At 37.0% G+C, this 72,089-nt stretch overlaps 2 protein-coding genes across 3 annotated transcripts; one reads left to right on the forward strand and one right to left on the reverse strand.

The window, feature by feature from the left end:
* Positions 1-17,312: 17,312 nt before the first annotated feature.
* Positions 17,313-26,023, forward strand: LOC132286281 (uncharacterized). 2 transcript variants are annotated; one of them, XM_059788589.1, is made up of 4 exons: positions 17,313-17,489; positions 17,641-17,860; positions 20,681-21,341; positions 25,220-26,023. In XM_059788589.1, the coding sequence occupies exons 3-4, from the start codon at positions 20,689-20,691 to the stop codon at positions 25,233-25,235; spliced, it is 669 nt and encodes a 222-aa protein (XP_059644572.1). In that variant the 5' UTR covers positions 17,313-17,489; positions 17,641-17,860; positions 20,681-20,688; the 3' UTR covers positions 25,236-26,023. The 2 variants fall into 2 exon arrangements, with proteins under 2 accessions (XP_059644572.1, XP_059644573.1); XM_059788590.1 differs by having other exon boundaries at positions 17,339-17,489; positions 20,681-21,290.
* Positions 26,024-27,800: 1,777 nt separating this feature from the next.
* Positions 27,801-31,124, reverse strand: LOC132284034 (squalene monooxygenase SE1-like). The gene is made up of 8 exons (XM_059786093.1): positions 30,761-31,124; positions 30,400-30,511; positions 30,084-30,258; positions 29,786-29,954; positions 29,435-29,653; positions 29,019-29,294; positions 28,299-28,577; positions 27,801-28,082 (listed from the first exon to the last, which is right to left on the reverse strand). Exons 1-8 carry the CDS (start codon positions 30,974-30,976, stop codon positions 27,981-27,983), a joined length of 1,548 nt encoding a protein of 515 aa, XP_059642076.1. The 5' UTR covers positions 30,977-31,124; the 3' UTR covers positions 27,801-27,980.
* Positions 31,125-72,089: the final 40,965 nt, after the last annotated feature.

Here is a 72,089-nt window from a genome sequence, read left to right on the forward strand (position 1 = left end):
AAGAGTTCCAAGAATTGCTCATAAAGGTCCTTAAACAACTTCAAATTTTAATGTTAGCTTTAAGCTCCAATGATTGCTTTAAGATCCAATGATTGCCTTCCTTGTAGTCAAGTACTTAATTGAATAAATAATATCAAAAGTAAGAAAAGAATATACAATGGAAAATAAAATAAAAATAGAAGCAATCAAATGAACACTATTGTCTAGTCTAATTCCAACAAAACCGTTAATCCCCGGCAACGACGCCAAAATTTGACGAGTCTCGCCCCTTCCTTTAAGTGATTAAGAAAACGAACTTTTTAATGTGAGAGGTTGCTTCGCAAGATCAAAATATGAATGTGGTTTCGGAAGCCTTTAAAATTCAAATTTACGTTTATAAAAACTACTACTACAACTAATGAAGTATAGTGAGTAGGGATCGTCTATAGGGATTAATCGTGTTGGAATTTAATTTCGACTCTAATGTACCAATTGATTGCAATGAGAGATTGGTTGGTTGATTACTCTAGAAAATAATTAATTAAAATGCAATTAAAATAAACTAAGTTGAGATAGGGATTTAAGAGATGAGAAGTGAGGTCTTGGGGTGTATTGGAATCACTACCAAGCTCGTTCACCAAACCACACACTTTCAACTAATTTGGGGGAAAACATTCTTGTGAAAAAAATGCGACTACCAATTGTAATATTAAGTATGGATTATCAAATTCAATAATGAATTGCTTACCTAACCAACAATTAAACTAAGTGTGAACAACCAATGATTCTAAGCATGACTCATCAAACTAGTCACAATTGTAGCACACATCAATCTAGAGAATCATGGAATTTGCAATAAAATATCCATGGAATATCAAATCAAGTATAGATTGTCTACCTACTTACAAGCATGAATTAAATTGTAGAACAATCCATTAAGCATAAGTATAATCCACCAAATTAATTGACAAACATATCTAATGAAAACCATGTCTAGCCATCGCTAGATTCTTAATCAATCACACATAGACATGCAAACAATATAGAAAAACTAGTGTACAGATCAATTCCCAAATAATCACACATAAGACAACATGCAATCACATAAAGAATCAATAGAAAGAATTAATTCATAGAAATCAAAGGAGAACCCAAGATTCATTAAATTCATAAGGCTAAAACACTAATCACAAGATATTATTCCCCCAAAAGTATGAAAGAGATAGAGGTTTATATTACAAACTTGGGGCTCATCCAAGCCTCAAGGAGAAGTCTAGCCAATCATAGAGGAGGTGGGTGTGATCTTGGAACTCTCAAGGGTATTCCCCAAACATGGCTCCATCTTCTTCCTCTTCTTCTTTGCTGAATTCTAGAGAGAGTGTGTGTGTAAATCTTGAGATGTGTTCGTGGTGCCTACACTCTTCTCTTTTCTTCTAACCCTAATCTTTAACTTTTCTAGAGAGAGAGAATAAAATTACAATCAAATAAAATTGAAGACTAAAGATATAAAGATATTTTACAAAATGGTTCAATTCCCTTTAAATACAAAACTCTTGGAGTAGGCACTAAGTCAGAAATATAGCCTATGATTGGAGGAAATTCACAACTACACAAGTTAGGTAGAGATCGGCGCGCTCGGGAATTAGACAGCACACTGCCAGCAATATTCTCGATTGGTCGAAGATCGATCCAACACTTAGCTTCAATCGATGGAAGCTAACATGTCATCAAAAATATCTTCTGGGCTTTATCCACTTTGCTGAGCTGGCATCGCCACTTTTCGATTGATTGTAAACATCTTCGATCGATCGAAGTTCCTTTGGTGCATTTTCTTAGCTTTTTTCCAACTTTGCTCCTTAACTCCAAAATTGAGTTAAATGACTCTTATGAACCTGTTTGAACTTTATTAACCTGAAATAGGCAAAAACACAAATAAGTACTTAAATCATGAAAAGAAGATAGGTAAATAGACTAAAATACCCTAACTTAGGTGCTAAAATGCGTCACATTTGAGCACTCGTCATTAAGGTCCTTAAGATCTTCTTGCACACTTTAAAGTCTTTTACCTCTTCACCAAGAGCCTTCATGTTGTTCACAATTTTATTGATCCTGAATAAGTACTCTGAAGCAACTTCGCTTTCTTCCATTTTGCAGCCTTCATATTGAACCTTGAGAAGTTGTATCTTATTCTCATTGATAATATTGTTCCCTTCATGAGCAGCCTTGAGAGAATTTCACATTTCTTTAGCTGTCTTGTAATTTTTTATCCTTGTGAACTCTTATTGCTTGAGAGCATAGAAGAGATTATGCCTTGTTCCTGCATCATTTTCTGGAGCTGCTTTATCATCTATTGAGGGGTTATTTGGATTGAGAACAACAAAACCATAGATGGTTGCATGCCATACATTATAGGACTGAGACATGAGAAAGACTTCCATCCTTGTTTTTCATGAATCATAATTGGACCCATCAAAACTAGGTGCTTTGTTTGTAACCTGACCTTCTTCCATTGCATAACGTTTTCTGCAGGTTTGTTAAAACCTCAAAGAGGCAGACCAAAGCTCTAATACCAAGTGATGAACCAAGAGGGGGGATGAATTGGTTCTTCTATAAACTTTTCTTCTTTCTTTGATCAATACAATGTGACAAGGATGATGACAGATTCAAAAAGCTTACACACACTTATAAGTACTCAGTGCATTTATAAGGAAAGCCCTCTCAATAAGGAAAAATCTTGGTTCTTTGTCTCAGCCAATAAATTCTCCACTAGTTCTATGCAAGTAGTTACACACTCAGCACTCTGCACTCCCCCTGTCCTAAGCAACCCTGCTTGGACCCTGTAAACTCTCATAGCACACCAAATATATATAAAAGGATGTATTATAATAATACTCAAGCTATTACACAAGATAAGAATGAAAAACCAGCTCAAAGTATCAATACAAACACCCTGCCTTCATTTTGCAGCAATTAGGGTTTGAGGGGTAAAATAGGAAATTTGTGTCCCACAAACTCAGAGATGAATTCAACTACTTTATATCTTCAATACATACATACTCAGATGATAATCAAGATGAATATAACATGTATAAACAATTTCAACACTGATATAGGCTTAGTTTTGCCTTCAAGAACTAGGGTTTCACAAGGTCAAAATTTGTGTTGACCTTATTTTTGTGCAAACCTCAATGTTAACAACCTTGATTCAACTATGGAATCTTGCTCAGATTGATAACGATGCAATTTATTGTAAGATATAGTGATAATAAGTTCAAATCAACAAGCTAAACCTATAAAAAGGCTAAAGCACAGGTTTGAAACGTCAAAATCAAATGTAGCTATAAGAGGTCACAAACATGCTTTCTGCAGATGTAAAATAGTAAGTTACAATTGCCCTAACCTTGTCTCAGCACCACAGCAAGCTTATACCAAACTCAGACCTCCAAACCAGTTTCTACACCAGCAAAATCACAACAATATGCCTCCACCGGTATACTACTCTTGTGTTCACTTTGAATGTATTTCTGAGCTCAAATCAAGCTTTGATCATTGTAAACAATCTCATAAATCTGTGTTCATATTCAGCCCTTTGTTCTCATACAACGTAGCTTGCCTTAGGGTTTATCAAGAAGGCTTAAACCCTAAAAAATGCTATAACAACAATATATAATAGCCCTTAAATACAAATCCTATCTGAAAGAGGAAATATATCTGTCACTATTATCCAATCATTGGCCACAAAATAATATGTAATTCCCTCTGTGAATGGACTATAATACCACTGTCACCTTTATAAAAATTGTCTTCTAGCAAGCAAGCTAATTGACAGCTTGTGTATGTATATGTATCTAAATACATATCAAGCTTAATCACTAAGCAATGAATAACAGCCTGCATATTTTCACACTAGGACCACAAAACACGTGTCATATGAATGCTCAGTAATTTGCTTTGACCAAAATGCCCTTGTAGTGACACTTGTCAATATACACTATCTTCTGCAGCTGTGACTATGAAGACTTAATCAAATTAAGAATAAGAGCAGTTCAATACAATGAACTATCATAAACAAGTTTATTATGATATAATACATGTGCGAAAAGACTTAATTGCCCTTGAAATGCTCTATAGCCAAGTCTCAAGTTCTGTGCTAGGGCTTATAACCCTAATTGGCCTGCAGAGTGAGTATTCAACACAATGTACCATTCTTAGACCATTTAAATAGTCTTCATAATAATGTGGAATGACCAAGTTGGCCCTGAAGATCAATAATATGCACTGTGCATGCCAGAATCACTTAAAACTCAATGTAGTGAACCTATGACTGACTTTTTGACATTTAAAGGGCAAACCCTAATTCAAAGGTAGGACCAACAATTGGGTACTTTGAATCAAATTTTGAAAGAAGTACCCTTCAAATGTTTCTTATTTTCTTTTTGAATAAAATAATTTTCCTCACAAATTGACCCATGCTATGTGGTCGAATTAGAAAAATTATTTTAAGGTGCAAACAGAATCAAAGATGGAATCCATCGCTTTTTTTCTTTCACTGACCGGCGTTCTACGCATATTCCTCTGATCCCATCAAAACTAAAATGAGATTGAGACATCAACAAGGAAAAGGAACCCAAAAAAGAGATTTGAAAAACAAAGATCTGTTGGATAGAGTCACTGATGAGCGAGAGGAAGATGTGTTGAATTGAAAGGGATTAGAGGACTGATGTTGTCGCCGAATAGTAAGAGAGGGAGAAGGATGCGCTGAGAGATCTATTGCGGCTGCATGTGGTTAGGAACTTAGGATTTTATCTCAAATGTACTGAACACATATATGTGATGATAGGGTAAACACGTTAAGTGGAGTTGGGCTTAAGTTGAATGAAGTTGGGCTTAAAGAAGAATCAAGTTCATGGACAGATCTAGACCATCAAGTAAGAGGGGTAAGAAGGATATTTTTTTTTACTAATTACAGGGGGTCAATGGTAATATTTTAGGGTATTTAACTTATAATTTTTAGCCCAATTTAGTAACTGTACATAGGTTCACCCCTAATCAAGTTGAGGTTATAAACACATAGCTTGGACTGAATTTATATTATATGGGCTAAAAATATTGTATAGAAAAATTTAAAAATATATTAAACATTTTACTAAACAAATCTATTCACAGCCAAGCTTAGTATTATTCAAGCTTACAAAATGAGCTAAATTTTTTTTCCAAACTTGGCAATGTGTTCGAACTAAACTTTTAAAGAGCACTATAATACCCACAATTCCTATATATATATAAATGTGCAAACATATATATATATATATCAAGTTCAATTTAAATGGTATATTAGAGATCATGTGGTTATCTTTAATTTCAAATTTAAAATAAAACTCCTTATGTATCTCAACTGTTTGATATTTCATTCTCATTATAATTTATCCAATTCAGTATTTCAAGAGAGGATATTATGTAATAAAAATAAAAATAAAAAAAAAAAGAAGAAGAAAAGATGAGAGAAGCGTGATATATGGAGAGTGATATTTTAACATTGACGTCTATAGTAGCTAGAAGGAAAGACGGTGACTGAGAAATTGCCTAGAGAAGAAGGAGATGTTATATTTCAATAGTCGATTGTCTAGAAAGGAAGGTGAAACGATATTTCAGGCAAGATAATCTTGCATTGTACTTTTATATATATTTGTAACTTTCTTATTAAATTATTATAAAATTATTTTTGATGATGGTTATTATTATAATAGTATAGTTGTGCACTTGTTTTCTTGAATTATTAGGTGCCAATAAAGGAATTATTTATTATAAATGATTATATAATGTTTAATAGCATAACTTAAAATCAATCATTTTAGTTAGAATTGTTTAGTTTGGGTATGTTATTATTGGTAAGTTGATTTTAAAGTTTTACATGATGCATTATACTATTTTCATTCAAAGGATTAGAATGATTATTATAGATAGGTTATGTTATGATCTATTTGTATTTATTTGACATAATATATGTGATATGCTTGAAGAAATAGATTAGAATACAAATATATATATATATATATATATATATATATATATATATATAATATTATGTGTGTGTATATATATTTTAGAGATTTTATCAATCTGGCAGCATGTTTATTTATCTATAGAATGCATTATACATATGCTTTATAAAAGGCTCACCTACATGTATGGTTTTACTGGCTGTGTAAGAGCAAGCTTGGAAAGCAGATTTCTACGGTTAAGATTTCCCCGTTTCAGCTTCCATTAGATCTTGCTAAAAATGGGTTTACAACATTTCAATTTTATCCGACTTGTGTTAACTTTGTTGGTGTATCATGAAGGTGCATCAATGCTATACATATATATATATCTTAGACTCATGTTAACTTTGTTGTGTGTCTGTATTGGATATCTTATATAAGTAATTTTTTAAAAATGATTCCAGTGACTTGTTGTGCGCCTGCTACTGGTTAGATGACATGTAACTATAGATTTCAATAATGAGTTTGCTAGTAGCATATTGGGAATCAAACTGGGATGATAGTGATGTAGTGGGTTTGTGTAACCACTCACAGTCACAGGACAAGTGAATAAGAGAAAGACCCAGATACGTTTTTAACCGGTGTAGGTGTCCAAAATATGTTTGCCCACACGGCCCACATAGCTTGGTCAAACAGTCAAAGAACTACACCACATCATCAACAATGACCACATAGCTTGGTCAAATAGTCAACAAACTATGCCACATCAACAACGATGGCCCACAAATCAAACGGTCAACGGTTAAAGATACGTGCCATTTACCACGTTATCACTATACCTCGAACAGAAGAGTGAAGACTTAAAGACATGAGTTGGGAGCAGGACTCAAGATTACCTGGGATCCGAGAGGTACTTGGTTTGGTGGCTGAAGTCCAGGGCTCATCGAGTTAACCCTCAACCTGACTTGCAGAGAGAGAAGTACCATTTTGACTCCTGAAATTATCAACCTCATTTTAATATAGCTTTATAATTGTTTGAGATATTTCTCTCTTTTAATTATTATATTAATTAATTCATTTGTGATGTCATCCAATGACATCATCCAACCTCTCACCTGGCCTATATAAGGAAATGTTCCAAGGTCAAGAGGGGTAGAGCAAACAAAGGAGGAAAACACCTCCTAGACATTAAGAGATCTAAGCCTCTCTCTCATTGGTTGTCTTCACAACCCTTAAACATTTACTAAGGGAGTCAATGGTGTTTAGTACACTGCCATCCTCTTTTTCTCTCTCTCTCTCAAGTTTGCATGGGCTTTTACCTCTCTCAGTCCACATCGGATTCTATTTTGTTGTCTGGATCACTCAGATTTGTGTATGATATCACCATTTATATGTATTTTATTGTGTTACGAAAACGAATCCCCACAATTTGGCGACTTTGCTGGGGATATCAACACAAAGTCAATGGACTCAGGCAACTAGCCAATGCGGTCAGAACGTCCTCTGTATAGGCTCACAACTTCACTCACCACCCCCACACTGGTGATATTGCTCTAAAACTCATGCTCTTATTTCTCTGCTTTTTCTTTATACTGATGCACATATTTGTGACATGATTTTGCATTAGCCTAATAATGTCGAGCTACATGCTGCTCATGCTCATGTCTCACACCAACATTTCTCAAACAGCCAACACACCTTTGGCATAGTACATCATTACTTTCATTCATGAAGCCAAATCTAGCAATTGCATGGGTGACTAAACATAAATTTAAGCATCTCCGGCTGCTTTGGCCCCATTGAGCCAGCCTGTGTGTCTACTTCTTCTTTGTCATTTACACTGCCCCACTGCTCATCTATACATACATGTATTTTTGACCACTCACTTTAATATTTTGTTCTACCATATATTTGTCTTTTGTGCACATATATATAAGCCCTTATGTGTATGGCCCAAATATACGTACCTCATTTCAGGAGCAACAATTTCTATCAATGTAGTAATGGTTTGAGATGACTTTGCATACAATCTTGCAGCGAATCTACTGCTACCATGCTTAAAGTATCTATTATATTTTCATCATTATCTCAATAGTGATTGATTGAAAAGCTCAAACAATGCTTTGGTGAAAATTTTAAGGCTTCCTCTCTACAACTACACGTCAAAAGGACATAATGCTTCCAATTGATCAATCAAGAATTTATTTATAAGTATTTCACTATACCCTTGTGGCTTCAAGTCATTTCTTTATCACTATCATCCTCTTCTTTTTTGTAGAGTTGCTTAGTTACATCTAATATAATCATAGCTCTGTGCCTAAGTCTACCACCAGTGATCACACTTCTCAAGATAGCTAAGACAAGTAGTCTACACAATAGACTCAACTTATCTTACCTAAGTCTACCACCTATGAGCACATGGCTCAAGACAGCTAAGACAAGTAGTTTACACAATAGACTCAACTTATCTTACCTAAGTTTCCCACCTGCGAGCACATTGCTCGTGCTAGCAGCTCACGCCCGCTCTTGCTAGCAGCTCGCGCCCGCTCTTGCTAACACCTCACGCTCGCTCTTGCTAGCACCTCACCCTCATGCTTGCTAGCATCTCACACTCACTCTTGCTAGCATCTCACGTTCGCTCTTGCTAGTCTCACGCTCGCTCTTACTATCATCTCACTCTTGCTAGCATCTCACACTTGCTCTTGCTAGCACCTCGCACTCTGTCGCACTCGCTCTTGCTAGCATCTCGCACTCGCTCGTGCTAGCATCTTGGCACTCGCTCTTGTTAGCACCTCATGCTCGCTCGTGCTAACACCTCACACCTGCGCTTGCTAGCACCTCACACTCGCGCTTGCTAGCACCTCACGCTCGCTCTTACTAGTCTCATGCTCGCTCTCGCTAGTAACTCACACTCGCTCTTGCTAGCACCTCGCACTCGTTCTTGCTAGCACCTCACACTCGCGCTTCCTAGCATCTGACACTTGCTCGTGCTAGCACCTCACACTCGTGCTTGTTAGCATCTCCCACTCGCTCTTGCTAGCATCTCACACTCGCTCTTTCTAGCACCTCGCCCTCTCTAGCACTCGCTCGTGCTAGCACCTTACCCTCGCGTTTGTTAGCATCTCACACTTGCACGTGCTAGCATCTCACACTCGCTCTTGCTAGCATCTCACGTTCGCTCTTGCTAGTTTCACGCTCGCTCTTACTAGAATCTCCCACTCGCTCTTCCTAGCATCTCACGCTCACTCTTGCTAGCATCTCACACTTGCTCTTGTTAGCACCTCGCACTCCTCGCACTCGCTCGTGCTAGCACCTCACACTCGCACTTGCTAGCATCTTACGCTCGCTCTTGCTAACATCTCACGCTTGCTCTTGCTAGCACCTCGCCCTCGCTTTTGCTAGCATCTCGCACTCGCTCGTGCTCGTATCTCGGCACTTGCAGTTGCTAGCACCTCACGCTCGCTCTTGCTAGCACCTCACACTCGCTCGTGCTAGCACCTTACACTCGCGTTTGCTAGCACCTCACACTCGCACTTGCTAGCACCTCACCCTCGCTCTTGCTAGTCTCACGCTCGCTCTTGCTAGCACCTCACACTCGCTATTGCTAGCACCTCACACTCGCGCTTCCTAGCATCTGACACTCGCTCGTGCTAGCACCTCACACTCGCGCTTGCTAGCATCTCCCACTCGCTCTTGCTAGCATCTCACACTCGCTCTTTCTAGCACCTCGCCCTCTCTAGCACTCGCTCGTGCTAGCACCTCATGCTTGCGTTTGCTAGCATCTCACACTTGCTCGTGATAGCATCTCATACTCGCTCTTGCTAGCACCTCGCACTCGCTCTTGCTAGCACCTCACACTCATTCGTGCTAACATCTCACGCTCGCTCTTGCTAGCATCTCCCACACTTGCTCTTACTAGCATCTCATGCTCGCTCTAGCTAGCATCTTACACTCGCTCTTGCTAGCACCTCGCACTCTCTCGCACTTGCTAGCACCTCGCACTCTCTCGCACTTGCTAGCATCTCACGCTCGCTATTGCTAGCACCTCGCACTCGCTCTTACTAGCACCTCACGCTCGCTAGTATCTCACGCTCACTCTTGCTAGCACCTCACACTCTCTCGTGCTAGCACCTCACAATCTCTCTTGCTAGCACCTCACGTTCGCTCTTGCTAGCACCTCACGCTCGCTCTTGTTAGCATCTCACACTCGCTCTTGCTAGCATCTCGCACTTGCTAGCAACTCGCGCTCGTTCTTGCTAGCATCTCTCGCTCGCTCTTGTTAGTATCTCACGCTTACTCTTGCTAGCATCTCACGTTCGCTCGTGCTAGCACCTCACGCTCACTCGTGCTAGCATTGTTAGCATCTCACACTCGCTTTTGCTAGCACCTCGCACTCGCTCTTGCTAGCACTTCACGCTCGCTCTTGCTAGCATCTTGCATTCTCTAGCACACACTCGTGCTAGCACCTCACACTCGCTCTTGCTAGCATCTTACACTCGCTCTTGCTAGCATCTCACGCCCGCTCTCGCTAGCACCTTGCACTCTCTCGCAATTGCTCGTGCTAACACCTCACACTCGCTCTTGCTAGCATCTTATACTCACTCTTGCTAGCATCTTTCTTGCTAGCATCTCTTCAGCGCTAATCATTATGCTTAGCTTAGCTCCTTACTTTTCAATTCTCCCCTTACTTGACTTCCTTTGCTCAATTCACCTAGCCAATCAAGAACAAACACAATAAGTAACTAAAAATAAAGTAAATAAAGACACGATCAAAAGAGTACTAATTCCTAATTGTTTTCAAAACACGGCATTGCCAAATCAATCCCCGGCAATGGTGCCAAAACTTGGTGTGATGCCGTCGTGTCAACCAACAAAGTTGCAATGAAAGTGTGGCCAAGTTTAAATTTATAAAGTGCCACTATTACCTCTAACTACTAATATAGCTAGGGTGAGTAGGGATCGGTCCAAGGGATTGGGGGCTATGTTAATATGGAAACAAGGTCGAATTAGTAGGTCGAATGATCAAAGGGTGCTTTGATTGGTTAATTAAACTACAATGTAAATAAATTAAATACTAAAAAATTGAAGTAAATTAAAGGGTAGAGAACAAGAGAGAGAGAGGTCTTGAAATCTATAGGTCACCACTAAACATCACCATTCTAGACACTCAATATGTAATGAACATGTGTTGCAATACAAAGAGGTGTGATTAATTGAATCAACAAGCATGGATTGACTAATTAAGCATACAATGTCTAGACAACCTAGTGAATAGCACAATATATCAAACTAAGCCATTATTCCTTCCTTTAAGCTCACAATCAACACACTAACAAGTTAGAGAATAATACTACTTGCATTCATAAGTATGGAACATCAAACAACAAGTATTGATTGTCCTCACATCTAAGAAAGTAAAGCAGCTACACTACTTCTAAGCTAAAGACATGAAAATTAAACTAATTAAACTAAGGTAGAGGCACAATCCATTAAGAAATAAGTATGAACCATCAAACAAACCACAAGAATATCCTATTTAAGCATTATGCCTTGACAATCTCTAGATTCATAGCATCAATACACATAGACATGCATCAATATCACAAAACCAAGAGATAAACATATGAACATCTACTCTAACATACATAGACATATGGATAGAATGAAATGGTCAATTGGAAGTATTAATTAACACAAATCATTATAAGAACAAGATTCATATATAAATCAAATGTCAAGACAAGATTACAACATAAATCCCCTCAAAATACAAAGCATCAAGGTCTACATGGCATGCTTAGGGCTAACTCTAGCCCCAAGAAGATGTTTAGCCACTCATTAATGTAGTCATCCAACCCTCAAGGGCCATCTCCATGGTAGAAATGCTCTTCTTCTTGATGGAAACCCTAGAAGAATGGAATAACTCCCAAAATAGTGTATGTCTCTCTAACCTCTTCTCCAAGATATGTGATATATGATGATATGAAGATATATGAGATATGATGTAAAAATGGTTCAAAATCCTTATATAGGTAGTTCAAGTGTAACACCCAATGGTCAGGTCTCGTGCACTAGGGTCCCTTCAATGATTGCACCACGAACTATCTTTTAATGAGCTGAACTCTATTTTATTTCGGATTTGAGGAGGTTCGATCGATCAAATTCAGATGAGATCGATCGAACTGTGGCTAGATCCATCGAATTACGGCCAGATCGATCAATCCATGGCGGCGCCTTTTTAGAATAAGACAAATCTGAGATATTTCTTGGATATTTTGGGAAAAAGACAAAAGTGGTAGATGGGGATAAGATCAAGAAAGTTCGATGGATCTGAAGAAAGTTGGATCAATCGAAAATGGAATTTCTTTGAGGATAAGGACAAGGGGTCTGATTCATCTTGGTGAGGTGAGATTGATTAATGTAAGATCGATCGAAAATATTCCTTATCGATCGAAGATTGCTAATTTCCACCACTTTGCTTCCACTTTGCTCTATTCTTTCATTCAGTTTGAGATTGCTTCTTTTATACTCTAATTTGATTGAATTGACTTATTTTGGGGATAAGCATCTGAAAAAGGGTAATAACACGATAGTCTAAAACGGGAAAGTAAGATAGATAAAGGTTCTAGAATACTCAAGCTTAAGGGGTTTAAATGCGCACTTTTCAGCGCTCATTAGAAGGCTATGAATTAATTCAACTTTTGCGTTATCAACCTCAATCCCTCTTTTAGAGATAATGTGTCCCAAGACAATCCCTTTTTGTACCATGAAGTGACTCTTTTCTCAACTTAAGATCAGATTGGTATCTTTGCATCTTTAAAGCACAAGTGATAGATTATGTAGACAAGAGTCAAAGGAAAATCCAAAGATAGAAAAATCATCCATGAATACTTCAAGAAATTTTTCGACTATATAAGAAAATATGGATATCATGCATCTTTGAAAAGTGGCCGGCGTATTACAGAACCCAAAGGGCATGCGACAATAAGTGAAAGTTCCAAAAGGACAAGTGAAGGTAGTCTTTTCTTGATCTTGAGGATCTACAGCCACTTGGTTATAGCTAGAATAACCATAAAGAAAACAATAGTAACTTTGGCCAGCTAACCTTTCTAGGATTTGATCAATGAATGGAAGTGGAAAATGATCTTTCCTAGTTGCAGAGTTTAATTTCCGGTAATCTATACACACACGCCAACCAGTGGTGGTGCGTTGTGGCACAAGTTCTCCAGTTGAATTTTCAACAACGGTGAGGCCGGACTTCTTTGGAATAACTTGAGTTGGGTTTACCCACTTGCTATCTAAGATGGGGTAAATGATTCCCGCATCTAATAGCTTGATTACCTCTTTTATGACAACCTCCTTCATGTTAAGATTCAACCGACGCTGCACCTCTTGGGAAGGTTTGGCGTCCTCCTCCAAAAGAATGTGGTGCATGAAATAAGGGGTCAATTCCTTTTAAATCAACCACCAACCAGCCAATAGCTTCTTTGTGCTCTTCTAGTACCGTTAAAAGGCTATTTTCTTGGTCTTTGGAAAGATCCGATGCAATGATGACCGGAAGAGTCTTGTTCACACCAAGAAATACATACTTGCGATTAACCAGGAGTGGCTTTAACTCAAGTTGAGGTGGAGATTTCAGTGAAGGAACATGAGGAGTGCTCGAAATTAATGGAAGAGGTTCCTTTGGCACTTTCCTAGAAGGAAAGTCCGAGATTTCATTGGCATCAAGTAAAGAGTTGATTTCACGAATGGATTGATCAATATCATAATTTTCGAAGTCAAAATGAGCCAAGCAAGTTTCAAGAGGATCTTGACTTAAAATAAATGGGAGAGATTCTTCGACCATTTCATCGATAATGTCAAGAGACAAACACTCATATTTCCCTTGGATATTGAGAAGCACTAAAGATGTTGAGCTTCACCTTCATATTTCCAAAAGAAATATCCATCACCCCGGTTCGGCAATTAATGGAAGCATTAGCCGTGGTTAAGAAAGGCCGACCAAGGATCACAGGAATATGTTTTATTGGATTATGGACTGGTTCAGTATCTAGGACAACAAAGTCTACCGGGAAGTAGAATTTGTCCACCTTGATGTGCACATCCTCAATGATACCACGAGGTTGTTTTACGGATCTATCCGCAAGTTGCAAGACAACCGAAGTGGATTTTAGTTCTCCCAAGCTAAGTTGCAAGTAAACTGAGTAAGGAATTAGATTTATACTTGATCTTAAGTCAAGGAGGGTCTTTTCTATCACATTATCTCTAATGACACATGAGATTGTCAGGGCACCCGGATCCTTAAACTTTAGAGGTGTATTATGCTGAATGATAGCACTTACTTGCTCAGTTAACCTCACCTTCTTAGGAATATTGCTCTTAGAAGTGCGTTTTTTAGTACACAAATATATATATATATATATATATATATATATATATATATATATATATGTATGTATGTATATTTCTTTATTTATCTTTGACTCATGTTAACTTTGTTGTGTGTCTGTATTACATATCTTATACAAGTAATTTTTTTTAAATGATTCCAGTGACTTGTTGTGGGCCTGCTACTGGTTAGATGACATGTAACTATAGATTTCTATAATTAGTTTGCTAGTAGCATATTGGGAATCAAATTGGGATGATGGTGATGTAGTGGGTTTGTGTAACCACTTACAATCATAGGACAAAGTGAATGAGAGAGAGACCCAGATGCGTTTTTTACTGGGTTCAATTCACTCTCTAAATCTGTTATTTTGGGTTCACTCCTCTCTTTTCCATAGAAATTAAATATTATTTTTAATTAATTATTTTTTTAAGGGATTTTGACTTAATTAAATTAGAAAAAAAATAGTAATCATATTTCAAAATTACAGAAAATTCTAGATTACTCTTTTTAAGCATATTGAACTCAATTGTGATGCAATCCTGATTTTTAGATGATGTTTAGATAATTTAACTAAATTAAAACTCGAAAAACTATTAGTTTTCAGCACTTAAATGGAGAGTACGGAAAACTATTAAAGGTTTGACTCTGAAATGTTATAGGGATTTATATCTAATATTAGAGTGTGTCCAGAATTTCTATACTCTCACTAGTTGGGTCTTTAGGGTTCTGTTTTTAAATTAGAAATGTATTTATGTGTATTACTTATTAATTTGAATTATTAATTAATAATGTCTTTCATAATTCACCATAATTAATAATTAATGGATGAATTTGGATTAGTCAGAGGGGTAGTCAGAGACTGACCCTATGATGTCTTTTTGGGTATGGCCAGGGACTTGCCTATTTGGGATTGCACTACCCTTTTATTATGGCCATGGGCTTAATGTACCTTTATCGTGAGGACGTGATTCGAGATTATCTGGGGAGTAGACGTACAATCCAGCCACACGTGTGTTTTCAATAGTCCGGGACTATACGATTCATATCATTTTATTGGATGGGAGCTCGGGGCTTATGTGAGATATGTGGATTTATTAAATGTAAATGATAATTATTAATTGATTTTATATTTATTAACTGGAGTTATGCATCTTTGATTAATGCACTTATTTGATTTGTTTATATATATGGGAAGACAAAGTAGGGTTAGCTTGCTGAACGATGATTGTGTTTAGCATTTCTTGCTGAGCTTGTGAGCTCGCCCTATTATCACATTTCAGGTACATGTTGAGATGAACATGATGGGATCACATGACGTCGATGGATTTTAGCTCGTTAAGCTTTTATTTGCTTAGCTTAGCTTTATCTATTTTAATCATTGTAACAAGGATTATGTTATTTGTGGAATAGTATTGAGTTGGTCCAGAGAACGTGGATTTATTTAGGCATCGTTATTGTATCTCGGAAGTTTTTATATAATAAATTGTTAGATGGAGGTTCACCTTGATTTATTATTTATTGTGGATGATTGTTGAGAATTGATGCAAGTTAAACTTCAAATTTGATATAAGGGACAAAGGTTCTTGTGTTAAAATTTGGGGTGTGACACTCATAATAATACCTAAATATGGGTGTGAACCAACAAATGGTCTTTCTTTCTATAAGCATAAATATATAATACAATATTTACCTCAAAATAAATAAATCAAATCCTCCATTCTATGATGAAAATAAAATAAAATAACAACTTCAATTCTTTCTGGCCTTTAATGCCAACTCTACCACCATCAAGTACCTGAAATAATAAGAATGAGGTGAGTTCAAAAGCTCAGCAAGATCCCTGCTCAGCAAATAATAACCTTACCTCACCTCGATAAATAAAGGCACATACACGTGGGTAAGAAATGAAATCAACCTCTCATATAAGGTAAGGAACAAATCCAACAATTGATACCTTGCAAGATGGACTCATCTTTCAATCAGTAAAAATTAACCACTACACCTCCAAATATTGGTACGTAGTCCAAATAACATATAAAGGGAACTCCAAGACTAATATAATAAATTAAAATTAAATTCCTATAACGTCATACTTGATTATTATATGAATATAACTGTACAATAGTCCACCACAAAATAAATCTCTAAATCATTTGAAATATATAGAAAAATAGGAATCACTCACCTAGATCTCCGAAGAAATTTACATATAAAATCGACCATTATCAACAGAAAAATACTCAATAGATCTAGCCACAGAGTAAGATTAAACTTACCGATTAAACTTACCGTTTAAACTTTTATCAGTTTCATGATCCAACACAAATGCTCTTCCAATTTTGCTCTGTATATTCTTCTGTCCAAATTAATAATTATCAGATAACAAAATTACATATAGAAAACTATACAATCGCGTGGGTAAAAATACTTTGATAGTAATACCTTCAAGTTATCACCATTTGTAATTCATTCTACAGCAGTTATGAAACCTTCTTTATTGTAGACTAACCATGGTATAATACCCAAATAATATCTTCAATTAGAAACCGCCTTGATCGTAGGCTAATCCTCAGAATAATATCACGTAACGTAATAAAACATATTATCATAACATATAACATTATCCTAATCCAAACACCCGTATTAAACACCACGTAACTATTTACGTTTCCATTATACTATCATACAAAGTACTAAAATATCAAGGTTGTTACATTCTACACTTTTTAAACAAATTTCGTCCTCAAATTAATACAACCTATTGTTTTAACAAAAATTCCAATCAAAACACATTGAGTAAACCTATATATAATATATTCTTCCCAAATAGATAACAAACATCAATCTAATAGACCACGTTAACCCTCTAGAAGTTTAATCCACTATGTAAAATATTCACAAGGCTATACAAGACTATTTAAAGTCTCCAATATAACTAATCAAGCCTAAATAAAATATGGGCTGTCACAATCTCCACCCCTTTTATAAATTTCCTCCCCGAAATTTATAATTCCATTGGTGTTCTTAGTGTTATTTTGCTAAATTAGGTATTTTGCTACAAAATCAACATTCAATGCTCCATGATCCTCGAAATTTATAATTCCATTGGTGTTCTTAGTGTTATTTTGCTAAATTAGGTATTTTGCTACAAAATCAACATTCAATGATCAACTCCATGAATAGTTTATGCAGTTGTTATTCATGGAATTATATGTTATTCAGCCCGTTTATGAAGTAAATAGTGTGACCCTATAGTATATTAACACGTGCGGTGGTCTTGCATGTCAGGTTCATCGATGGCTTTACCAGAGGACGACGCGTTACACTCTCACTCTCTCTCCAGTCACCTAGCTTCTTGTCATTGCTCAAAGCCTGAAACCGATTCTCATTATCTACACCACAGGCTTCCCATTTTCAAACCCTAGACTTCTCTCACTATCTCTCCCCCTTCTTCCCTGATATCTCGTCTCTTCTCTCTCCTCTTCGTCTTCTTCTTCTTCGCTGACAGGTGCGTCTCTCTCTCTCCTTATTTTTGTGAACTTACTGGTGTTTATATGTTTATGTGTGTTTAATTAATTTATTAATTGAAGTTGAATTAAATTATTCTTCCTACTGATGTATTTTGTTAATTATTAATTTCCCTCTATAGGCTCTCAACTCTCTCATCGCTTTTTTGGTAATTCATTCTTTAATTAGTAATTACATAACAATTTTGTTGTAATTTTTTTGCTTTGTTGTTGCTGCTGCTTCTGCAAATCTAAAAATTGTTATTCTTATAGTGAAGGAGTAGAAAATTGATGCATATTTAAATTATACTGAAATTGAATTATTTAAATGATTACATTTTCTTGTATCAAACATCAATTGAATTATTTGATAAAAAATTGATAATTTATTTTGTAAAAGTGTGTATTACTGTTGCAAACTAATATAATAACGCATTTCCTAATATTTGAATGACGTTAACATTTTCTTGACACAATTTTTTACCTTTTGAATTTTTTTATTTTTTATTTTTTTTTTATTATTATTATTTTTTTTTCTGGATGGTGTATTGGTTTATTTATTCCTCTATGTTGCTTATAGTTGTTCCAAAAACTAATAAAATTTGAGCTAATTTAATGGAAAGCATGGATATTTAGGTGTTACTATGCCTATTTGCCGAGTCAAAAGCAAAATTGAAGAAGCCGAAGCTAAAAACTTAAATCTCACACTGAGATAATAACGAAGCAAAAAATTCCAAAAAAAAGTTACTATTATATTTCTAACTCAATTCGTTATTTCAAGTTGCCTTTTCTCCTCAATCTTATAACCCTTTATAGGAAGTTACAACCGGCAAAAATTTAATTATGGGGAATTTTCTTGTAGATTATAAAACACTAAAAATAATCCAATAAATTTTATTCATGATATACATTGAGTAATACATCAATGAAGAATACATCAATATGAATTTATGACATAAACATAAAATTAATATTTAGAATATAACACAATTATAACAAATATGAATTTACATTGAATATAACATAAGAGTGAAATTCTCAACAATTATAATTTAAACAAGCGTAATTGAGCAAGACATAGAGTTGTAGAATTTATAAAACACAAATAATCTCAATAATATATTATTAATTATAATAAAAATTAAGGAAAACAATAATAATAAACTTAGTACGATAGAACTAACCTGGATAATGAGAGGTATGTAAGTGTTGTCCTAAAGTCATATGGTCTCTCTACGTGCAGGTGATAGTTGTTCAATATGGCTTTAAGATACAAATCATATTCGCCAGTGGTCTTCTTCAGCACGTTCAAAGAGGGATAAGGTTGGACTAGTCTCGTCTTCAAAGTTGCCCCAAATACAATACAAAATACTCCCATAGAATTAAGGGAAAGAGATAGAGAAATAGCTTTCTAAGATTAGTATACACCACTCTCAACCTTGTGTCTCATACAAAGTATGCGTATTTGGTTTTTTTTTTTCTGGATGGTGTATTGGTTTATTTAGTAATTACATAACCATTTTGTTGTAATTCCTTTGCTTTGTTGTTGCTGTTGCTGCTGCAAATCTAAAAATTGTTATTCTTATAGTGAAGGAGGAGAAAATTGATGCATATTTAAATTATACTGAAATTGAATTTTTTAAATGATGTTAACATATTATTGTATCAAACATCAATTGAATTATTTGAAAAAAAATTGATAATTTATCCTGTAAAAGTGTATATTACTGTTGCAAACTAATATAATAACGCATTTCCTAATTTTTAAATTTTTTTTTTTCTCTCCTAATATTTAAATGATGTTAACATTTTCTTGACACAACTTTTTTACCTTTCGAAAAGAAAAAAAAAAAGCTTTTTTTTTTTTTTTTTTTTTCTCTGGATGGTGTATTGGTTTATTTTATTCCTCTATGTTGCTTTTAGTTTTTACTAATGCTTTTAAATATGAAGCGTATCATTGCATACGCCTGATCCTGTTCTAAATCATAATACACTATGAACGAATTGTTACTCTAGTTCTAGACTGAGGTGCATCTTTTCACTCTAAATCATGGAGAACTATGTCAGTGATGATTTCGGGAAGATTTGATGATGAACCTTTAAAAAACAAAATGTATCTAGGGGGTGTTGAGTATCAACTAGGAAAAAAAAAATTGTAAATCTAGTTCTGGGTTAGTGACTGCAAATTGGTGACTGATTCGGTGACTGCAAATCTCAGCTGGAACTCCTAAGCCCAACAATAAAGGAAAATGAAACTTGAGAAAGTATTAAGTTTCTATTAAGTTTCATTTTCATGTAGTTGATTATTTTAAACTCAACAAAATGAGATTAAGAAAAAATGGAAAGAAAAACTTTACAAGTTTGGAGAAACAATTTTCTACTTATAAAACAGTGAGTGAATGTAAGAAATCAACAAAAATGGTCTGTCCCTTCCTCTCTCTTTCCTCTTTCCTTCCTCCTTATACCCACCTGTTTTCTTTTGTTTTTTCCCCCTTAAAACACCACCAAATATATTTAAATAACTGAGAGGGAACAAACACTTTCGGAATTTTTTTTTGATTAGTTTGAATGTCAAAGTTTGCTAAGTAATTAGCTGCCTTATTTCCTTACTAAGAGTAGAAGATATTTATATTCCAAATTATTCTTTGTCGTAATTTACTGTTAAAACAATGTACTGTTATTCTTATCTCTCTCTCTCTCTCTGGTCAACATGGTGGACAAGATTGATGTTTGATACAAGTGTTTTTGGCAATGATGATTAAATCTTTCTGTAGGTTTTCGATTTGTCATATAATCTATTTTTATCTCTCTTGTTTTCATAGGAGGCTTCATGGATGATCCAAAGCTGCTAGTTGTTGCCATTGATGGCGATATGCAAGAGTTTAGTTTTGCCCAAAAGGGTCTTCAAGTCACGTGGGAAACTGTCATCAATGATATAATCAATTCAGATTATTGTTTTGCATTTGAGGTGAGAGATAGCTACTATTATAATGCAAAAAAAGACAAGAAGGTCGCTGTTTTGAAGTTTCAGGCTTCAAGAAAATGTGCTTTTATTTATGGGTGTGGTACCACAAACTATGATATTAAGTATCGTGTGTGCCTTGATGAGTCCGAGCTCAACCCAATATCTACTGCTACAGAAGTTAACGTTGGATCTTTGACTTGCTATTTATTATGCCTTCCCAATGAAATAAAACTGAAGATTGTTGAGTCACTTGATGGTGTAGATCTTGCAAAGTTCGGGTGTGTTTGTTCAGAATTTAGAAATTTGGCATCAGATGAATGTTTGTGGAAGCAAAAGTTTCTCTTGGAGTTCAGTGACAAGGTGAAGGAGCGTGCGGAAGGAGAGAGCCTCTGGAAGCACCAGTTTGCTGAGGCCTGGAGAGAGAAGAAGTTCCATTCGAGGATATTAGTAGTTCCCACAGCGGCAAGGTGCAATCCTTTGTATTCAAAGAAGTACTGTAAATTCGTGTTGAAGAATCTGTGAGCACTTCTACCATCTATATAGTCAAACACTATGTCTACTTGGTGGTGTTGATTTATTTTTATCCATCCATCTGTCTTTCTATCTAAATAGTTAAATATGGTGCCTATATACGTAGTTTCTTATTTATTCTATGGTTATCTTGAAGATTTTTGCTTCTTGTTGTATGGCTTAATTTAAGTTGGATTGTTTTTCATGACTTAATATAGTTTTTACTTATTATTAATTTAAGTTGTTTATTGTCATATTGTTGTTGTATGAATTGTGTGTTATCATCTAATGCATTTGTACAACTAGATGGATTGTATTTCTAAGATATCAGTGGTTGCATATGCATATTACTTGGTAAAAATCTGTTTAAGAGACATTTTTTTTTATAGTAAAATTGTTCAAAGGTTGAGTTTTTCTTTTGAATAATGAAAAAGTTGAAGATCCAAGTCATGTCTTTCCCTTTATCCCACCTTATGTCAATCTCTGTGCACCATTTGTAAACATTGTTTTTTCTGCATACTATGTACGAATCTTACAAATATATATATATATGGAAATATTTCCATATTTTTATTGAGGATAAGTCGATTGAAAATTTCTCCCCCACCTCCAAATTTTAATCGCTTTGGCCATTCTTAATTATTAGTTGCCCATTTATGCGCGGAACATGTTAGGATTTAAGGCTCACCTTAGAAGGGCTATTCATTCCAGCAACATTATCTGTTTTCATCTTTTCCTTGCTGAGCTCTGGACATGGTTTGGTCACGGGGGTAATTCTTGGAAGAATGCAGGCAAAATCTATCATTCGATCTTCTGCAAAATCTATTATTAATTCCTAACCTCGATTATTTGATGCTATGCAAATCTCTTTGCACTCCACATTTGAAATATTATTTCCTAACGAGTTATAAAGATTTTGGTCTAACCTTCCTTCCATTGATTCTTTTTTGTTCTTTTTTGCTTTTCATCTCCTCCGTTTTCAGGAAGTCCTTTTATAATAAACCGCCCTTATGACTATACTAATTCGAACGGTAAAAGTCGATCAAGTCCCTTGTAGGAATCCAATGGCCCTTTTGAACCTGATTTTACCAGTCCCTTGTAGGAATTTACTTCTTCATGAACTATTTGGTCATTCAAGCAGACATCTTAATTATTCGTGGACTACAAAGTTGTTTCAATACTCTATTATGCTAGAGCATGTATAGTTCCTCATCTGGGTCGCTGATCCTTCTCTTAAACAGTTGATTCAATAATTTCAAAAGGTCAAATGTACACATATTGACGCTACCTGTCCGATCTGTCATTTAATACACATCATTAGTAATTTAGCATACTGCATATCTTAAATTTATGGACATTCTTCTTAATATGGTATATGTAGTTAGGTAGATGTTGAAAATTTGATAGCATCATAGGAGTACTTTACCTAATGAAAGAAGGGAGATACATACTCTTTGGAAGGATTATTTAAAAATGACAAATACTTTGCTTCTATCCTATCCTCCTGATAGGTGATTTTTACCAATGAAAGTACGACACCTGTGAAAAAGTACCACCGGACTACCGCCCTTGGTAATTTATTTCATTCTTCCAAGTTATTTGATTTGGCCCAAATCGTGCATAACTGGCTAAGTAATTATACACATTAGAAAATTGTGTAATCTTCCAAATGTAATTGAAATAAGATACAATACTTAATGATATTATAATGTATTTGTCTATAATGATATACAATCCTCTTTTTTTTTTTTTTTTTTTTTTTTTGGGGTGTGTGTGTGTGTCAAATAGTAAGAAAAATATAAGAAACAATTAATTAAGAGACATTTATTTGAAATTTTGATAGCAGCATCGTAGGAGTACTTTACCTAATGAAAGAAGGGAGATACATACTCTTTGGAAGGATTATTTAAAAATGACAAATCCTTTGCTTCTATCCTATCCTCTTGGTAGGTGATTTTAACCAATGAAAGTACAACACCTGTGAAAAAATACGACCGGACTACCACCCTTGGTAATTTATTTCATTCTTCCAAGTTATTTGATTTAGCCCAGATCGTGCATAACTGGCTAAGTAATTAAACACATTAGAAAATTGTGTAATCTTCCAAATGTAATTGAAATAAGATACAATACTTAGTGATATCATAATGTATTTGTCTATAATGATATACAATCCTCTTTTTTTTTTTTTTTTTTCTTGGTGTGTGTGTGTATCAAATAGTAAGAAAAATATAAGAAACAATTAATTAAGAGACATTTATTTACATTTCCGGTGGCAACATTAAGTTTCTTAGGCTTAAATCTAACCATAAATTTTGGTCGCGTTGATTTATTTTTATCCATCTTTCTATCTAAATAGTTAAACATGATGTCTATATATGTAGTTTCTTATTTATTCTATGGTTATCTTGAAGATATTTGCTTGTTCTATGGCTTAATTTAGGTGGGATTACTTATTTTGGCTTAATATATTTATTACTTATTTTTAATTTATGTTGCTTATGGTCATTTTGTGGTTGCATGAATTGTTTGTGTTATCCTCTAATGCATTTGTACAACTAGATGGATTGTAATTTTAAGCTCAATGGTTGCATATGTATGACACAGTTTAAATGGCGTTAAAAATCTCACGATATACAGAACTTTGAAAATGCCACGACAGCCACTTCGAAATAACACGTGACTTCGTCTTGCATGTCAGTTTGATAAATGCCTTTACCAGACGAGGACGCGTTTTAGACACACTCTCTCTCTCTCTCTCTCCAGTCTCCACCTAAGTAGCTTCTTTGCTTTCATTGCTGAAACTGATTTTCTCTATCTACACCACCGCTTCTCTCTGTGTCTTCCCATTTTCAAAGCCTAGTCTTATCTCTCTAGGATCCAACCGATCAAAGCGCACAGGCATTTGCTTTCTACCAAAATCGCAGGTACACTCTCCATTTCTTCTTCTTCTTCTCCTCCTACTCCTCTCAAAATTAGTCTCTCTCTCTCTCTCTCTCTCTCTCTCTCTCTCTCTCTTCCCTCTTTGTCTGTCTTCTTCGCTGACAGTTGCGTCTCTCTACCTCTTTTTCTCTCTCTATTGTATATGTAAATAGACATTAAAATATGTAGCAACCCTTATTACATACTTATATATGAAGAACTAACTGGTGTTTTATATGTTTATGTGTGTGTATTAAATTAGTTTTTCAATTGAATTCAATTAAATTATTCTTCCTATTGATGTGTTTTGTTAATTATTATTCTTTTTCTCCTTTAAATAACAGAACAGAACAATTCTGTTTAGGTTCTCAGCTCTCTCACCGTTTTTTTTCCAGTAGTACATTCTTTAATTACAAAACAATTCTGTTGTAATTCCTTTTCTTTTATTGTTGTGGTGGTGGTGGTGGTGAGCTGAATTCTTTTAGCAATTCTTTAATTACAAAACAATTCTGTTCCAATTCCTTTGCTTTTGTTGTTGTGGTGGTGGTGGTGGTTTTTAGATGAATTCTCTTTGCATCTCTGTGTTCACATTATATAAGTTTGCTGCAATGTAACAGTCTGTTGCATATTTGCAATGTCATACTGTTGTATTCTTATTGTGTTGTGCTCATAATTTTTGTGCTTATAGTGGAAGGAGGATAAATCTGATGCGTATTTAAATTATACTGAAAATTTGAATTATTATGATAATTTATTGTGTAACACTGTTGCAAACTAATTCATTAATGCTTTTCCTAATATTTTAAATAATGTTACATTTTCTTTTAGATGTTGAATTAGCTTATTTTATTCCTAATAATTTGATACAGGGGTTTTTGCCAATGATGATTAGATTTTTCTGTAGAACTTTGGATTTGGAGTTTAATCTATTTCTCTCTCTTTTTCTTTTTCTTTTTTTGTACAGGAAGCGTCATGGGTGATCCAAAGCTCCTAGTGGTTTCCATTGATGGCACTGTGCCAAGGTTTAGCTTTGCCAGAAAGGGTGGTCTGGTCACGTGGGAGACGATCATCAAAGATATAATCAATACAAATTATTGTTTGGCATTTGAGGTTAGAGATGGAGATGGCATTTATCATGATGCAAAAGAAGGCAATAAGGTTGCTGTTTTGAAGTTTCAGTCTTCAAGAAAAAATGCTTTTATTTACGGGTGGGGCACCAAGAACTATGATGTCAAGTATAGTGTGTGCTTTGATGAGTCCGAGCTCAACGAGGCATCTACATCTACTGCTGCAGAAGAGACTATCGAGTCTTCGACTTGCCATTTATTGTGTCTTCCTGATGAAATAAAACGGAAGATTGTTGAGTCGCTTGATGGTAAAGATCTTGCAAAGCTCGGGTGTGTGTGTTCGAAATTTAGAAACTTGACGTCCGATGAGTGTTTGTGGAAGGATAAGTTTCTCGTGGAGTTCAGTGAGAAGGTGCGGGAGCATGCTGAAGGAGGGAGCCTCTGGAAGCAGAAGTTTGTCAAGGCCTGGAGATGGAAGAAGTTCCTTTCCATGAATATAGAAGTTCCGGCAGGGGCAGCGTGCTATCCTTTGAATTCGAAGAGCTACATTGATTTCGTGTTGACGAATCTGTGAGCACTTCTACCATTCAGTGTAGTCAAACACAAATGCCTATTTTTTATGTGGTTCCTTATTTATTGTATGGTTATCTTGAAGATTTTGCTGCTGTTGTATGGCTTAATTTAAGTTGGATTACTTATTATGACTTGATGTAGTTGTTACTTATTATTAATTTAGGTTGCTTATGGTCATTTTGTGGTTGACTGAATTGTATTCTGAGATCTCAGTGGTTGCATATGTATGTTGCTCGGTAAAAATCAATTTATGGGATCCAAAATTATTTTGTGCCTATTTTATCCTTGGTAATTTCACTGCATTGCTAAATGTAAAATTGTTCCTTGAATAATAGTTTTTATTTATTTATTTTTTTAATGGTATAATTTTTCCTAGGTTGAGATTTTCTTTTAAATAATGGAAAAAATTGAAGATCCAAGTCAGGTCCTTCCCTTCATCCCTCACTATGTCCGTCCTTGTGCACAATGTGTAAGCATTGTTTTTGCACACTAGGCCTTGAAAAAGTTATTTTTTTCTTCTTAAATTAAACTCATACGTTTTTTTTCCTTCTTTCATTTTTATTTATATTTATTTATTAATTTTTTATTTATTATTTTTTTTGTCCTTAACATTGTGCTCCCTTGAAGTGAAAAACCATGGCTCCGCCTTGACGGCAATACCAAAAATTTTAAAAAATTAGACAGTGACATGACAATAAAGTAATATTATTACTATATATATATATATAGAAAATAAACTTTTGCTCAATTTCTTATATAGGAAAATATATTAAACATTTTCACTAATACAAAGTTAAAAAATATATTAAACAAGCAAAGTAGTTTAATGGAGAACCAGGACCCTCCATGTGTCTTGTGAAGTATTTGGAAGCTGCTGAAGAATCCTTCAGGGAACCAAACCTTCTTGATAGAGAGTTTGCTGGCCTTAAAAGGGCTGATCCGACCCAAATATAAAATATTTGTATAAGTTAAGTTTTCAAGAGCCTCAGGCCCAATTTTATTTTTTTTAGAGATAGCCGGTTTGGGCTTTGGACCGTTATGTAAAAAATTGGCGATTCATTTGAAAATCGCTGAGTTCATATCAATCCGGCCGGTTCGGTGGTGAATCCGGTGGAATAGTGAAGTCCTAAAACCGTTTCGAACTGGCCGGTTCGGCTAACCATGGATATAGGCCTCTCTGCTCTCGGGCTCATTAAGGCGCAACACTTGCGCCTATTGTGTGGCTAGGTGCGCTTTTGACAACATTTGCGCCTTTAATATGAAATATTAATTTTCTTTAATAGTAATTTAATTTTTCAATGGTACTCCTCGCTTCACTCAGGTCCGCTTAGACTCCAAAGAACCTCTAACGCCTTAGTGTGTCCTGGGACTTTGATAATGTACACTGTGCATAACTCACTAACTATATACATTAGAAAAATGAGTAATCTTCCAGAGGTAATTGAAAAAAAAAAACATACAAGGCTTTTTGATGTTGTAAGAAATCAATGACAGTATTTCGGCCTTAGCACTTGAAGTCATGGTTCTCCTACACCTTACTCTCTCCCCTGGTCTTGAAGCGAGTCCGAGTATGTCATGCAATGAAGCTAGCTTCTGTTGGTGATGGTTTTTGTGGAAAATGAAAGTGTCATTCTCCTTGTGTATTTCCTTTTGAAATATACCGTGCCTTGTCTTGAGTGTGAATGGAAAATGAAAGGTGCTGAATATGATCTGCTTCCCTTTGGAAAAATAAAAGACTAAAGTCTAACAACAATTGAGTATCCTACTTTGAACATAGACAATATATTTTCTGGTGATTAAAAAAAGATTGAAACTTATTAGTTATATTACCTTTCATGCACTTATATCACCCTGAACATAGACGATAGCAGAACATTCTAAAAAATTGAACATTAGAGTCTTGTCTAATAGATGCATCTGGTTTCATTGAAACATTTGATTTTCAGTTTCTAGTTGTCACATAAATTCAAAAAATTGCCCAACATTCCCCTTCAATGGAAGAAATGAGAATACATATCTCCGTCGCTATCTACTGCGGAAGGTAGTTAAGATAAAAGCTTCAAGCATAAGCCAGCTTGATATTTATTATAGAGGAGGAGCTCTATAATATGCTGGAATGGTTGCAGGGAAGAACACTTGTCTAACTCCTTCAGCCTCTATGATGGGAAAAATGATACCCGATGCACCCTGAAAATACAAAGTTGCCCATGAAAACTCTATATATAGTTCAATCAAGAAATAAAAAAAAATGAACTTTCAGTTAACGCATCTTCAGTATCTATGCTCAAAAATTAACAGTAGTCTATATGGATCACAACAGAGGTGAAATTAAGGCATAGTACGTAAGAGAAGATAGCGTGTTTTGTATTTCATAAACCATAAGGAAGAGCACATGCTACCTACCAAAATCAATCTGGCTCCAATATACATGCGTCTAGGTGAAGGAAAAGGTAGCAACAGACGACCAACACCATATAAAGCCACAAAAAAGAAATGGAGAACTAAGCTTAGCGGGCGAGGGTTTAGACCAGAGAGCAGAGCCACAGGTCCAGTCGAACAAACACCTCCAAGGCTCAGATAGTCAAAACATGCTTGGCGCATTTCCTTACTTGCTTGATCAGAGGATGCACAGAACACTTTGTATAGGGCTCCTGCCAAAGTATTTATTGTGGATGCCACTGGCTGCGAAAAAGCAAAACATAATAATTAGATACCATGTTAGGTGTGGCGGGGTTGCCCGAGTGATAAAGCGTAAGGCCTTAAGTGCCCCCCCACCTTGTAATCCTATGTTGATAAAGAATGAAAAATAACGTCTCTAATACACAATGCATTTTCATTTCAATAATTTTTTTGGGCAGTTAAAGAAAATAAAATTGGCACTCTTGGAAAAGCCTTAGTCACTCCAGTTCATAATATATGTGGGAACAAGAAATGGAGGTCAGAATCTATTGGAGCATTAATATCAACCCCCACCCCAAACCACTTGAAAAAATCGAATCTTGAAGTTTTATAATGTCTATATATTATGACTATTGTATTCTCCTTTCACATAATTAGTTTTGCTTTCGAACTTCTAGTGTTTTCACGTTAAAATAACACCACCAGGATATGAATTTAGCTTACCTTGCGCAAGGTGTAAAATGATTCAAGATACGTGCACAGAGAATCTGCATCACTCAGGTCATGCAGCGGCTTAAGAAGATTTCGCAATACAACAATATCAGAAAGTGCGACAGTCATTCCTCCACCAGTCAAAGGATGACGCATGTTGAAAGCATCACCCATTAAAAGGGCTCCAGGGGTAGGAAGGGGAGCAGCCGGCATACTTCTATTCGGCATTGTTTTAATATTTCCTTTATCAATTGCAGCTATAAAAGCATCGTGCACCTCAGCTGGTATCTAATACAAGCGCCATATTCAATTAATCCAAGGTAATAGACAAAAATGAGATGGCGAAATGAAATTTTAAGTAAATAATAACCACAATAATAGGGCATATATGATATTTCAAAAACCTTAAAATTGTGTAGTATAGGTACCTGGGGAGCCACTGTGGTTTTCAAATAGTTGGCCATTTCACCGTTACCAATAGAAGGTAGCTTTTGACCAGGTACATCAACCAAACAGCGAATCTCAGTAGTACTGATTTGATAAAATAAGATGGGTGACGGATCTGCTAAAATAACATGCCCATGTTTTGGAAATGGAAGTTGGCAATTCTCAAGGATCAAAGCAACAAAGCAAGACGGCACATCCACCTGTGGAACTCAAAAAATAAATGGGTCAACATTTTTACTTGACTATAAATGTTATCCATATGAATGTTTACTAGATTAGTGACGGAGGAAGAAAGTTTGAACAACAGGCAAAGAATTCAGAGTTGTACGTACTTTAGGGTTGCAAAGAGAGCGTCGCAAATTTGAAAAGCAGCCATCGCAAACAATCGTAAGAGGAGCATACGCTCTAACCTCCTGACCTGTTTTAGTTTTGTACCGTATTCCCTTAACAGCTCCGTTTTCTTCGAGCAGAGATGTCACTGTTCCTTGCTCAAGAAGTACACTAAATATAGAGAATTGCATGTCAAAAAGAGAAAATGGAACCAAAAACAAGTAACATCATAAAATTATAATTAGGGGAAACTCACTGAGAAAAGAAATGTCCAAAGGAAAAGGAAAAAATTACACTTACTTGGGAAGTGTAGCAGCTTTTTCCCTCATCCTCTGTATGAAGCGCCCGTTGTGGAAGCTTCTCCCAGCCACATCAGAATGAAATTTGTCGAGGGGATATGACAGTTTAGTACTTCTGCCATCTTTAAAAAGAGCATATCCAAATACTGGCTGGGCATCAATTTCCTCCACACAATCTGTAGTTGAAGTGGATGCTTGTGTTTTATATATATTTCACAGCCAAATCAAAAATGTCTCTAGATAAAGAAGAGCAGGACCAATTGCCAATTAAGTTTAATAGGAGCTAGGCTGTAATAAACTCTAAAATGCATGAATACCTTCAAGGCCCAATTCAGTGAGCTTCAAGTATCCACCTGGTTGTAGCAGTTCACCAACAATTCTGTCAGGCTCTGTCAAATCTCTCTCAATCACATGAACTCGTCGTCCGTCCTGAGTGCAACAAGTAGCCGAAAAAAAAATAAAAAATTACAAGAATATTGTAGTAAATTGAATTGAAGGGCTTTTAGATATATAGAGAACTACTACAGAAACCTGTCTGTGTCATCTCGAAATTGTTCTATATATACAAGTTGTCAACTAAAGAAGAAAATTTCTAAACTATACTAATCAAGAAAATTTAGTCGATCCAACTATTTTCCGAGCAAACAAACAGTTGGAAAAGGTAGAAATTAATCTCACCTTTCCGAGGGTGTGAGCGAGTGCGGCACCGGCAACCCCAGCTCCGACAATGATGACGTCAGATTTGTCCGGGCAGAATTCTCTGCTGTTGTCCCGGATCTCAAACGCAGTGCTAGTAGCTTTCTTTTGGCGATTTCTCTTGGTCCTGTCTCGCAAAATATGGAGAAGAACAAAGACTAACAGAGAGACGAAGAAAGTCATCGCCAGAATCATCATCCTTTTCCCTCTCTACCCCTCTGAAATTGCAATTGCAAATGTGGGTAACTCTTCTCTTTCTCTCTCTAGCTCTATCTCTGGTGTTGTTGGGAAAGTGTGAAGGAAGAGGATGAGAGAGAACAGTTGGAATGGAAGGTCCATTTATAGGCCAAAACAGAGAGAGGGTGTTGTGTTGTGGTCTGGTCAGAGTTAAGAGTTAGAGGTGAATGGGAAACTGGGAACAGAAACAATATTGCAGTCTGTGGCCCGGACGGTGAACTCGAGAGAAAGAACCGGGTCGGGTGGTGATGGAAGGAATGGACCCCTGAATAGGCATTCTCCATTGGGTTTGACTTTGACTTTGACTGTCTCGGTTCTTGTCCTTTGGGGTTATTAATATCAGATTCTATATGTTCTCTATTTCTTCGACTCCAATCTTAACTTTATCATTCATTGTTTACTTGAGTATCAACTAAAAGTGCTAATAAAAAATAGCCAAATTTATCAACAATATCATTATATTGCAGTTTACTCAAACTATAATTTGATGAGATTATTTTTTATCCAAGGCCAATATAGGCATTCTTGCCATTTATTTTTTTGTCCTTATATCTTATAATTATTAATTTAAATTAGTTATGTAATTATGAACAGTTTTACCATTTTACTCATTAATTAAATATTATATTACTAGTATTTCTCTATTTCTTCGACTCCAATCTTAACTTCATCATTCATTATTTACTTGAGTATCAACTAAAAGTGCTAATAAAAAATAGCTAAATCTATCAACAATATCATCATATTGCAGTTTACTCAAACTATAATTTGATGAGATTATTTTTTATCCAAGGCCAATATAGGCATTCTTGCAATTTATTTTTTTCTCCTTATATCTTATAATTATTAATTTATTTTAGTTATGTAATTATGAACAATATTACCATTTTACTCATTTATTAAATATTATATTGCTAATATTGCTTCCTTTTTTTTTTTTTTTCGATCCGGTCCAATAATCTAATTAATTATTTATGATTTAATTATTCATCTTAATTTGTTATTTAATCAAGTATTCAATTTCGTGGAAAATATTCAATATTTACTAGTACTGTACTATATCAACAACATTTACTTCAACACTGTGTTCAAATGAATCCTCTTAGTAATAAATACCACAATTGTATACAAATGATGTGCATCACTTAAATCCAGACCTCGGGTAAAAAATATTAGCAACTTCTACTCAATAGCTTATTAAATTGGACTTTAAACCTAGTTGTCTTAACCTTTATTGTGTAGAAATGACCATCCTTCTCTCTTCCTTGGACTTTATTGGAGACGAGCAAAAGACCAACAACGCAGATTTGAAAATCAAATATAGAAATCTACTTTTTTATTTGTAACATGTACGTTAGTTTTGTTATCTATAATTTTGAGATTTGTGAGCTGTCAATTTATGTTAAGATTTAGTGTATTAAACATCTTTATATATAGATTGAATTTGCGATTTTTTAAACAAGAAAGGAAAAAATCAGTTAAACAATTTTTCATTCCCAGCCATATTTATTTTCATATGGTATCAGAGCCGTGAACTATCCGTCTCTCATGGCAGATATAGGAGTTCCTGTCATTTATAACTAAGGATTGAACAATGATTCTAACGATGCTTTCTTTGTTCATCACTTTAATAATCCTACCACAGTCCTTGTCTCACCACTTCTCCGGGAGACAACTTCAACACTTGACTTTGCGCCACAACAATGGCGCTCTGTGCAAAGAATAAGTTCGGGTTTCTTAATGGTAGAGATGCAATGATTTGGTGATTTCATAGATCCTAAATTCGACAAATATCGAAATTCGGGCAAGCATACTATACGTCGAGACTGCTAGAGAAATCTGGCTTGATCTTAGCAATTTCTTCACTTAAACAAATGCGCCGAAAATCTATCAACTCAAGCAATCAATTGCATCTCTAAAACAAGAAGATAACTCTGTTTCTGCTTACTGCACAAAGATGGAAGCATTATGGGATGAGTTGAACTCACTCAAGGTAGTAAAACCTTGCACTTGTGGACATGGAAAGGGAAATGCAACTCAACAGCAACAAGACCATGCAATGGAATTTCTCCAAGGGCTACATGATCGATATTCAGATCTCCATAGTCAAATCTTGTTGATGAATCCATTTTCAAATGCCACAAAAATCTATGCTCTAGTTCGACAAGAAGAAAAATAGCAAGAAATCCACTCTTTGTCCCCATCTGTCAATGCACCTGAAGCTGCTGCACTTTCTATTAACTCAGCGCCCACTAATAATGTTGAAATTTCTTCCACAAATCGTGCGAATGCAAGTACACACTCATCAAACTGGTCAAACAACAGCCAACAAATTAATGGAAGGGACAATCGTCGCAATGGAAAATCAAATTTGCACTGTGTTTATTGTGGCTACAATAATCACACAAAAGATGTATGTTATAAACTTCATGGTTTTCCCAATGATAGATCACAGAACCCTCATTGAAACAAGAGTATTTCAAGTTCATCTCCCTCAAGACCTCACTATTCTGTTGAATGGGCATTGGTCTCACCACCAGTAATCACACAGGAGCAACACAACAAAATTCTTGCTATGCTTTCTTCAGGTAACATCAATCCCCAAGAAAACTTAGTAGGTATAACACTCGTTGCATTAGATTCTTCTTGGATTATTGACACTAGAGCCTCCAATCACATGTGCTCCTCTTTGGCATATTTCTCATCAAATTCACCTTACTCCACTCATGTTCAATTACCTAATGATTAACATGCCCAAGTCACTCATATTGGAACTGTAATTTTTTTTTTCAACTTTCCAACTATAGACACTAAAATTTTAGTGGACTTTGATTTGGATAAATGGACCCATTAAATATAGGCTTACTATTTAATTAAGTTATTTAATTGGCCCACACTTGGTCCACTTAAATTATTTAATTAGCCCAGCCCAGATGGTTAAATAAAAAAAATAATTATTCTTAATAAAATATATTTGGAATAATTATTTTTAAGGATAATTATCACAATATAACCGGCCCGGCCCAGTTATAATTTTATCCTTATCAGGAGATGACACGTGTCATCATCCTATTAATCCAATAAGCCTATAAATAGAGGCCTGGAGGAAGAAGGAAGGGGTACACAAATTCAGAATTCAGAATTCAGAAATTCAGAATTCCAGAGAGAAATACAAAAGCTCTCATCCCCAACAACCAAACCCAAAGGCGAAGAACACCAAGCACATCAAATCGTGCCGGTCTTCATCAAATTCCACGGTGATTCAAGATCAAGCTCATTCAGCCCTTGGATCCAACCAACCAACAAAAAAAGGAGATTTAATCAGAGGACCAGTTCTTTCTTTTGTAAAGAATATTATAGAGGATTGTACCTCAATTTTTCAAATTAATAAAATTATATTATTTGCTCCATATTTTGTTTCTATTGCAGACTTACAAAATTTGTGCGTATAAATTTCTAGCACGCCCGGTGGGACATCCTTTGCCTCTCATCTCTTTCTCTTATCAGCAAGTTTCTTCTCTATTCGACTCTATGGCTCCCCCTAAGACTTCGACAGAGAAGAAAGCCCAAAAGAACATCGTTACCACAAAGGTCGATGCCAAAGCCACCATGAAAAGTGGCACGGAGGCCAAATCAAGTGATGGGAGTACCTTGGCGGGCCCTGTGACACGTAGCAAGTCCCAGGCGATGGCTTCATCCAAACATCAACAAGACTTGGTGAAAACCAATCCTGCAAAGCCGGCGGATGTGAAAACCCAACATGTCAAGAACCCTGACGTTGTTCCAGAGGAGATTCTGCCACCAGATTCACCTCATTTCATCCATGATGCTCGCTCTAGTGTCGGTTCACCCCCAAAGTCACCACGTCAGACTTCAGAGTATTCAATCACTTCAAGAAACGTTGACTCTCAAGGCCTATCATACTCAGATGTGGTCCCTGCTATGATGACTGGAGCTGCCACGGTGGAGGAACAACTAGCAACTATGTCTCGTGCCATTGAGAACCTCACAAAGACTGTTGAAGAGAAAGACTTACAAATCACTACACTGATGAACAAATTGGAAGTTCAGACCTTTGGTGAATCACCAGTACAATCTGGGCATCCTACATATTCCACAGCACCGCCAACTGGGAATTGTGCAACTTTTACACCACCACCGTCTGGGAATCTTACATCTTCCACAGCAATACCGACGGAGAATCTTAATTCTACCGCACAAGGTACTCGCATGGAGGACCCCAAACAGACGCTGGTCACAGAACAGGTGGCTAATCAAAACTAGACGTCGGTGACAGAATAGGCAGCTAGTCAAACCAATCATACTTCTTCAGTCTCTTCATTATCAGTTGCACAATTGCAAGATATGATAATGAATACAATTCGAGCCCAATATATAGGCGTTTCACAGAGCACTATCATGTACTCAAAGCCCTATACAAGGAGAATCGACAGTATGAGGATGCATGTAGGATACCAACCTCCGAAGATTAAGCAATTTGACAGAAAAGGTAACCCCAAGCAATACATTACCCATTTTGTCGAGACTTGCAACAATGCCGGAACAGAGGAGGACTTACTAGTTAAACAGTTTGTCCGCTCCCTTAAAGGAAACGTGTTCAAGTGGTACACCGACCTAAAGTCAGAGTCAATTGATAGTTGGGACCAAATGGAAGGAGAATTCTTGAACAGGTTCTATAGCACTCGTCGTACTGTTAGTATGATAGAGTTGACTAACACGAAGCAATGGAAGGATGAGCCTGTAATCAACTACATTAATCGGTGGAGAGCACTCAGTCTTGACTGCAAGGGCCAATTATCAGAAACCTTTACTGTGGAGATGTGTATGCAGGGAATGCATTGGGGCCTTCTTTACATTTTGCAAGGTATAAAACCTCGCACATTTGAAGAATTGGCTACGTGTGCCCATGACATGGAGATCAGTATGAAATCCCATGACGGCAAAAGTCCCGTGGCCATAGAACCACGCAATGATAAGAAAGACTAGAAGAAGGGCGATAAGTCGTCAAAGACCGCTGTTAAAGATTCCATAGCTCTCTCAACCACCCCAATCAAGATATTTGTTAAAGATGACAAGAAGGATAATAAAAAGCCTTGCCAGTTTTAAGAAAGGGAAAGATAGCGTCCTACGCTAAAGGAGTTAGAGAAGAAGGAATACCCCTTCCCCGATTCCGATGTCCCTAGCATCTTGGAATGTTTACTCGAAAGTAAAGTTATAGAACTCCATGAATGCAAACGCCCTCAAGAGATGGGATGTCTCAACGATCCAAAATACTGCAAATACCATCGTATTGTCAGCCATCCAATTGAGAAGTGTTTTATCTTCAAGGAGGTGGTGATGAATCTCGTAAAATAAAGAAAAATCTTGTTGGACACAGATGAAGTTGTAACTTCAAATCATACTACTGTTATTGTGACAACCTCTGTCGTGGGGAGTGCTCGTTCTCAACCTTCAACTTCTGAGATGTATTGCACAACCATCCAGTTTGGCTTATTGGAACTAATCCCCATCTATCTTGGCAAAGGGAGTGCACTTGACGTTTTAACCTTTAGAAGGGTCTTTCCTCAGGATGATGAAGAATGATGGACTTTGGTGACAAGAAAGAAACAACGGAAGCAACGAGCTGACATTTTTCAGACTAGTTATTCTGATAAGGGGCAAAGGATGAAGAAACCTCAATATCACTATAAGCAGTCTGGCCATAACAGAAAATGGGTCAAGAAGACACAGTCAACCAAACACGCCTGTATAAGCAAAAGGATCCAAAAGCCCATTACTTTGCAAGAGTTCTTTCCAGAAGGATATCTAGATGCCGAAGTTGTGACAGCTTACATGGTTTTAACTAAAACGAGCCCCGATGGTGAGAATAGCAAGGATCAAGATGAAGCCCAGACTGTGGAGAATCACGCAAAGGATGTAGCCATCATTGAAAAGTCCGATGATGATGAAGTAGTCGGAGGTACGCTGGATTCATGTTATACACCAATTATTTTCACTGACGAAGATCTTCAATTGGGTTCAAAGCCGCATAATTGTACTCTTTTTGTCTCCGGTTACATAAAAGAACAAAGAGTTACTCGAATTCTTGTTGATGGTGGATCAGCGGTGAATCTCATGCCAAAATTTACGATGAAAAATCTCGGCATCACAGTCGACGAGTTATCTCGTAGCCATTTGATTATTCAAGGTTTTAACCAAGGAGGACAGAGAGCTATTGGCATGATTCGGGCAAAACTAATTATTGGCGAACTCCAAGCTGAAACCTTATTCCACGTTATTGATGCAAAGACGTCCTACAATTTGTTCTTGGGAAGGCCTTGGATACATGGTAATGGTGTCATTCCATCGACTCTTCATCAGCGCTTCAAATTCTACAAGAATGGCGTACAAACGGTTGTGGTGGACTATAAACCATATACAGAAGCAGAATCTCATTTTGCCGATGCCAAGTTCTATATCGAGCCTGATACACCTTCAGAAGTGCCCATCCTAAGCCATCCATCTACACAAGAGGTTCAATCTACAAAAACAAAAGAAACGTTAAGTGATCCATTAGATGTTTCAGTTACAGACATTGTAAAGGTAGCCAAAACAAGAGGGGTCTCGATAAAAACACATCGGACGAAACCTATTTTAAAGTATGTTCCAAAATCTCAACAACAAGAAGGGCAGTCACCTGTCATTGAGATACTTGAAACCAAGGAATTTAAATTGAAGATGACACAAACCAAAGAGAAAGAAGATATGCAAAAGCTGAAAAGAGAGTTAACTCTTCCTCTCACCAAGATTCAAAAGTCTTCGCCTTCCAAGCCTCGGTTAAAAGGGTTCATGCGGCCTTCTCAATCTCTGGTCAATCATGGATCACTTCCAAAACAAAGGACTGATGAAGGATTTGATCCTAAACTATACCAACTCATGGCTAAGTCGGGGTATGATTTTACAAATCCTGCAAGCCTTGGAAAACTAAATTCAGAGGTCACCGATGAGAAAATACATGGCCTCAATGAGACATAGAAGAAGTTGAAAGATTAAGGGCATAAAATCATTCCACCCAAGTCTGGTATCGGTTTCGTACCTTCTGAGCCACTTCGAATTCACATCACAAAAAAGGATAAGAAGTCAAACACTTTTTACATTGTGTTTGAAGAAGTTGAGGATGAACAAGATCAACAAACTATAAATTAAAAATCGGTCTTCGACCATATTGGAGCTCCATGTGATCGAATATCTGTATTCAACAGGTTATCAAGCCAAGAATCAAATGTTTCAAGTTCTCATGTCAACAGTTTACCTCGTGCCTCTGTTTTTAACAGAATGAGCTTTCATGACCAAGGAAGAAAATCTCCACAACCTCAACCTCGAAAGTTAGTATTTTTTCGAATTGGTACTATCAATGATGCACCGCTAAAAAGTAGTAAGAGTGGGAAGTCAGAGGAAATAAGCATTGACATGGTGAACAATAGTGAAGTTTAGAGCCTAGTACCCTCGCGAATGAAACGTAAGACAGAGGTAGATGTCACCAATGATGTTACATTAAAAGCTAGAAGGCGAACCGTTGTATTCACTAATCAAGCAAAAGAAGTGGAAGACATTGGCTAATCATCTTGTGTTACTTCATACCACATCACTATTAAAGAGGAACCTGACGCTAAACATCTAGATGACATCGAGAAAGCTCCACCAACACTAGAAGACAGGGGGCAGGCTACCGTTGATCAACTCAAAGAAATCAACTTAGGGACTGATGATCAACCCAGACCAGTTTTCATTAGTGCATTCCTAATCCCCTCAGAAGAAAATGATTACTTTCAATTGTTGTCTGAGTACAGGGATGTCTTTGCTTGGACATACAAAGAGATGCCAGGTCTTGATCCTAAAATTGCAGTGCACAATCTCACTGTCAAACATGGGACACGTCCGATTAAGCAGTCTCAACATTTTTTCCGTCCAGAGCTAGTTCTGAGGATAGAAGAAGAACTCAATAAGTTGATTGAAGTAGGGTTCATTCGTGAGGTCAAATATCCAACATGGATTTCGAGCATTGTTCCAGTGAAGAAGAAAAATGGACAGATTCGAATTTGTGTGGACTTTCGTGATTTGAATGAGGCATGCCCAAAAGATGATTTTTCTCTTCCCATCCCCGAGCTCACTGTAGATGTAACCACGGGGCATGAAGCTCTCTTATTTATGGATTGTTATTCTGGGTATAATCAGATAAGGATGACTCCAAAAAATAAGGAGTTAACTGCTTTTCACACTCCTAAAGGTATATATTGCTACAAAGTTATGCCCTTCGGACTAAAAAATGCGGGAGCAACATACCAGCGCGCCATGCAAAGGATCTTCGTTGACATACTCCACAAGATTGTTGAATGTTATGTTGATGACTTAGTGGTAAAGACGAAAGAGCGAAGAAATCAATTATAGGATCTACGTACAGTTTTTAATCGCCTCCGAAAAAATCAGCTCAAGATTAATCCCCTTAAATGTGCATTTGGTGTGACTTCAGGGAAATTCCTGGGATACATTGTACGTCATCGTGGTATTGAGATTGATCCTAATAAAGTTGAGGCCATTTAAAAGATGCCGCCACCAAAGAATTTGCGTGAGCTTTGAAGTTTACAAGGTCAACTTGCGTTCCTTCGTCGGTTCATCTCAAATTTGGCTGGTCGTTGTCAGCCTTTTAACCGACTCCTGAAGAAAGATGTTCCATTTAATTGGGACCAATCATGCCAAAATGCTTTTGATAGCATCAAAAAGTACCTTCTCAATTCTCCGGTATTGGGAGCACTTGTACCTGGAAAGCCGCTTATACTTTACATTGCTACGCAAGAAGAATCGCTGGGTGCCTTACTTGCTCAGAATAATGAAGAACATAAAGAGAAGGTATTGTATTACTTAAGTCGCAGACTCACCCCGGCGGAGCGAAATTATCCTCCAATTAAAAAAACATGCCTCGCACTTGTCTTCGCCTCTAAGAAATTGAGGCATTATTTCTTGGCTCATACGATACATCTTATTGCAAGAGCTAATCCTTTCAAATATGTCATGTCTAAACCGGTCCTTTCCGGACGCTTGGTGAGGTGGTCAATTTTGTTCAACGAATTTGAAATTGTTTATGTGCCACGAAAAGCAGTGAAAGGACAAGTCTTAGCAGATTTCTTAGCTGACCATCCTATTCCAGCCGATTGGGAAATTTTTGAAGATTTTCCCGATGAAGAAGTCTTCCTTGTGGACATCCTCCCTCCATGGATGATGTTTTTCAATGGGGCAACACAATTAGACGGGGCCGGAGCAGGCGTAGTTTTTGTTTCTTCACAAAGACATGTTATTCCATACTCTTTTGCACTCGTTGAAAGCTGCTCAAATAATGTAGCTGGATATCAAGCCTTGATCATCAGCCTTCAAATGGCAAATGAGATGAAGATCACGGATCTCGAATATATGGAGACTCTAAGTTGGTGATTAACCAACTTCTTCAAGAATATGAGGTTAAGAAAGATGATCTAGTGCCGTACCATCATTATGCCTCTCGTTTGTTGAAACGGTTTGATAGTGTCATGCTAGAACACATTCCGAGGAAAGAAAATCGGATAGCGGATGCTTTGGCAAATTTAGCTACAACATTAGCATTAACTGATGAGGACCTGGTTGATGTTCTTGTATGTCAATGATGAGTCTTGCCACAAGTCTTGGAAGATAAATGTGAAGAAAGTAATTTGGTTTCTTGCTGGACACAAGAGGAAAAAGACTGGAGGCTCCCTATCATTGATTATCTGGAACATGGAAAGCTTCCCGAAGATCAACGCCACAAGACTGAAATACGAAGACGAGCACCTCGATTCATCTATTACAATGATACGTTGTATAGGCATTCATAAAAGGGCCTTTTCCTTCGCTGCCTCGTAAATGATGAAGCCACCCATGCAATGAAGGAAGTACATTCTGGGATTTGTGGAGCCCATCAGTCTGGACAAAAACTTCATTTTCGCGTCAAAAAAATAGGTTATTATTGGCCCACCATGGTCAAAGACTGCTTGGAGTATGCAAAGAGGTGTCAAGCCTGTCAATTATATGCTAACTTTATACACCAACCACAGGAGCCGTTACACCATACTATGACGTCATGGCCATTTGATGCATGGGGTTTAGATGTAGTGGGTCCTCTAGAAAAATCTTCAAAGGGCCACTTATATATCTTGGCTGCCACTGATTATTTTTCTAAATGGGCGGAAGCTGCACCCTATAAACATGTGAAAAAAGGAAACGATGGTTGATTTCATCAAGTCTAACATTATCTATCGATATGGTGTTCCTCGATACATTATCACTGATAATGGGATGAATTTCAAAATTAGTTGGGTAACTGACCTTTGTGAGAAGTTTGGTTTCAAACAACGTAAATCCTCCATGTACAATGCCCCTGCAAATGGTCTCGCAGAAGCATTCAATCAAACTCTTTGTGAGTTATTGAAGAAAGTAGTTAACCAGACAAAGAGAGATTGACATGAGCGAATGGAAGAAGCATTGTGGGCATACCGCACTACACATCGTACACCTACTCAAGCGACTCCGTATTCTCTTGTCTATGGCGTAGAAGCGGTTCTTCTATTGGAATAACAGATCCCTTCGTTAAGGATTGCCATACAGGAAGGCCTTACAAGTGAAGAAATGCCATCTTAAGTCTTTAAGAACTGGAAGCATTGGATGGGAATAGATTAGAAGCTCAACAACAGCTAGAGTGTTATCAAGCTCGACTTTCTAAAGCATTCAATAAGAAAGTTCAATCTCGATCATTTCAAGTTCGAGACTTAGTATTAGCTGTTCGGAGACCAATTATCATCAATCGCAAGGGAAGTAAATTTGTGTCTAAATGGGATGGACCATATGTTGTTCATGAAGTTTATACTAATGGCGCATATCTCATTATTGATGAAGACGGAGTAAGAGTAGGGCCCATTAACAGCAAATTCTTGAAGTGCTACTACCCATGAAGGTAATGCTCCTGATCGTACGAGCTTAAACAGCACTATACTCCTGGCCCGCATGAGCTAAAACTGTGTACGGCCCAAAAAAAAAAAAAAAAAAAAAATTTCATATCCTTTTTGAACTACGTGATGACTTGATCCCTCGTTTGGGGGTACGTAGGCAGCTTAGAATTTCATTCTAAGTTCAGTATGATATATATAAAAAAAAAACTCACTCTTGGCCCGCAAGAGTATAAACTATGAATGGCAAAATAAACAAATCAAATTCATTACTTTGTCATAATAAAATGATATTTTATTACAAGGTATGTGGAAAAAAAATAACTTCTCATTAAGGCAACAAAGGGAGATCCTCAATTTCAGTTTGAGCATTTTGTAACAGTCTTTCCATGAAATTCAAAGCTTTTATATCATCATCAGTGACAACGGAGGTCTCTTCGATTGAATGTTGTTCCTCCTTGAATTTTGCAATGTTAGTTTTTCTTTGGAGAATTCGGTTATTAGCTTCTTCAATGGTGGCTTTATATCTTTCCATACAAGCATGCAAAAGTTCGATTTCAGTCTCACAATTATGCAGAGCTTCTTGAGCTGATTGAACTTGTTTCACGTCTGCACAATCTAAAGCAAGAGCTTCTTTAAGGTGAGAACCAATATCGGCTAAACATCGAGAGCGTACTTCTTCAGATAAGGCATGATCATGCTTGAATCGAACTTTGTTATATTTTTCACTATTCTGAATTTATGCATCAATTCTATGGTGGAACTCCGGAAAATCCACACATTGTTTAGAAATTTCAAGAAAGATCTCTTCAAACTTTGGTTTAAGAGATGGAATCTTTGAAAGCGGTGTACACCTCACTTTACTCTTAATGATATTCCCAAATGCTTTGGCCACCGTGTGCTTAATCTCAGAAATTGCACTCCTCGGGTCAAAAGTAGTTGCAGAAGGTGTGATTCGGTGAAATGTCTGAGCATCCCTAAGGTGATGACTCTTAGTCGATAATGTAGTAGCAGTTGCAGGAATCTCTTTAATTTTCATAATCATTTGTTGGCTTTGGATGTCCTTTTCAATCAAAGAGGCTTGGGATTGTGAATGCCTCTCACATGACTCCACCTCTTGTAAGAGAGGGTTGTTCTCATCTTGAGTGATTGTACGGTTTCTTTTAGCTGCTAAATCAAATGTATAGGGTCCATAAGTAGATTCCCCATTGCATACAGGATTAGTAACCATAACAACATCCTCTCCAAGAAAGCCTTCATTGCCTTTTGTCTGAAAAAAATTAAGATAATGAAAAAGAAAAACAAATAAAAAAAAAAAAAATCTTTACTTGGATGGGTTCCAAACTGCTATTAACTCCTTCAAACAAGCGGTTTAAATTATGAGGAATAACAACCCGATCATATAGGAAGTTATTTACACCTACATGTTTCCAGTTACGGTCTTCATTGTCAGTTTCTTTATCTGAATGGACTAACAATTGAGAATGTTGTCAAGATTCTATTGGTGACAGAAATTGCTTCGTTGGCGGGTCTGCACTGATATTGTTGATCTTATGACTTTCAATGGCTTCTTGTCTGCAACGAGAGTTCGACTTGAGACCACTAATAATGACTTTTCTAACTTTGGCTGGCGATTCCTTTGGAAAAATTGTACGCTTAGTCGACAATGAAACCAGTCTTTTAAATGGATCAACATATACGTTGGACCACCATTTAGCATATGCTTTAGTAATTGAGAACTTCTGGTGACTAGATGTTGAAGGAAGCAACGCGTCGCAACCAGAAGAGTAATGAACGGAAGAAGTCCAACACTTTAAGAGTTCTTCTATGGTATAATTACGAATATCATTCTTCAATTTTCCAGGAACATCTTGGTGGTATCCAAATTGTCGACTAAATTTGTGTGGACTATATGGCTCAATGATAAAACGGTCATCTTGACGCAATGTCAAATAACATGATCGAAGACTGATTAGGTAGTCAGAGTCAGGCTTTATCATTTGGCCATTATCCACAATGAGTCACTGTTTTAAAGATCTTTTAGACAGATTAGTTAAAATTACTCCTTCACATGATCTGAATAAATTTTATGCTTCAAAAATGTCAAAATGTTTTGCTCCTCCTTCTCCTGCATATAATGTCATTCGAGGCCAGTATTTGGTATGGGGAACGGTGAAATTAGTTTGGAAATAATCACTCAACCATCCGAATACATAATGTACAGGAAATATTGCAGAGCAACGTCCAGGATCTGGTAAGGAAACAATCTCGTTCAAACCTCTGTAAATACTGGCCAAAACTGGGATGGAAAGACAAATGTTGGAGCCATCTGCTAACATGCTGGCAACCTTGAAGGTTCCAGGACGAATCACATTACCAGGGTGTGCAGGCAAGGCGAATTTACAGAGCCAACATGCTAAAAAAACGGCTAGATAAGTAGTGTCTCTCGATGCTTCATCTACACCAAGGTTAATAAATACTTCATTCTTTTTGGTGGACATTGGCCGGACAGGAGGGATTGCACCAGAAAGGTTCTGAGTTCCCTTTGGATGATAAACTTTATTTTTTTTCATTCTCTTTGAGGGATTGGCATGCCTTGATGCACCTTGAAACTAGAAACTAATCCAGTCAAATATCTTCACATTCTGTTCTCCTTTGTACTTTTTGCGGAGTCTGTGGAAAGCCAAAAATAGATGTTGACAACTCAAAGGGAGAGAACATTTGTTGTTGCCAGCTCTCGAGAGTTCATCTGCACACTGAATGACTTCATCATAAATTCTTCCTTAATGGGGGAGACCGCCTAGCGCATATAGATCTTGAAGGGAAATAGACAGCTCGCCAATAGAATAATAAAGAGTATTAGTGGCTGGGCACCAATATTCGAGGAATGCTTTGAATACCTCTTCATAGTGATCATATGAAAACAGGGAGGCGAATAGAGCACCATATAGATTTTATTTTAATAAGAAGTCATTGAAGCGCGCCAAGATATCTTCTAACCATTCCCAATATAGGTCGGTGTGTAGCAATTCAGCAGAAGGTGTACAGGGAATACTCCATGACACTTTCTTCGTTTGAACATTGTGACCCAATAGTGAAAACTGGTTCTCTTCAACTATTCTCTCATGAAGTGGAGAATTTAATATCGAAGCCTCCGAGACAAGGGATTCTTTATTAATATGATCAAGACCAAAGTTGATAAGGTCGCCTGTAGCCTTGCGTGTCCAATGAGAAGAACATTGTTCATTGTCGGGATCAGGCATTTGAATGCGTGTCCAATGAGAAGAACAATGTTTATTCTCGGGATCAGGTATATGAATGGCATCGCGACCGAGAAGTGAATCGAATATACTTAATGTGGTTCCTTGGTTTCTTCGACAATTTTCGCTCTCTAAGATAGTCACCTTTTGCTTCATAAAACACTTGAATGCCACCATGATGGAATAATACATAAATTTTGAAGCTCGATCAATGTTGTGAAGAAGGAAGATTTCAATTTCTGATACGGTTGGTGTAATCAAGTTGTTATATCCAATCTAGTCCTTCAAAAAAAAAAAAAAAATGATCTCCATTAAACGTGGAGAAGAGAAAAAAAAAAAAAAAAAAAAAAAAAAAATTGATCTCCAGGAAGCATGGAGGAGGAAAAAAAAAAAAAAAAGAAGAAGAAAAGAAAAAACAGTCATACCTATATGTTTAAGCAGATTCCGCAATCCCACACAATCTTCAGAGGCTATGATCTTACAAGTCCTTCAGAGCTGATTGAAATTGATGTCAAAATCCTATGACTTTGGTGATATATATATATAGGCAAGGGATTTGTATAAATTGGAAAGTGAAATTTCTGAAGTGGGATTGGAAAGGCAAAAAAAGGGAAGTTGGATACTTCAAGTCCCACTTAAAAAAGGAGACAAGTCTTGTTAAACTTGGGACTCGAAGTGAGGGCAATTTGTAGACACTAAAATTTTAGTGGACTTTGATTTGGATAAATGGACCCATTAAATATGGGCCTAATATTTAATTAAGTTATTTAATTGGCCCACACTTGGTTCACTTAAATTATTTAATTAGCCCAGCCCAGATGGTTAAATAAAAAGAATAATTATTCTTACTAAAATATATTTGGAATAATTATTTTTAAGGATAATTATCACAATATAATCGGCCCGGCCCAGTTATAATTTTATCCTTATCAGGAGATGACACATGTCATCATCCTATTAATCCAAGAAGCCTATAAATAGAGGCTTGGAGGAAGAAGGAAGGGGTACACAAATTCAGAATTCAGAAATTCAGAATTTCAGAGTGAAATACAAAAGCTCTCATCCCCAACAACCAAACCCAAAGGCGAAGAACACCAAGCACATCAAATTGTGCCGGTCTTCATCAAATTCCACAGTGATTCAAGATCAAGCTCGTTCAGCCCTTGGATCCAACCAACCAACAAAAAAAGGAGATTTAATCAGAGGACCAGTTCTTTCTTTTGTAAAGAATATTACAGTGGATTGTATCTCAATTTTTCAAATTAATAAAATTATATTATTTGCTCCATATTTTGTTTCTATTGCAGACTTACAAAATTTGTGTGTACACCAACTTAATCATGTTTTCCATATACCTTCATTTTGGTTTAATCTCTTATCTATCAGTCAACTCATAAAAACACACCCATATTCATTAACCTTTTTCCATGATTGATGTGCGTTTTAAGACCTGTTCAAGAAGAAGATGATTGGACTGGTAGTTACAAAGGAAAATTTTAAAAAACTCTACTTAATTATGCATATTTTCAAATATGCCAACTTTTTAAAACTATTAGGTTTGACTGCTAATTTTATCAAACAAATTACAAAAGTATACAAAAACACTATTTAGACTCTTTAATGGTCCTAAATGCCCTTATCTCTTCCGAAAAATCCGGCTCCAGTAGACAAAACATGAGCTAGTTTTGAAATTCTTCAGTTCAAATGATCATCATTCGGATAAGCTTCAAAACACGGGTCATTCAAAGTCTTCAACTCATTTCTCACCTCCTTCCCTTTCAATAAAATCAAAGAAATTAACTATAACCCTCATGGGCGATTCAAAGTCTTCAACTCATTTCTCACCTCCTTCCCTTTCAATAAAATCAAAGAAAGTCTTCAACTCATTTCTCAACTCCTTCTCTCTCAAACCTATTTTCTCTCACTAGTTTCCTGATCAAAACCCATCTTTTATATCACTTCCGTGTACCACTACTTTCCGTTTCTTTTGGGTCATCAAAACAACTAAAGATTGTTTCCTTCCAATTTCAGAAGCTCTTTTTAATTTATGTTTAAATTTGATATTGGTTTTTTGAAAAAGCATCAATCAAATGGAAGCCTAGAATCCAAAGGCAAGAAATAGGTGTTAGCTGGAATTGCGATTTTTTGTTTTTTGTTTTTCGGGTTTCTTAATTTTGGTTATTTAGATTTATATTAGATGAGTACAATATATATTTATATGATGGGTATTCTAGTTTAGTTCAAGATATTTGCTTAATGGGTATTTTTTTAAAATTTCTTACATTTTGTCTGTTAGACCTCGTCACCGAAAATAATGGTGTTTATGGACTTGGAACCACGCCGGACTTTTTGGAAGAGACAAGGGCATTTTGGATTATTAAAGAGTCTAAATAGTATTTTTGTACACTTTTGTAATTAATTTCATAAATTTGGCAGTCAAACCTAATAAATTAAAAAAGTTAGCATAGTTAAAAATATTAAGTAGAGTATGTTTAAAATTTCCCTAATTAAGTATAGTATGTTTAAAATTTCCCTAATTAAGTATAGTATGTTTAAAATTTCCCTTATAATAAGATTTTGATCTAAACTTCGTTCCAAATTTCTCCTTAAAATTATGAGTTTCTAAAATTATCTGTTGTTTTTTTAGTTATTTTCTCTTTTACTCTTTTTTATCTTTAGAAAAAGTTAAATTCTCCTTGTTCAATTAAACTCTAATTTTTTTCCTTTTAAATTCTGTCAACAAATTTTTTTTTTCTTCTACATAGCTTCGGACTACTACAAGTCTACACCTATGACAACCCCGGAAAGGGCTCGGCTCAATCAACGAGCAAACACAAGAAAACAAGAAAGAATACCAAGTCAAATATTAAATTCTTTTTTTTTTTTTCAGTTTCTTTTTTTTTTTTTTGCCTCTCTCTTAAAAAAACTTTAAAAAAATTAGAACACGGACATTGACATGACAATAAAGTAATATTATTACTATATATATATATATATATATACACATAGAAAATATACTTTTGCTCAATTTCTTTTATAGGAAAATATATTAAACATTTTCACTAATACAAAGTTAAAAAATATATTAAACAAGCAAAGTAGTTTAATGGAGAACCAGGACCCTCCATATGTCATATGAAGTATTTGGAAGCTGCTGAAGAATCCTTCAGGAAACCAAACCTTGCTTGATAAAGAGTTTGCTGGCCTTAAAAGGGCTGATCCGACCCAAATATAAAATATTTGTGTAAGTTAAGTTTTCAAGAGCCCCAGGCCCAATTTTATTTTTTTTAGAGTTAGCCGGTTTGGGCTTTGGACCATTATGTAAAAAATTGGCGATTCATTTGAAAATCGCTCGGTTTATATCAATCCGGCCGATTCGGTGGTGAATTTGTACACACCGATTTACTGGTGTGTAACGGAATAGTGAAGTCCTAAAATCGTTTCGAACTAGCTGGTTCGGCTAACCATGGATATAGGCCTCTCTGTTCTCAGGCTCATTAAGGCGCAACACTTGTGCCGAGCGTGTGGCTAGGTGTGCTTTTGACAACATTTACGCCTTTAATATGGAATATTAATTTTCTTTAATAGTAATTTAATTTTTCAATTGTACTCCTCGTTTCACTTAAGTTCCCGCCTAGACTTCAAAGGACCTCTAACGGGTTTATGTGCCTTGGGACTTTGATAACACTGCGCATAACTCACTAACTAATTGTTTACATTAGAAAAATGAGTAATCTTCCAAAGGTAATTATAAAAAAACATACAATGCTTTTTGATATTGTAAGAAATCAATGATAGTATTTCGGCCTTAGCTCTTGAAGTCATGGTTCTCCTACACCTTACTTTCTCCCTTGGTCCTGTAGGAGATGATGGCTCTGCTGAGACCTCAGAAGGTGAGTTTCCCTCTCTCCCTTGGGGAATTGATGAGGAAATGATGTCTGCGGGAGAGGGTGGTGCCAAGGTTCCATCCAAAAGAGGACGAAAGAAGGCACCGTCCAAGAGAGGACATTATAAGGAAGGAAGCAAGTCCGAGTAGGTCATACAATGAAGTTTTAGTTGGTGATGGTTTTTATGGAACATGAAAGTGTCAACTTTCATTTTCCTTGTGTATTTCCTTTTGAAAGATATTGTCCCTTGTCTTGAGTGTGAATGAAAAATGAAAGGTGTTGAATATGATATACTCCCCTTTGAAATCCATAGGATCGCACTCTCTTCAGACTCCTTTTAGCTCTTGCTCTTAATCTCCCAATAAATCATCATCTCATTCAATCCCATCCAAGAGAATGTCTGCCAAAGGAATGTGTGATGATGCACTATTTGGAATTATAGAACCTAGAGAAGTCGTGTTCGGCTCTGTTTTCGTGTTCGGCTTTGTTTCTGAGATTTCATGACTATTCTTGGTAACCATAAGAACTAGTTGAAAGGTGCGAATAATAACCTTAGGCAGTCTACCTAACATCAAGGACATCTCAGTCCTTACAAATTGGTTCTATCGTGGATGCATAATCCAACTATTAGGAGAGGAAAACAACTTGTCCATCTCCCGTAGCCCTTGGACAAGACTTTGATACTTCCATTTTTGAGTTCTAGTTATATAAGATGTGCCGTGAACTCAGGAAATTTAGGGTGTGTTATTGATTGCCATTTGTCTATTTTGGATGAAGATGGCTTGACCGTGCTTCAGTCTAGCTCGTTATATGGTATCTTAGATAGTCTGGCCATAGTTGGATCGAGGTGAAAGTGTGTCCCCTTGTAGATACCTACTTCTCGTCGGTCCTAGAAAAGGGGTCTGGGAATATACCACTAAATAATATGAGGAATGCAGAAGGGTGAAAGAAGGGAGAGAAAACTAGTCCAGTGAGAGAATTTGAGCAATGGTAGGAAAGAAGCTGCCGCCAGTTCTCCTGTCCTTGCCTTCATGTCCATGTATGATACCCCTGAATTTCCAGATGCGGGTTGGCCAAGCCCACGCCCGAGGATATAAAAAAAAAAAATCGGCAATAATCAAACATAGAATACAAATATAATAAAAAGAAATAAATAAAATTGCTGAAAGAAAACTAAAATGATAATCCATTAATGAAATCCTTAGAATAAATTTTCATAAATAAAAAAGTATTCTAATATATCCAATCCTCCATTACTAATACTATTTGGGAATCCATACTATGTGGACCCCAAGAAAATCCCAACTGAATAAGTGACTACATCAGAATATAAAGAAAACTTCTATGTAAATAATTAGGAAGAATGAAGTAGACGATCCCTGCTTAGCACGAACAATCCCTACTCCTGACGAATACCTGAAAAATAATGGTGGGTCATGCTCACAAACAAGTTCTACTCTACTACAGTCCAAACAAAGACCCGATATGTCGCTACATCCTATATAACCCCAACAATAGCTAAATAGTCCATATATGTATATATATACACACTATAGGAGGCTCGCTAGCCAATAGTTCTGTCTCAGCCTGAATAGAAGGTGACATGCAAATCGCACCTGAAGTAGGCATGTATACCTAGACCTACCAGGGAACATCAACTATGTCCAGTTATCCATTCCAAGTGATATACACACCCTAACCATGATCCTGAGACTCAAGCTCATATCACGGCGCCATAATTATATATATAATATCCTTCCTAATGCAAAATATAAAAACAAACATCCAATATGTCATTCAACTGTTTTAGTTGACCTGACATGAGTATATAGGTAGGAATTAACTTTTATAGTTAATCTATTCCCTATTTCAGAATAGGTAGGAATTAGCGTTTTGATTTAATCCATACCTAATATGCCACCGTCCCATACTGGTACATATAATCCACAATCAATCCAATAATTGATAAAACAGATAAAGCAGTTCATACTTTAAAATCCAGAATAACATTTATGTAATTGATAGAACAAAATTTAATAATTCATAAATTAAAATCCAGAATAACATCCATGTAATTGACAGAACAGAATTTAATAGTTCATTAATTAAAATCCAGAATAACATCCATATAATTAACATAATATAATTTAATAGTTCATCAATTAAAATGCAGAATAAGTATAATAAAATCTAATAAGTATATGACCCTATTATGCATCCAATACAGATTTAAAAATAATGTCACAGTCCATTAAATTGCTAAAATAAAATTAAGCAATTATATCATGTATATCCGTTAACAGCATGCACAATTGTTTAAACTTCCATACTGTTAAATCCATTAGCATATAGATATTAATTATGCAATATGGGGTTTAATATTATTTGAAATAATGTTTAGAATCCTTAATATTAACCCAGAACAGTCCAGGAACCCCAAAAATATCAAAACAGTACTTAAAACCACGTCCAGTACACATTTAGGCATGAGAGCAAGCTCTCAAAAGTTGAGAGCCAGCTCTCAAGCAATGGGAGCCGGCTCCCCTACCTTGGGAGCCAGCTCTGTGACTTAGGAAGCCAACTCCCTCAATCCATGGAGCAGGCTCTCTTTCTCACAGAGAGCTGTGGCCAAAAATCTTAGGGAGCCGACTCCATCCCCTTGGGAGCTGGCTCTGTCCCTACTTCCTGTCATCGTCTTTGCCTCCGATGATGCTAAAAACACTCTATAATGTCTTGGTTTAAGTTCCTAGAGGTCCAACTATGTCCCAACAATTCCAGAAACTCATAGCAAATTCAGTACGCATTGATAACAAGAATATAAAACATAATCTATAATAATTTATGCAACAATTAACTTTCAATTAATCAACACATAAAATATAGTTTAAAATCTGTATTAACATGCATACATAATCAGTTTTAATGTCCGTTAAGTTCCTGGAGACTATCTAGGCATGCACAGAACACAGGTCAAAGGGAAAGAGCAAGAAATAGAACTTGCCTTCGATTTCAGTTTTGAAACCTTAAACCGTCTTCTCTAGTAATTCCGGCGACCTTAGTTGCTTTCACTAACCTCTGTTACTCTTGGTTCATCCCACGAGCAAGTTTCAATCACCCTTCCTTGGTTCAACCCTTGTCCCAAGCCAAACCCTAAATTTTCTCTCTTTGTTTTTCTCTCAAAACTCTCTCTCTGTTCGTGAAACTGAACAGGGTTTTCTTCACCCTTGGCAGACCTATAATGACATCTAAATAGGTAACACTAATTCCTAATTCTATTCACATGAGAAACCAGAAAAGAAAAAGAAAAAGAAAATAATAAAATATAAATTAAATATATATAAGTCGGCTATCTCAATCACGTGATTTCATATTTTTACATAAAATCCTAAAATTCTATTAATTAGATTAACCCTATATATATATATACCCATATATATATGTATAACCTTTCATGGGTATTAACTGTACCCATTATTCTCCTATTCGAGTAGTCCATAAGACCCAAGTGAGTGGTCCATTACTACTATCAAAATCCATCCTTTTAAAAACATAAAAATAAAATACATTCAAATCATTAACAAATAAAATTATAATAAATTCAAATCATTTAAGCACACAATACACATAACACATAGACAATTAAATCAAGTACTACTATTTAAATCAATTTGAACACACAAGGACTTAACCAAATAATCAATTAACAATTAATTCAATTAAACATAAACATGAAACCATATAAATACACATCCACATTAACACCCAAAATACAATAATTAAATTCCAATTATATCATTTTAAAAATTAGGGGTATTACATTCTTCCCCTCTAACAAAAGAAATTTCGTCCTCGAAATTCACGACACTCTGAATTATTATTGATAAAATTCAGTTCCATCTATTGTGGATTCTGCCTCTACGTATGGGCTCCACTGAATTTCAAATCCTTATAAAAAAATTTATAGGTCCGATAATTAGGAAACACAACAATTATTCCACACGTAGGTTGTATTTAACAACACGTCATCCTTACCCAATTGTTATACAAGGGTATATATCCATATTCCTCCAAGTCTCATAGGATATACGTATAAAATTCCTATGTATCCAGCGTTAACTAGTCGGTAACGCTAATCTATAAGCTACTGCCTCAAGAAATAAACACAATCCGTGAAAAGTCAATTTAATACGGAAAACTTACCTTCTTCCAAAAAACTTGCTGCCTATATGGAAGACATCCCAAACAACCGTTTCTTGATAGGAAAACTCTAGTGTACGAGTTCAACTATTTACTACATCCTGCTGCCGCCTCTAAATCACGGGCAATCCATTACAAAGAAGAGTATATCTCTTCGATGTATCCTTTAATGAAGTCAAGGTCAGATTGTATAACTCTTGCTTTCATTTCAAACCAACAAGTGAGAGGTCTGCACTGTGTAATATACAAAACTTCAAACGGTGTCACACAACCCTCCTTGTGCCAATCATACCAAAGACAAAAGTCTGAAAAGTGAAGTAAACACTTCCAATTATCCATAAAAACCTAGGTTATATGTCCCAAGCATATCCTCCATAATCAAATAAAATTTCTCGATCAAATCCCCCATCTAAAGATATGAAGCAAAACTGCTGCTCTAACATCCTCATAAAGCTCTTTCTAAATAACACTTTGCATCCATTAGAATGGACATCCACATGCTATAACACTACTATCAGTGTGATGTAGAATTGATATGAAGCTCCAAAGTGAACACTACTCGAACAATGTCACTAAGAGAACCTGTTCAATCCAGCATTCTTTAACCTATATAGAATTAAAATTCCAATTTAATGTTGATAATTCCTATCGACCATCCAGTCCTGATTAGTTATACGCCCAATAGGAAGTGGCAAAAATCTCCAATGATATCTGATTAGCAATTTTCCACCTTTCTAACAGGTGTTACTCTCATAGACAGTCATGTACATGTCTCTACCCAAACCTATTCACTAGAACTGACATTCGATGTCTTGATGTACCTTATAACCATATGAGTGTATCGAGAAAAATTTATGAATGATACCTCTCATTCACTCCGACATCATTTACAGAAACTATTAATCCTCCTCCAGTACCTTAATCTTTATTTGAGTAAGGTAACACCTCCACTAAGGTCAGCTCTGATATTTAAAGTTGACCTCCTCAATTTCCTTGGTACTAACAAGTGTTATTATTACACAAGCTAAAAAAAAAACTTCAAATGGTAACTCAACAACTAACCGAAAGATTTAAATATCATATCAATTGTTGAGAGCGTCCACTTCCATATTCCTGTCCACCAGACAAAACTTAATGCAAAGTGTGAATCACCACTTCTATCCATCTAAGCCATCTCGTGATCCGTTCTATTTGTATAAATTGATATCTTACCAGTTCAATATTGACCAAATGAAACTTATTGAATTTATCAGTTAACCAATGTCCCAACCAGAATCCTGGCCCTTGCATAAAATTAGCAATCTCTCAACTGAATAAGTGGAAAATGTGCTATAATTTCCATTTCAGTATAGAAAATGGTTGCAAGGATCTAATGATCTCTGATGGTCAAGCTCGATTATCTAATAAATATTAGAATTGAAGACAAAATCACTTTGTCCCCCCTCCTGTCTGTTCTCTAAAAAGCCGTTCCATACCGTGAAGCATCATGTTTCTACCAGGATGAACAAAAACTAAGAGTTGTGAAACTCAGTCTTTGCATTCTCTATAAAAAGTACCGTTAATCTAGTACCACCAGCTTCCATCTGCACCCATTGTTTAATTTAGAGCATCATCAAAAGCTAACTCTGTAACTAACTTCTTACATACTGATCCGCGATAAACCGACCGATATGGAAAATCACTCGGTAAAACCATTTATCAAAAGTCAACTAACTATATCTTTTCCAGATACACTGTGCACCTCTTCTTTATTTAAGTGTTCGGTCTCACTGTCATGTCTTTAACACATCCTACTTCTCTAACACAAGTAAGTGTCAATCTGACTTCTTATCTAACTTCAAAAGAATATGGAACCTCTTTATCATCCAAACAAGTCATCAATTTCGTAGCAACAGCTACTTGTTACGAATTATGACCCTAAAAAAAAAAAATTCCATATTTTATACAGTGTAGAAACTTTGGTTCCTCCTCCAAATGCAACACTGGCAACTACTCTAAATGACACACTTGTGAATAGTGTCTTGGTTAATAATAGACTGATGAAGATTTATTCAGTCCATTATCCTTTCTCGGCGTCATTCTAATAAGTACCTAAACTAGCACGAAATCCTCCTTCCGCCTTGGTGACAACTTCTGGAATGTCCAAGAAGATGTTCAGCAATTCCAGCACCTCTGATAAATTATCATGGCATTACAGTGATCTTTATTTACCACAACCTCACGAATACCGAAATATTAACAACCACTATTATCATAGCGTCGTAATATTATACGAATCCATACCTAGGGTAGAGTATATCAAACTAATCGTTCCAGATTATTTGACTCGTACTGATGGTTTAACTATCCCATCCCAATTAACGTACCATACTAATGCATATCCAGGTCCATTAGATTGACTAGATTTATGTATATCTACCAAATCCTATTATCACATGCTCACACTCCAAGCGTAACTAGCGTTATTACTCCATGTTATTAAAAACAATAGTTGGCTGATCACATACTTGTGTCACCAACTAAACCATATTCCCAATCCTTAAAAATTAATGAAAATAAAACATGTATAATACACACAATAAAACAAAATATAATCCTACTTAAGACATCATTCTTTCTAGAAAAGAAAGTCTCCTTTGGAATCAACCTTACCAGATTGGTTCACAATTTCCCTTTTTGGTAGTTTCGTAGGTAACCATCTAACCTCGAAACATAATCTTTAAACATAGCTTAATAGCAATATCCGTTTGCCTAAGCAAATACCAAAGGCTTAACCCTCATCCTCCTTATACGTGGAATGCAAACCGTCTAATGTGACTTTATAAAGTAACTTAGAATGTCACAACCTAATCCCTATACTCTCCGGAATGTGATATAAAATCATTGCTTCTTTCTGATAAGAACTCCATCCGATTCCTAAACTCCTGAAGAGTACTTTTTATCCACCTCTTTTACAGATAATACGAAATTTTAACTATATGTAGATTGATCCACTCCAACTCTACTAGCATCATTCATTATACTACTAACGAATAAGATCACCCTCGTGCTATCCTTCGTCTTCAAGATTTAGTATCCTTTTTCTTGGATATATTGAAATCTCCTCTATTAGGATCCTCTTTGGACCCTACTTCTTGATTGTCTCCTTTTTTAGATCAACTGAAGTCATGTTGGCCCCGATATGCGGTGACCTAACACATACACCTTAATCCTTTCGTGGCTTATACTTTCCAAGTAATGCCAACCCCGGAACTAAACCTTCAATCCCAAGTTTTGTTTCTGGAAAAGAACTTAATAACTTACTTCTTTACTCCTTTGGGTCTCTATCACTTTCGCCTTGGACCCAATCCTCCTCCCAGTGTCAACCATTCTGTGATACAGAATATAATTGACATCCACTCCTCCTAACGAACCATAAATAGAGTACAACGAATCCTAATATGGGCTCTAAGTTTTAAGAGACGCAACATGGAAGTCATATAACGAAAGACACTCCTAAGGACACTAGAACCTGGAGTGCTCTGATACCAACTGTGATACCCCCGGATTTCCAAATGCGAGTTGGCTAGGCCCACGCCCGAACACCCGAGGATATCAAAAACAAATTGGCAATAATCAAACACAGAATACAAATATGATAAAAAGAAATAAATAAAATTGCTGAAAGAAAATGAAAATGATAATCCATTAATGAAATCCTCAGAATAAATTTTTATAAATAAGAAAGTATTTTGATACATCCAATCCTCCATTACTAATACAACTCGGGAATTTATACTATATGGACCCCTAGAAAATCCCAACTGAACAAGTGACTACATCAGAACATAAAGAAAACTTCCATGTAAATAATCCAGAATAGTAAAGTAGACGATCCCGAGTTGATATAGAAGGTGACATGCAAATCGCATCTAATAAGTATATGACCCTATTATGCATCCAATACAGATTTAAAAATCATTTCACAGTCCGTTAAATTGCTAAAATAAAATTAAGCAATTCTATCATGTATATCCGTTAACAGCATGCACAATTGTTTAAACTTCCATACTATTAAATCCACTAGCATATAGATATTAATTATGAAGTATGGGGTTTAATATTACTTAAAATAATGTTTAGAATCCTTAATATTAACCCAGAACAGTCCAAGAACCCCAAATATAACAAAATAGTACTTAAAACTACGTCCAGTACACATTTAGGCATGAGAGCAAGCTCTCAAAAGTTGAGAGCTAGCTCTCAAGCAATGGGAGCCGGCTCCCCTACCTTGGGAACCGGCTCTGTGACTTAGGGAGCTGGCTCCCTCAATCCATGGAGCCGGCTCTCTCTCTCACAGATAGTCGTGGCCAAAAATCTTAGGGAGCCGGCTCCATCCCCTTTGGAGTTGGCTCTGTCCCTACTTTCTGTCATCGTCTTCGCCTCTGACGATGCTAAAAACACTCTGTAATGTCTTAGTTTAAGTTTTTAGAGGTCCAACTATGTCTTAACAATTTCAGAAACTCATAGCAAATTCAGTACGCATTGATAACAAGAATATAAAACATAATCTGTAACAATTTATGCAACAATTAACTTTCAATTAATCAACACATAAAATATAGTTTAAAATCTGTATTAACATGCATATATAATTAATTTTAATGTTCGTTAAATTCCTGGAGACTATCTAGGCATGCACAGAACAGGTCAAAGGGAAAGAGCAAGAAATAGAACTTGCCTTTGATTTCAGTTTTGAAACCTTAAACCGTCTTCTCTAGTAATTTCGGCGACCTTAGTTGCTTTCACCGACCTCTGTTGCTCCTGGTTCAACCCACGAGCAAGCTTCAATCACCCCTCCTTAGGTCAGCCCTTGTCCCAAGCCAAATCCTAAATTTTATCTCTGTTTTTCTCTCAAAACTCTCTCTCTGTTCGTGAAACTGAATAGGGTTTTCTTCACCCTAGGCAGACCTATAATGACATATAAATAGGCAACACTAAAACCTAATTCTTTTCACATGAGAAGCCAGAAAAGAAAAAGAAAAAGAAAATAATAAAATATAAAATAAATCTATATAAGTCAGCTATCTCAACCACGTGATTTCATATTTATACACAAAACCCTAAAATTCTATTAATTAGATTAACCCTATATACATATATACCCATCTATATATGTATAACCTTTCATGGATATTAACTGTGCCCATTATTCTCCTATTCGAGTAGTCCATAAGACCCAAGTGAGTGGTCCATTACTACTATCCAAATCCATCATTTTAAAAACATAAAAATAAAATAAAAATAAAATACATTCAAATCATTAACAAATAAAATTATAATAAATTCAAATCATTTAAGCATTCAATACACAAAACACATAGACAATTAAATCAAGTACTACTTTTTAAATCAATTTAAACACACAAGCACTTAACCAAATAATCAGTTAACAATTAAGTCAATTAAATATAAACATGAAACCATATAAACACATATCCACGTAAGCACCTAAAATACAATAATTAAATTCCAATTATATCCTTTTTAAAATTAGGGGTATTACACCTTGCCTCTTTTTATAGTTCTAGGTTATTTCATGTGATACACTGTTGGGCCTCCAGTTTGAAAACGGGTCAAAACCATGCCTCTCTCGGGTCATGTTACCATAATCCCTACATTTCTGGGGCTGCTGCCAAGTGTACCATTCCTGTTAAATAATCCAAAAGTGGTAGTCTGTAAAAGCGGTTGTATTATTCCAGCTGTCTTTTGCTTTTATCCTCAAATTAGGTCTTGCTTTAGTGAGCAAGACATTACTAATCTTCCATCTTCCATTCCAAAATCCCTTTTGCATCACATCGACCTTGAAGAGTCCTACCATAACCCTTCATTACTTTGGCATAAGGTAGATTCTCTCATTTGTGACTTCCAAGTCTTCCAATTGGCAAGCCAAGTAAGGTCATATCGAGGTTCATGGCTCACCGATCGATAGCTTATGGTCAGGTTGGATCGAGGTTCAAGTCCCATTAATCGACAGTTTGTAACTGGGTCGGATTGAGGTTCAAGGCTCGTCGATCAACAGTTTACGGCCGGGTTGGATCGAGGTTCAAGGCTAGTCAATCGACAGTTTGTGGCGGGTTCGGATCGAGGTTTAAGGCCCGTTGATCGACAGTTTATGGCCAAGTCGGATCGAGGTTCAAGGCCCATCGATCGACAGTTTACGGCTAGGTCAGATTAAGGTTCAAGGCCCGTCGATCTACAGTTTATGGCCGGGTCAGATCGAGGTTCAAGGCCCCTCGACTGACAGTTGGGCTAGGGTTCGAGGTCCACTGGTCGATTATTGCTTCCTTTTGCTAAGGTGGATTTTTTCAAGTGTTGGTTGCTTTTGTCTTCTTGCTCGAAGATGGTATTATGGTGGGGTCACCTTGACTTGACCATTGGTGACGTGGCTAAACCACATCCACATTTAGTCCCCCTGCACGTGGCATTTTTGAATTTTGAAAGGATACAAAAGTGGCGCGTGCATAAAGATGTGTTGATTGATGTTCTTGGAAACGGATGCCTTTTCGTCTACTGGCGCGTGATGGGTTAGATGCGAATCTTCAGTTCCGTTGTCTTCTCCAATGCCATAACCGGGGCCTATATAAAGGCTTGGAAATGGTGGAAGAGCAGAGGAAAAGAAAGAAAGACACAGAGAATCTGAGAGAGCCGTGTCGTGTGATAAAGTGTAAGATTGGCTAACCATTGTGAGGATACGGATTTGTGTTAGAGTGATATAGAAGACTCACATTAGAAGCAGGAAGGGTGCTTGGTGAAATGACCAAGAGGAAGAAGTTGAGCAAAACCGGCGAACCAGTGCTGGAGGTTCCACCGAAGGAGGAGTGGAAGAGAGCTCCATTCTTTGGGTTGGTTGATAGGTTCTAGACATCCACTGGGGATATTACCAGAGATGAGATTGACAGTGGGGTAACCCAGTTGATGGAGGAGGAAGTCACATTAGAAGAAGGTGCGCGGCTGCCGGCGGACTGTGTGCACTGGTTCGCCGTTGAACAGGGTATGTACCAATACTATTTTATAAAGTTCAAAGCGCCTGTGGGTCCGTGTGCTGGGTGGGAAGAGTGGTCAGAACATATTTTTGGCCACAAGATGCATGTGCAGTGGCTGCGTCAAGCACGGGTTGCCCGAGCCATGCATTTGGCACGTAAATTAAGGGTACCCCGAGATAGTCCAGGGCTAGAATTGCTAATGTCAAGATGGTGTAGTGCGACACACACCTTTGTTGTACAGTGGGGAGAGTTCACACCCACACTGGAAAATGTGGTGCAATTGCTTGGCCTTCATGTCATGGATAGAGGGTTTACTGTGCCCCTGACGAAGGATGCTTCAGAGAAGGCCATAATGGTCGCGTTGGAGGAGGGTTTAGAGAAGAACAAAAATTATGGGTCTTTCTTTGGTGTGAAGGGAGCCATCCGCAATGAGAGGGTAGAGGGGGCAAGAAAGAGCATAATAGGGGCTTGGATTTGATACTGGTTCAAAGATCTACAACCTGGGTTCGAAGGAGACAAGTCAGAGAGCCCATCCATCGACGGGGACAAGATTGGGCATCCTATAGAGCTCGCAGCCTATGTGTTGTGCTGGTTATCCAAGTATGTGTTTCCAGGGCCTCTAGATGATGCGCCATTAAGTCAATGGTGCCAGATAGCGAATGGAATTGTGATTCCCTTGGCCTCTATTTTTGGGCATGTTATACCAGCGATTGGACATGATTGCAGAAGACAGTGCTTGCTTGGTGGGTTGATATCTTTTGGTATCCTATGTGGCTACTGGCTTCCTACAGATGTTTTTGCATGAGCAATTTCTTACGTATGGACCTTTGCCATTAGAGCGGGAAGATCAGGGGGCGCGAGGGAGGCGATGGGTAGTGCGCATGTGCAGGGCGCCGCTAGGGGGGATTATTGACTCTCAGCAAGAATTTGTGTTTAGGCCGTACAAGGAGGATATAGCTAGAGTAGCTAATATTAGAATTTTATTGGGAAGATGCAAGGTTATTTACCCCAGGGAAAGAGTCTTGGAACACAAATGAGCAGACATTTACGTTGGTGGTTCTGCCAGGCTATTTGCTTTGGCGATTTGAGCTGGGCAATGTGCTTAAAGTTTATAATCCGAGGTGGGTGCCAAGGCAATTTGGGTATGACCAGGGTGTCTACTGCGAGTTGGTAGAGAAATACGAGGAGTTATAAGAGGCCCTCTTTCGATTCAGTGTGCTATATGACCTGGTCGAGGAAAATGTTGGCAGCATCGTGATTCCCTCGTGAAATCGCAGGGGTGATATCAAGGGAGACTATAGGCGATATTGGGCAGATTTCTTGGTAGCATTTATGATAGTCTATTTATAGATTCCTCACCCATACACCCCAGTGGTTGTGTACAAGGATGATGTCTCTCTTCGTATACCTAAGCCAGGAGTGCGAGGGCAGAGGTCCATCATGGCGCCTTTAGCCTCGGAGATGGGTGATGTGACATATGACGCAGTGCCAGAGGCTTTTATACTGGCAACCTCGGTTGATCTAGGAGTCAATAGAGGGATGGTGAGGGAGGCTCTACCCAAACCCTCGGAAAAAGGTGAACCAGTAGAAGGGTTGGATGATAGCGAAGAGCCTATTGCTAATCTGAGGCGAGGAAAGCAGAAGGCTTCGGTGCTAAGCATATCAGAGGATGAGGAATCGAAGGGGGAGTCAGAAGGGGTTATAGAATTAAGTGATGATGGTCCTCCCAACGCTGAAAATGTGATGGAGTCAAAGGTAGAGGATGTATCGAGCCATGGGGAAAAGTTTAGTGGAGATATCGCGGCCGCGTTATCGGCTGGAGGTTCCAAAAGAGATATCATGAGGCGATTGATGATAGCGGAGAGTTCGCTTTATCCCATTCATGCTGCTATGGGTAAGTGTAATTTAGCAAAAAATGTGATTCCATTCCTTCAATTTTGGCGTCCCCCTTAGCACTCTGTGTATTTCAGGGTACCGGCCATAGAGAGCGGTGAAAACGCCAGTCACCATTCTTCGAATGCCACAGGTAGATGAGCCATCGGTGCCAAGGGCACTAATGCCAATGCTGCTGTTAGAGTACCCTATAGGTGGGGCTCCCAATGCACATGAGGAGGAAGCAATGGAAGAACAGATCTTTAGGGATATGGTGAGGTTGGAGGATATGGAGGCTGAGATGCAGTAGGGGCCGCACAAGGTAGAGGGGATGCAACCATTATCCTCTTTGGAAGGCTCGAATAGTGCGGTGAACAGGCGAGCCTCGGACGAGGAGGTTAAAAGTAGGAGAAATAGTGCAACGGGGGAAGGGGCACATGATTTCTGTGACCCCCTTAGAGGGGTTGGTTGAGAAGGGGAGTTGCTACCTCGTGAGGAAAAATAGCAAGGGATCGAAGAGGCCAATCAGGCAGTGGTGATCATGGAAGAGAAAACAGAGGTTGCCTGGCAAGGGGTAGTGATAGGCGCGAACAATGTTCCGTTGTTAAAGGCAGCTGTTCGAGCGCACCTGACGACGGTGGAGACGATTAGAGGAAAACATCCAGTGTTTTGATGCTTTGGCTATGATGCCTTCGGGTGAGTTCTTAAGATATTTGGTATGGTGGCGCAGGGAAGGGGGTCTAAGGACCTGATGCAGGAAGCCCGCGAGTTGATCGAGCTGCTAAAAGATAGGACAGAGACGGAGTGGCTGAATGTGAGGTTGGAGGCCTGCGAGTGAGTGGTGGGATGAGCCTTCCAAGCCCAACAGATAGTAGAGTTAGATGCTAGAATTGCCAAGGACAGGCATATGATGGGAGAGATTCAGGCTCGCCTTGCGATGGCAGAGCAAGAGCGGGCTCTTGTAAAAGAAACATATAACGAGCTTGGTAGTGATGAAGCAATTTTGTTATCTTATAAGTAGGCTAGTGGTAGTAAGTTAACGGCCAGCAGGTCCATAATGTATTTTCTCTTGTTATTTATGAAGTGAATAAAATTGAGCGCTTGTGTTAACATAAGTAAGAGATGGGAGATGTGATAGCGAACATGCATGTGTTATTATTGATATGGAAATAACCCAAGTACAAAAAAGAACTAACTGTGATAAAGCTTTAACCAACTAGAATTTATAGGTTCAGCCTTGCGCCCATCACCCTGCAGTCTACAGTATCCACTGGGTTGGACCTCGATGACAACAAAGGGTCCTTCCCATTTGGGGGTGAACTTTGGGGAAGATGTGTTGTGCATAATGTGTTTGGCAGCTTTGAGAACAAGATCTCCTACCTAGAATGTACGAGGTCGTACATGTTTGTTGTAAGCTTTGGCCAAGGTATGTTGATAAACTTTGAGATGCTGCCTTGCTAACTCTCGTCGCTCATCCAAGGCCTCAAGATGAGTGAAGTGATCAACCTCACTACGGGCTACTAAGGTAGCAGCAGGGATGACAATCTCGACTGGGAGAATAGCTTCTATTCCGTAGAGGAGGGAGAAAGGAGTTTGGCCTGTTACCGTTTCTTGGAGGTTAGATGGGCCCAAAGAGCTAACGACAGTTGATCAACCCAAGTAGATTTGTGCTCGATGACCGTGCGACTGAGTATTTTAAAGAGAGATTTATTGGTTGCTTCAGCCTAGCCATTGCCTTTGGGATAGTAAGTAAAAGATCGGTGCTGCTTAATGTTATATTGCTGAAGGAGCTAAACAACCCGATAATTGACAAAGGGGGTGCCATTGTCTGATAGGATGATCACTGGGATGAAAAAAGGGCAAATAATGTGTCCATGAATAAAGGCTGTAACAGTGATGCCTGTGGCATGTCACAAGGGGATAGCTTCGACCCATTTGGAGAAGAAATCTGTAGCCATGAGTATCCAATGCATTTGACGGACTATAGGGTTGATTGGGCCAATGAAATCCAAACCCCAAGTGTGAAAGGGCCAAGGGGCAGCAAGAGGATGAAGCATGGTTGGCAGAGTATGAATCTGATGATGATAGTATTGACACAGTTTGCATTGTTGAATAAGTATCTTGGCATCGCGCTCCATGGTTGGCCAATAGAGCCCATCGTAAACCAGGTGTTGAAACAATTTGTATGCACCATGGTACTCAAGGGAGTGGACTTGGTGAAGTGCTTGGTAGATCTCGGCATAGCAAAGCATTGCAAGAGGTTCCGTTCGCAAGAGAGGTGGAATAATCGACCATCACAAATTTGGAAGCATGGCGCTTGGTGCTTGAGTTTGGCGGCCAAGGTAGGGTCGTCGGGGCGATGACCATGTTGAAGGTAGTGAATAAAGGGAGTTCGCCAATCAGCTAGCTTGAGCTTGAGGACCTCAGCTTCATCAGGGCATTTTTGGTAGGTGACACATGCTCACTACAACGCAACAGCCTAACTTGACATTTGAGGCCAGTAATAACCTTGTCGTTGGAGCCATCGATAAAAGGCGATATCGGTGGTGGCACAGTGCTACTGATGAACTCGGTGGAGAACTTCGTTGGCTTTTATATCCCTAACACAACAACTGAGGATGCTAGAGGGGGATCGATGATAGAGAACTCCTTGGATCAGATGAAAGCTTTTGAGTTCGGCAAGAGGCAAGGAACCTGTGAAGGTCTGTATTTGATCAATAATTGGGCAGCGCCAATCAGTGAAGTCTTCAGGTAGAAAAGACTAGCAATGGCAGATTGCGTTTGCTTAGGAATAGTGATCTATTGGGTGTCGTCGGAGATGTCAAGTTTGGATGCGAGTGTGGCAAGAGCATCAGGGTATCGATTGACAGATCGAGAGATGTGAGCCAGGCGAACGGTGGTGAACCGAGAGAAAAGCTTTTGAATGATTGTGCGGTATGAGGCTAAGGTGTTAGACCAAGAGGGGGAGGCGGTGAATTGGTCTAAGTAAATTCTTTCCTCTTTTGAAGTTAACCTTTAGAATCAAAACACAACCAAGAGAATAAGAATAACTAAAACTCAGCACAACATAAGATTTACAAGGAAACCTTCTCAATAGGGAAAAACCTTGGTTTTTAGCCTTAGCCAATAAATGCTTCACTAGGTGTATGTATCTTGTTACACACTCAGCTGTCTCACTCTCTGTACACACCCTTGCACCAGAATAGACACTAGCTTTCACAACCAATACACACACACTAGCTCAGCAACAACACTTGTTGTATGCAAGTAGTTACTCACTCAGCTGCCCCACTTTCGAACCACCTTGTACTCACTAGGACACTGACTTTCATTCCCTCTACACACATACAAGCTTCAACAATAAGCACATATACTCATGTTCAAATGAAAATCACAGTGATTGAACCATGGTATCACAATACAGTTCACAAATCTCAGCAAGACAAGGTTAAAACCTTAGTTTAGTGTGGTTTTTAGGGTTAATACTTAAACTAACCAATTTTCTGAGATGGATTCAATTTTAATAGCATCAAATCATCAAGTTACTCATACTCAGATGTTAAACTCTAGGCTTGTAGCATATTAAATCAAGGAAGTAAACCACAACAGCTATTTCATATCAAAATACTCAAATATCAAGCTCTAAGGAACCAAATTCTGAAGTAGTGAGTATTTGAGCTTATACCTGATTTCAGCAAATGTAAATAGGTGTTTTAAACTTGCTTTAACCTTTACTTTTCACCTCAAGCCTCTACAACCAAATTAGACCTCCCATAGCAGCCTTGACAACAACTTTTAAGCCTTAACAACACTGTTACTTGTAAGTCTTCAAGTGATCACATACACACAGCAACTTCTAAGATTAAAATGAGTTTATATAGTTGAATTAATACTCAGAAACTCTCATTCAGCTCCTCATTTTTGTGTCACTCAAGAATAGCCTCTAAAGAGTATTGAAAATGTATTTTTCAGGCTTAAAAACCTAGTTGCTGCTGTAGCATTGTTTTTATACTCAAACCCTTGATGATACAGCCCTAAAACCAATGGATAGGATTTATCTAAGTTCCTCTAATCCGTGAGGAAGAATATTCTAACATTATCATGGTGAAGATACCCTTTTAGCCCTTAGCGAACTCACTTTAAATAGTATACATTTTACAGCTCACAATATCAATACATAAATGTATATCAGAAATACCTTTATGATCTTGAACCCTAAGAAATACAAATTTGTCACTACATTCTCACTCCAGGACCACATTACACATGTCAGCATTTTGATACACTCAAAATTACAGTGTTGCACTTGTAATTGCCTTTTAACAGACAAGATAAAAACATACTGCTGCCACTTTGATTGGCCTGTCACATTGAATATTTGAGCTCACATACACAATGTAGCTTCCCAAACAATTGAAGTAAAGTTGTTGAAATATGTATAGAGACCAAAATGCCCTTGACAAGTGTTGTAGGTAGAATGTAAGTGTTGTCACATAATTCACAACATACAAGGGCTGCATTGACTTCCTTGATGTTTCAGTGAGCAATGAGCTGAATAATTAAGCTTATAATAACTTGTATATTCTTAATCAAACCCCAATATACCAATATTCCAATATCCAATTGCTTTGAGCCTTTAGCTCGCATTTTGTCATTAAAAGAGCAAACCTCAATATAGGCATCTTAGATCAACAATCTCCCCCTTTTGCCTTTTAATAACAAAAACCATGACATTCTCCCCCTTTTTGACATTGAAAGTCAAAAGGGTTAATGGATCAACAATGAGCACTGTGACAAATAGCTTCTTAAGTATATCCTTATCAATTGAAGAACATTATCAGAGCTGACTTCATCAACAAACAGCTTAAAGATAAAAACACCATTGTACAAGTCTAATTCAGCTTCCAGTAAATTCCTTTAAGAGCAGAGCATTATCACATACACTTGGAGTCAAGGTGAACATCAGTTGGAGTGCAATATCAGAGTTGATTTTAGCACTGAATAGTCAAAATTGAGATTTTAAGTCAGGAAGGTACATTAATATGGCTCAGATGACAACTTACAATGCCACAGAAGAAGATTTGGATGCATACCAGTGCATATATCTCTAAAACAGATCCATTTATACTTGTTCACGAAATGACTTCAAAGAGTAAGGCAAGGAACAACAACTAATAGCTTCCAGCAAGTTTCAGATAATAGATTGTTGAAAAACTGTTCAGAGGGCAAATCTGAGATTTTACACCAGTGCTGACTTAGACAAAAATCTCTGAAGCAAATAATAGTTGACAGGCATAGATGATTATTTAAGAGACACCATTAAAAAGATAATAGAGAGAGCTTCAAAAATAGTTGTCAATATCACTTTTGCAGCCTCAATTTTGCTGAATTAGAACCATCAATTGTCTGAGGGATAAAATTGGAATTTCATGATTTCTCTTCTTGATTCCAATTCTCACACAAATGATTCAACACTGTACTCAAGATTAGATGATATGTAGGTATGAAGTATGATAAATGAAGACTTTTAATTTCTGCCTAATCTCACTTCTGCAGAAAATTCTAGGTGTTTTGATTCAAGGGACACAATAAGCTGTAATCAACTTTCTGAAGGCTCATCACTCACTGCAACTTTTTATCAGTGATACATTGATGCTCATATATTGAGAGAACACATTATAATATGATTATACAAGAATAAGTCCAAATTTTAGATCAAAAACTAGATAATAGTGTAGAATAATAGGATTTAAGCAAATGAGAGTACCTTCAGCTTGAAACAGGTCAAGGAATGATTTCTGTAGATGTCAATTGATGAATTACATATAAATTGACCATATAAGAATACCAGAACTTACTTCAAGAGTATTTAATCTTTCATGGCATGCATCAGAATTAGTAGGCAGCAGCAAGAGATGCTAGAAGGACATGAGGCAACTTGTCTCTGAGAGAGGGTGGCCTTGTAGAGGTCTGAAGCTGACAACCAAAAATAAGACAGTAATCATAAGAGGCCTTGTCTCTGAGAGGAGGTGGTCTTGAAGAACTTTGAAGTTGGCAATTAAGAATAATAGAGTAATGATTCTGAGAAGCCTTGTCTTTGATAACATTATCAGTTTTGAAACATTTTTTAAGACCAAACTGTGAGACTCTTTTGTGAATTGCAAACTTGAGAGTCCTTGAATTAATAAAGAGCTAAGTATAGAACTTCCTTGAGAGTGAACTTTCAGATTTTGGCCACCTTAAGCTTTCTTCACCAATGTGTTAATTTTGAGTTTCTATCTTCATTTTCAAATGATGTAAACAAATGTCATCCCAACTTCTTTCAATACTCAAGTTACAGATCCTGGGAGTTATACATGTAAACATATTCATTGAGAAAAGATTCAATGCTGGCTTCAACATTTGATCTTAGTGTAGGATTTCTTGACTTTGCATTTCAGAGACCAAAGTTTTCTTAACTTCTTCATAACACAACCTTTTTGAAGCCTCAATGATCTTTCTTGTGAGAAATGAGAGATTGAATTCTTTAGATACACTTTTTTATAATTCTTAGAATTATAATCAACCTCCTCATCAGATTTTAGTTCAAGATTACTTTCATAGGTCAAGGGCAGTGGGAGACTTCCATCTTCTTGACATTTCTTCTTCAAGATTTTCTTTGATCTGCATTTCACTAAGTTAAACACTATAAGGGAGAATGAAACAAGATTTAAAAGAACAGACTTGAATACTTCAATGCACATATCATCTTCAACCTCATCCCTTGGAACTAAAGCCTTGCTACACTGAGTGTCCATAACACTTCTTGCAATATAGGTTGTTTCTGGTTCTTTAAAGTTATCAGCAGATTCATAAATTAACCCAAGAGTATCCCACATATCCTTAGATGATTTGCAACCCTGACTGTTATGAAGTCAAGTTAATTAAAACCACTAATCAACACTTGTTTTGCCCTGAGATCATTGCTGAAAAAATCTTATATGCTTTAAACTTTTATACCATTGATAGCTGCATCCCAAACATCATAAGATAGAGACATCAAATAAGCCTCCATTCCAAACTTCCAATGCCCATAGTTTAAATTATCTAAAATATGAGCAATACTAGGATCAAGCCCTTCTTCCATTGACAGGATTTTTGCTGCAGGTATATTAAACCTCAAGATGGCAGACCAAGAGCTCTAATACCAATTGTTAGACCAAAAGGGGGAGGGGGTGAATTGGTCTAAGTAAATTCTTTCCTCTTTTGAAGTTAACCTTTAGAATCAAAACACAACCAAGAGAATAAGAATAACTAAAACTCAGCACAACACAAGATTTACAAGGAAACCCTCTCAATAGGAAAAAACCTTGGTTCTTGGCCTCAGCCAATAAATGCTCCACTAGTGTATGTATCTTGTTACACACTCAGCTATCTCACTCTCTGTACACACCCTTACACCAGAATAGACACTAGTTTTCAAAACCAATACACACACACTAGCTCATCAACAACACTTGATGTATGCAAGTAGTTACTCACTCAGCTGCCCCACTTTTAACCACCTTTTACTCACTAGGACACTGACTTTCACTCCTTCTACACACACACAAGCTTCAATAATAAGCACATATGCACTCCCCTGTCCAAAGCAACCCTGCTTGGACTTACAAGCTCTCAATAACCAAATCAACAATAGAATAAGGTGTCAATACACCAAGTACACAATGCTTCAGCTACAACATATGATAAGAATGAACACACAGCTTGAAGTAGAATAATGTGAAACCCTAGCTTTCTCTTCACTGCAACTAGGAGGATTGAACTGTAAAATCACAATGCAGCTTCACTTGTAGCTCACACTAGGTTCCCACAGCCTTGAATTAGTTCAACTGACTTACTTAAATCATTCTAGAACAATAGACAGCAAGTACACAATAATTTCAGCATATAAGGCTTCAAAACCCTAGACAAGGGTAAATCTGTCAAATCACCCTGTAGCTTCAACACTGACTATTCTTCTATATTCACAGCCTTGATATCACAAAATAAACTTGCTCAATAGGTTATAATAGTGAATGGAGCAAAGTATAAGAATCTCAGTTCATACTAGACTTGAAGAACACTAAACCCTAGCTTTCAAGCTCTCAAGGGCAATTCTGTCAAAACCTCTGAGCCTTGATCAAATACAGGTTCCCAAAGCTACAAATAATCATAATACACTTGGACACACAGTATTTTCAGTAAGCACAGCAAGATTAGGTTAATAAAGCACAAAATCAGTAGCACCACAGTTTCTACAGGGTCTAATTTGGTACTGCTATAATGCCTCTATTTTGAGGGTATAATAGGTATTCTATGAGGTCTCAGGCCTTGAAAGCACTCTTTTAACCTTGCATTACCTTCACACAAAATTTCATATGTCAAGCACAACAAGATAAATATAAGTTTAAGCCCCAAAATCTGTTTACAGCTTGTTTCTGCAAAATAACTCTGACTAACAACACTGACAATACACAAACCCTATAATAGCTCTTGTCTCCTTTCACCACTATACTCTCACTTCCCAAACATAACCTTACACTTGTTCAGCATGTTAGAATCAATAACAAAGCAAGGTAAAACAATCCAATGCATAATTCAGAAGCTCACAGCACATAAAAGGCTAGTTTAATCTCAGGACAGCAACAACTTGATTCTAAGGGCAGCTTTGGAATTTCGAACTTGTTCAGCTTCTCACAGTCTTATATAATCAATATACTAATGTTCAAATGAAAATCACAGTGATTGAACCATGATTTCACAATATAGTTCACAAATCTCAACAAAACAAAGTTAAAACCTTAGTTTAGTGTGGTTCTTAGGGTCAAAACTTAAACTAACCAATTTTCTGAGATGGATTCAAATTTAACAGCATCAAATCATCAAGTTACTCATGCTCAGATGTTAAACTCTAGGCCTATAGTATATTAAATCAAGGAAGTAAACCACAGTAACTATTTCATCTCAAAATACTCAAATATCAAGCTCTAAGGAACCAAATTCTGAAGAAGTGAGTATTTGAGCTTATACATGATTTTAGCAGATGTAAATAGGTGTTTCAAACTTGCTTCAACCTCTACTTTTCACCTTAAGCCTCTAGAACCAAATTAGACCTCCCCTAGTAGCCTTGACAACAACTTTTAAGCCTTAACAGCACTGTTACTTGTAAGTCTTCAAGTGATCACATACACACGGCAACTTCTGAGATTAAAATGAGTTTACATAGTTGAATTAATACTCAAAAACTCTCATTCAGCTCCCCCTTTCGTGTCACTCAAGAACAGCCTCTAGAGAGTATTGAAAATGTATTTTTCAGACTTGAAAACCTAACTGCTGCAGTAGCATTGTTTTTATTCTCAAACCCTTGATGATACAGCCCTAAAACCAATGGATAGGATTTAGCTAAGTCCTCCAATCCGTGAGGAAGAATATTCTGACATTGTCATGGTGAAGATACCCTTTTAGGCCCTAGCCAACTCACCTTGAATAGCATATATTTTACAGCTTCACAATATCAATACATAAATGTATATCAGAAATACCTTTATGATCTTGAACCCCAAGAAATACAAATATTTCACTACATTCTCACTCCAGGACCACATTAAACATGTTAGCATTTTGATACACTCGAAATTACAATGCTGCCCTTGTAATTGCCTTTTAACATACAAGATAAAAACACACTGCTGCCACTTTGATTGGCTGTCACGTTGAATATTTGAGCTCACATACACAATGTAGCTTCCCAAATAAATGAAGTAAAGATGTTGAAATATGTATAGAGACCAAAATGCCCTTGA

Source organism: Cornus florida, unplaced genomic scaffold (assembly GCF_030987335.1).
Source record: "Cornus florida cultivar Cherokee Brave unplaced genomic scaffold, ASM3098733v1 CherokeeBrave_3.0.0_Hap2_Chr11, whole genome shotgun sequence".
Taxonomy (NCBI): Eukaryota; Viridiplantae; Streptophyta; class Magnoliopsida; order Cornales; family Cornaceae; genus Cornus; species Cornus florida.

Coding starts and splice junctions, on each gene's coding strand:
- LOC132284034 (XM_059786093.1), bottom strand. CDS start 30,976: ATGATGATTCTGGCGATGACTTTCTTCGTCTCTCTGTTAGTCTTTGTT. Junction 29,295..29,434: donor AAACCACAGTGGCTCCCCAG/GTACCTATACTA, acceptor CGCTTGTATTAG/ATACCAGCTGAGGTGCACGA. Junction 28,578..29,018: donor CATTTTACACCTTGCGCAAG/GTAAGCTAAATT, acceptor GCTTTTTCGCAG/CCAGTGGCATCCACAATAAA.
- LOC132286281 (XM_059788589.1), top strand. CDS start 20,689: ATGGATGATCCAAAGCTGCTAGTTGTTGCCATTGATGGCGATATGCAA.